The 66,706-nt window shown below is 38.4% G+C and overlaps 1 protein-coding gene across 1 annotated transcript; it reads right to left on the bottom strand.

Moving 5' to 3' along the window:
- Window positions 1-19,485: 19,485 nt before the first annotated feature.
- LOC134381044 (acyl-coenzyme A synthetase ACSM6, mitochondrial-like) lies at window positions 19,486-60,692 on the bottom strand. The gene is made up of 10 exons (XM_063101130.1): window positions 60,501-60,692; window positions 56,737-56,947; window positions 46,861-47,068; window positions 44,714-44,857; window positions 43,463-43,619; window positions 42,564-42,646; window positions 40,695-40,818; window positions 35,473-35,553; window positions 27,922-28,023; window positions 19,486-19,674 (listed from the first exon to the last, which is right to left on the bottom strand). The coding sequence occupies exons 1-10, from the start codon at window positions 60,690-60,692 to the stop codon at window positions 19,486-19,488; spliced, it is 1,491 nt and encodes a 496-aa protein (XP_062957200.1).
- Between the last annotated feature and the right edge of the window lie 6,014 nt (window positions 60,693-66,706).

The following is a 66,706-nucleotide window of genomic DNA, read 5'->3' as shown; positions in this document are numbered from 1 at the left end:
CTGCCCAAACATGAAACCTGTAGATTGTTAGATTGTTGAGGCTGGATGAGTCTTTGAAAGTCCAGGGACCAATCTCCTTCATTTTACTGACAAGGAAATTGAGGCCCTGGGGGGTGGCAGGAGGTGAGGGAGAGAAGGTAACTTGATGGAATACACAGCAGGCTGGTGGCAAAACTGGAACTCGGTTCTTTTGACTCCAGATCCAGGTCAAACAAGTCAGTCTGCAGCCACTGCTCTGGCCACACAAGACCTTTTTTCCTACCCTGAGAAATAGTCTGAGAAGTTATTGAAATCTTAACCTATCCTTCCCGTATGTTTCTCAGCACTTTGCACATTTATGATTGTGTTTTTAAAAAAATAGTCACAACTTGTTGTGTATTACGTCAATTCATGTAAACCCTCTCTTTGCAGATTCTGACTCCTAGAGGGCAGGGCCATAACACTTCCTCCTCCTTTCCTGGTGTTTTCTGATTTTTAAAGCTGTATTTATTCATTGTAGAAAACTTGAAGAAACACAACTTTTTAAATAAGAAAATAAAATTACTTGTAATCCCACCAACCAAAGATTTTAGGAAGTAGATATCTCTTTTTTCTTCTTCTTGGAAATAGATATTTTATTTTGAGCTATTTCCTTTTAGTTGTTCTTCTGTGTGTTTATGCATTTATATACCCATCCACACTCTATGCCCCCATATCTATGTAATCATAGTTGTGATTACATACATATATACATATACACACATTTGTCCATAGACATTTACAAAATAAGCATATATAGTTATGATTATATATACATTTATAAAAGAAGGTTCCATCCAGGTGGGTAGCCCCTGCGTGTTGGTAATGGCAGAGAAAATGATATAGTCACTGAGAAGTTTTTATTCATTGAACTCACAGCATCCCAGTAAGAGGGGACACAAAGAGGCACCTCATCTCTGCCCGAGAAGCTCCCAGTCCGGCTTGGAAGGCAGGGAGTATGAAGGTAACAGCAGTGTAAGCACAGTGGTTTGAATGTCCCCCCTGAACTCACTGAGGCTTGAGTTGTTTTATGTATTAGAAACTTGGACCTCACTGTGACCGTTAAGAGGTTGGGAAATCCTACTATGGTGATTGAAAGGTGGAGCCTTGAAGAAGTGATTAGATTGCAGGATCATGCAGTAGTGAATAGATTAACAATGGTGTTCAGGGGCGTGGTTCTGAGGGCTTTAAAAGGAGAGCACGTGAGACTCTTCCTTCTCTCTGCTCCACCATTTTCTGCCTTGTGAGACCCCTGCATTGCTGTAAAGCCACCACCAAAGAAGACCCTCACCAGATGTGTTCCCTGGACTTTGGACTTCCCGGTCTCTGAAACTGTAAGCAATAAATTTCATTTTCTTTAGAAAATACCCAGTCGTGTGCATTTTGTTATAAGCAACAGAAACAGACTGATGCAGCAAGGCTTTATGTGGTTGGGCTCTGATGGAAATCGTATTTCCATATAGGGAAGTATTTCCCATACAGGGAAAACACATGGATTTTGGAGTTAGGCTGACTGCAAATAAGGTCAAATTTCAGCTCATTTGATCATCCCTCACTCACCCTCTGGTTAACCTTTATCTCCTTTGGGGCAGAATAAGTGTTTTTACATATTCATTCCATGCTCCACCAACCTATGTTCTGAGTTAGCCAGAATCTTTGGTTCTTGATATTCACAGCTAAGCTTCTGGATACCCCCCCCCACCCCAAAGATACACAGTGTTTTATAAAAAACCTGTCTCTTCAATTGAAAACCTTGTTTTCAAGATTATTGGTGCTGGCAAGGGTTTCAGGGGCACATTTTTGAACTCAAAACAGCCTCAGTCGATATTTCCAGATATTATCCCAAGTAGTCCTTTAAAAATTTGTTGAGAAAAAAATGAAATAACTATGAGTCCATGTGATATAAATAAATAAACAGTTTCAAATAACTTATGTAGGTAGCCCCTGAAGGAGGTAGGGCTTAAGTTCCCACACCTCGAGATGGGCTATATTAGTGACGTGCTTTTAAAGAGTGGAGTATGGAAAGGTGGAGAAAGTAACTTCCCAGTGGAGAGACCCGGGACACACTACCTCAGCCTGGAAATCGAGGTTTTAACATCAGGAATAAGGCAAGTGAATAGCATGCCCCCTTGGTATAATTGAGAAAGTCATTTCACTTCTGTGATCTTCCTCTCAAAAACCAGTGACCACAGTCTAACCAGTAGAAAAATATCAGAGAAACCCAAACTGAGGGACATTCTACAAAATACCCAGCCAGCACACCTCAAAACTATCAAGATCATCGAAAACAAGCAAAGTCTGAGAAACTACCACAGAAGACTCTTAAGTAAGGAGACAGGACTAATGTCATGTGATCTCCTGGATGGGATCTTGGAACAGAAAAAGACATGAGGGAAGAACTAGTGAAATCTGAACAAAGTGTCGAGTTTAGTTAATAGTAATGGACCAATGTTTGGGGTCTTAGTTGTGACAGGTGAGCTATGGTAATGCAAGACGTTAACAATGGGGAAAGTGTGCGAGGTTATGTGGGACCTCTCTGTACTGTCTCTGCAACTTTCCTGTAAATCTAAAACTATTCTAAAATAAATTTATTATTAAAATTATATCAAGGGAAATAGGATAAAGAATGGATTAGATATCTTTTTTAAAAATACTGTGTGAAAATCAACATGGAAGAGGAAATGACAGTGGCCGTGTCCAATCTGATTCCGAGGTTTGAGAAGTTGTACAGTGCCCAACACGGGGACACGTCCCATCGTTAGTAATTGTGGTTACTGAGGAATGGAATAAAAAATATTTGTCTTTCAAAAAAAGAGGTTGAAGAGATGCAAGTAAATAAAAAATAAGGTAGAAAAGCAAGATAAAATCCAATGTGAGATCAGTACACAAAACACATGCCACGAAGACCTATCCATTCGCTAGAAGTGTGCTAGAAATTTGGCTAGAGCTTTCTCACATCCAGCTGAAAGAGAACAACATAATCAGGCATATGTAGTATCTATAAGACAAATATGGACCAGCCGGCTAGAAAAAAATTCCACTTTTCCTGATATTGAGACCAGAGGGAGGTTTTCCTCCTGCATCTTACCTGCGGACATCATCTTCAACATCCTTCCTGCAATTCAGCAATGAGTTTCTTTTTAGTTCATCTGTGTACCCAAGCCAATAGCATTTCAGCAACATTCAGTTTGATAAAAGCAAATTCTCTGAAGGTTTAGGTGCAGAAAAGTGTCTGGAACACAGTTTTTAAGTCCAGATGCTCTGCTGAGGGGGTTTGGATTGACACCCTCTTCAGAAACTTGAGGTGAGCTTGAAAAAGGCCATATCAACTCCACATAGAGACAGGCCAGGGCAGCAAATAATTGCTGGATACGTGCAGTATTTCAGGCCATGCACTAGGAACAGGGGTGTCACAGATGAACAAGACATGGCGCCTGCCCTGGGGCGTGTTACATTCTGATTGTGGAGAGAGATATAAAGAAATTAGTGCAGTCAAGTGTTGCATGTGTAATGATAAACATGAACAGGGAAGGAAATGTGGGAGCCAGGAAATATTTTATAAAGAAGAAGATGGTTACTCTGTTAATAAGTGGAGAATATGTAGGAAATGAAGATTCCAGAGACAGAGAGGAGTTGGGAGATGTTCCAGAGGTGAAATGGAAAGGTTGGTTGGCTACTGAATCCTATTTATGTCCCACATCAAACTGGGAGAAACCAGTACTATATTGGTTAAGACCCATTTGGCTGTGACAGAATCCCAATTTATACAGCTTGGGGGAGATAGAGGACTTATTAGCTTGCCAAATCAATGTATTGGTCATTCAAACCCTACACAGATCAAGGTGCAGCTGGATCTCAGGAAAGCCAGGGGCTCAAACACCATCAACAGATTTACTCTGTGACACTGTGTCTGTGTGAGTTGATTACATTTTCTTCCCCTGAAAACTGACTTTCTCCACATGGTAGAAAACATGCGCTTTTGTTAATTTCTGTATTTTTCATTTTAAGACCCCTGCCACTCAAGAAATTGGCTGTTTTATTTATACTTTGAAACGGTCTGGAGAAGAGCTTTGGATTGGCCAAGATGGGGATGGGGACAAGAAATAGCACAGGGAGCTTCTGGGTTTCTGAACACGTGGAGGTTGGTAAACCTGAAGAGGCTTTGGTGCTCTAGGCCCCTTCCACCGTACGTTGCCCATGCCCCTCCTCCGTCTGTTCCTGAATTGTATCTTTGCACAATAAATCAGCAATAGTAAATAATAAAAAAAGAAATAGCACAGAAGCTATCATGCTGGGCTATTCCAAGAATTTGGTTGCTGGGCCGACAATCCTACCTACCTACCTCACTTAGCAGATGCTGGTTATACATGATGTCCAGGTCCAGGAGCTGGTGTTGTGAGACAGTGTCCAGTCTTCTTTCTTAGAGATGTCACAAAAAAAATTTACTAATTCCTGGACAACTTGCTCCTGAATTCAGCTTCTCAGATATTCTCTCTCCTCAATGTTTTCATCTAATATTTGGGGCTGGAATCATACAGCCTTGGTCACTTGTGATCCATTTAGGTCTTTGAGCATCTCTGACGTCTTTGAATGCTTTACATGCATTGTAAGAGCTGGGTCCTCCCTCCTTCAAGGGACAGTATGTATTCTATGCTTTCTGGCTTGGTTGTACAGGTGTCCTGTGGGATTCTCATGCTTAAACTAGGAAGGCATTCCCCCTGGATTGCCACCAGCCCTCTAGTGGTTCTTTTGAAAGGACCAAGGTTTCTTCCAGTGATGATAACCACCAGGGATCTTGTTATGCAGGAGACCCCAGGGAGCATATGGGCATGGAGCTAGGATCATTAGCTGGGCTTTAGAGAGCACACTCAATCCGTGGCAAGTGAGGAACTAAAGTAATTATAATCCAGCAGAGGTTTCAAGGGTAAGATGGTGAGTCATGTCAGAATAGAGAATCTACACTTAAACTTTTACATAAGCACCTTGGACCAGAGACTGAGAATGTTGAATCTTTTCAGGGCCTTTTAATGACATCAATCCAGAAGCTACGTATCTGTTAATTTTCAGAGATCTGTTTCACTTGGAAAGGGTCCACACAGTAATACCATCTGTCCTTTACATGCATATAGTAATTTATAGTTTCTTGGGATCCCATATGCTATTATTTCTTTTAATCCTCACAAAAATCCTGCAAAGTACCACTATTATTTTACAAGTGAGAAAACAAACTCTGAGAGGTTAAGTAAATTGCCTATGACCAAGTCTTATATTAATGCTTGATTCTTTCTCTTTATTATTGTCATCAATTTTCAGCATGAGTTTGTGCCCCAGCAACATGTAATGGTGACTAATGAGTTTTTAAAGTATTATTATGAACTCATAAATATGTAATTATAAATATTTATATACATGTACACATACAAAATATTTCAATCCAATTCAGTCATTTAAAAAAAATGTTCCAACTGTCCCAGAGTGACTCGTGGGAGCCTCTTCAGGCTGGTTTCTATGTCCTTTTAACATGCCCCTACTTGTCTTTGAAAGCTTCCTTATTTTCTGGCACAATGAGATTTCCCAGGTTTACCTTGTGCATTTCCTGTCCCGGTCCTAAAATCAGCCATTTCTCCAAGGAGTCCTGTTTCTTTTAGTGAGACATGGCATTTGGCAATCATTAATCAGCCATCATCTGCTGTTGTGCTTTACTAATACAAGAATGACTAACCAGGTTTGGCCTTACGGTATGTATTGGAATAGTAACTGTGGCATTTTGGCCCATGGTGCACTATATCAACTGGGAGCCTTGAGGAAGACAGTAAGTTGAGCTGACCTCCCCACTCTAGTGAATCAGCATCACACGTCTGTATCTATCTGTATTTGGTTGAAGCCTATGATTATTTAGGGTACCTTTACTCCACAAATGTTTACTAAATAACATACTTTGTACCAGACTCTGTGTGTGGTTCTAGAGATACACAATGTACACAATGTACAGATATACAACAGCTCGCAGTTATTGGAATAAAAGAAATTGGCAAGTATGTCACTCTCTGTCTTTGACCCCTTTGGAACTGATGGCACATCCATTAAGCAATAGCTGATCATGAGTTGCTGTATTTTTTATATAAACTGACCAGTTGTAGTCAAGGATGGTGTTACCATTGACTTCTAGCTTGACCTCCTTCCTGAGCCTTCTGGCCCGAGTGGATAATAGCCCTGGGGAAAGTCTGCTCTTAATCAGTGCTCTTGTATCTTCAGAGGTTCTGAGGGGATGAAGGGACTCTCAGATGCCAAACGTAGTGATCAAAATATCCACTCCCCTTCTTTCTTTAGGCCGGTGGGCAGGACCCCAGGTGCAGCCAGAAGAAGAAAGAGCTGTTGTTTCCTATGAATGGAAATAAAAGACCAGTATTTAAGAGTTTAAGCCAAATTAATGATCTGCATTTCAGGGCCCCAGGCAGTGAAGGTTGGATTACCACATATATTGCTTCAGATTATACCCCAAATGTCAATAAGGGGGAAGTTGTTGGCTTGCCACATTTCTCATTTATTCAGCTGGTGCTCAGATCATGAGAAATGAAGAGAGTCTCTACTGGAACAACTAAATGCTTTAGAGCTGTGTCATTACCCTCCCTCACTCCACTGGGATATAAAGCACATGAAAGAAGGGATTTTTTTCTGTTCTGTTCACTGTTCTGTCTTTAACACCTTGGACAATGCCTGGCATACAGGAGCTTTCTCAAATAATATTTGTTAAATAAACGAATGCGTCTCTCCCACAGCAGTACTGTGCGTTGGCTCTTCGTTGGGTCCTTCCTTTTGCCCTTGCTTGGCTCACATATGCGCTCTCCTCCCAAGGGAACTGTGTGGCCTGAATGTGGCTATTCTTCAGTTTCCCATTTATTAATTGCCTTCTCAAACTGAACTGATAGCTTTTATACTAATAAAAAATAATTATGAAGAAATATCTAGAGGAATGTTTCTGCCAATGGACTTGGAGTTTTCCATTTTTAATAGTCTTATCAGCAACAAAATAAAACACTCACCAAACACACTCACTCTCTTTGGCATGTGTCATGTATATGCAGAGGTGGCAATTTGCCGTCCATACACAAACTCAGAGAGGGAGGACCCAGTTTGTGTCAGTCCAGATAAACTACACTGTGCTGCGTAATGAATAATCCCTGAATCTCGGTGGTCTATAAAACAACAAGTGTTTATTTCTTGCTTTTACTACTTGTCCACTGTGAGTCAGCTGAGAGGTCTTCTGTGATCTGGCTGATGGAACAGCCATATTTGAAGGATTTTCTGTAAGTGTGGAATAGGGAACACAATTATACGCTCTAGCCTAGAGATGTTCATCATTCTAGCTTGTAGTTTGTTGGCCAGAGCCTGTCGCACTCCCAAGTGCAAATTGTGGCACACCTGGGGTACACATCTGGGTAGTGACTGCCACAGCTGGCTTCACCAGAGTGTTCTAGATTCACTCTACTTCTGGAACTTTTTCATAACAGAACCCAAGAGCACTTTTGTAGAGAAGCAGTAATGTTTAAAAAATCAGACTAGCCATTTTGTAATGTCACAAATGAGGTCTTACATACAGTATTGCAGCAACCATCACAGACTGTTTGGTAACAGAGAAACCTGAGTTGAAATTCCAGCTCTGCCACTTAATAGCTGTGTGGCATTGTTTAAGACACTTAAGCTTTCCAAGATTAGTATTGTCGTCTCTAAAATGGGTCTGCCTCACAGGATGAAATTGTTGTTAATATAACGTGACCATGTAGTGAAGTGTTTAGCCCACAATGTCTGGTACGTACCACAGATTCAATAGTGTTAGCTAGCTTGAAAGGGGGAAAGCCCTACATTTTGTTAGTTAGTGCCTCTTGTGCCAAATTTTCTTGGCAGCAAGGCTTTTATGTTCTCGGGAGATCTGGCAACTAATACTGCCCAAATTTCTCTGTGGGTGAATGTTCTTTGAAATGATTCTTCAGCTTACCAGGTTTAACTTTCATTAATTCTCTTTGTCTACTCACAGTCTTTCACATATATTCTCCTTACTACAGACTCTCTGGAAGTCTAAATATTAGAGAGTCTCAACTTTCAATATCCATCCGAATCCCCAGGGAGTTTTTCAAATCACCTATGCCTCAGTCCCACATTAGACCAATTAAATAAATATTTCTGGGAATGGAGACCCAGTCATCTGTACGGAAAGTCTCCTACTTATGCTGGGCTGACAGGACTTTTTTTTATTTTACCACAGTGTGAAAGTGATATACATTCTGTGGAAACCATTTTTGGGGTACCCATAAAACAACTCTGTTTTTTACTTTCAGTATAGTATTCAATAAATTACTTGAGATGTTCAACATTTTATTATAAAATAGGCTTTGTGGTAGATGATTTTGCTCAACTGTAGGCTAATGTAAATGTTCTGTTCATGTTTAAGGAAGGCCATGCTGAGCTATGATGTTCAGTAGGTTAGGTGTATTAAATGCATTTCCACTTAGGGTATTTTCAACTTATGATGGGTTTGTTGGGGTGTATTCCATTTTAAGTAAGGGAGCATCTGTATCTTTTAAGCTCCCGTAGTGATTCTAAGAAGCAGTGAGGATTGAGAACCCCTGATCTGCACGTTCTGGCTCTTGCCCACATCTCCAGCCTCGTCTACGCCCTCTTCTGCCCCTGGCTCACCACGCTCCAGCCTTCTTTTTGTTCATTGAACATTCCAAGGCTGCACTTACTTCAGGACCCCAGCATTTGCTTTTCCCTCAACCTGCAGTGTGTTCCCTCCCTCAGACTTCCACGTAATCGATTCTTGCTCATCAGGTCTCAACTTGAATGTCACATCTTCAGAGTGTCACTTCATTACCCCATGCTAAGGTAGCACTCCCCATCTTGGTTCATTTCCTTTCTAATGCTCACCACAATTTGACCTATTTGCTAATTAATTTGCTCATTTACTTCCTGTCTTCCATTAGAATATGAGCTCCAAAAATGTAGGGCCTTGACTAATTCATTCACTATTATAAAGCCAGGGCTTAGAACGGTATCTGGCACATAACAGGTACTCAATAAATATTTGTTAATAAGTTATCATAGTCTGCCATTGACTGATATAATTACAAAATGCTATTTTAATGATCGATTCTTAATATACATTGACAAAACAATCATTGCCTTAAAAGCAAGTCCTGCATTTTTTATTTTCTCATGCCCCTTTTCATAGCTTATATTGTTTACCTGTTTGTTACAGGGAGGAAATAGAGGGAGCATTATAGGTAAACGTGTGTTGTTGTCACTGTCACTGCACCCTGTGGCCTTCAGCATATCCGGTCTCTCTCTCCACTTCTTTTCTCTCACTGGTTACCATCTTTCAGAAGGCTTCCAGGGCTTGAAAGCACTGAGGTTTCTTTTCCTTAAACTACTCTCTCAAGGGATCAACAAGAAAGAATATAGGACTTAAAGTCAAATATTTGGGTTTGAATTCTGGCCCAGCAATTTCCAAGGTCAAGCCAGTTAACGTCTCTGAATTTCAGTTTCCTCATTAATGAGGTGAGGACACTAATAGGTCCTATCTCAAAAAATTGTTATAAAATAAAATGAGAAAATTTGGGTAAAATTACCCTGTTTCTTGTGGGACTTAAGCAAATATGTTAAAAAAGAATCTAGCATTCAAGCTGCCACTTGGAATTGCCATTTCCTTTCTGTCCCTCTTGCCACTCTAGAAGGGTGGGGGAAGGGCATCCTTCCCAGTCTCCCTCCCTCCGTCCTCCTTCTTCTGGGCCATAAACATATTCCAGCCACGCCTCATACTAAGGCAGCCAAATTCATGATATTTCTGCCTCTTTGAGGACCTAGTAGTTCCTTTGCTTGCCATTCCCAGACTCCTCTGTCTGGTTCTCAAATTTCCTTCTGGTTCTTAATTTTCTGCTTACTTTCTCATGGCTCACAGACTGTGATTGTTGCTATGGCTTAGAGATGACTGAGACTTTCTGTGACAGATCACCTGAGAAGATGAATGATTGGGATTCTGGTGAAATAACATCACTGCTTTTATACAAATAGCTTTGTGAGAATCCCCCCTTACTCAAGCCTCTGTGTCGTCTTCGCCGCCCTTAGACTCTGTTTCCTCATCTCTAAAGCAGGGCTAATCACAGTGTACACAGTAGTTGTGTAAAGTGAGAAAAAACATAGGAAGCCTTTGAGAAAATATCCTTACAGTCCAGGAGCCTAATAGTCACTTCCTTCTGCTGCTTTGTACCTGCCACACTGTCCAGGTGACCATAAATACCTGTTCACCAAAGGGAACGTTGAGCTGCCTTAGATGTTGACTTTCACGTCTGAGGGAGGAAATCACGTTTGTACTGAGCAGTAAGGGTGTCACGTTTTAGCTTTGCCATGCAGAAGTTATGTTTCTAGCCTTGAGCAAGTCACTTAAAGTCTCTCACCTCAGTTTCTTCTTCTGTGATACGAGGTTAGCAGTAGCAGCTACCCTCTCACAGTGATTAGGCAGACTCAGGTAACATAAGTAAAGTGCTGGCACATGGGTCTGTATTCATTCAGTATGTGGCACTTGTTATTGCTGGTGTTAATAAAGCAAAGTGCTCAAATATTTTCAGCCCATGGACTCAGATGGGACCAGGAGGAAATTTAATTCATCTGCTTTCATTTTCCAGAATAGTTTTGTATTCATTGCAAAAACAAAGTAATAAAGGCTGTCACCTTCCAGACTTGAGAAGACCTTGTCGGGGTCCTGAGACTCCACTGGAAGATACGCGGAGACCCGGACAGTCAAGACAAGGCCAGGGGTCTCAACACTCATCACAGCATGCTTTCTGGTCCACACCGCTGCCATCCCAAGAAACAAGTCCCTAGAATGCACCACTTGTCATAGCTTTAACCAAAGACAACAGCATGCCGTTCTGTGGGTGTTGGGTGGTATTTTTTACGGTTTATTTCTATTTCAATCCATAGAAGTTGCCTATTGAAGGTCTTCAGCTGTCCTTGCAGAAACCTCACCTGGATGAAATCAAACAAAGCAGGTCAGTAATGAGTTTCAGTCACCAACAACTTATACTCTCCTTTGAGGATAGGGCAAGAGATTTATTTAAGGCCACTCAACTGAGGTATGAACTTCTGGAGGCTTGGTAAAGTGGCTGGGTCACTTGAGTTGTAGGGATGACATTTAAATGTTCTTTATGTTGAGGCAGAACCCATCCATCCATCCATCCATCCACAATTACCCAGCACCTACTATGTGCTAGCCACTGACCTTGTGCTCAGAATACAAAGATGAACAAAATATGGACATTTCTGCCTCAAGCAGTTCATAGTGTTGGCTACCCTTTGTTAAAAGCCATGTTATTTCTTCCTAACTTTCTTCATTTCATAAATCCTAATTGTGGCCTAACCTAAAGTACCATGCGAAATGTAAAGTGTACAAAATAGAGTCTCTGAAGGTCAACCACTTACACTTACTAAGGAGGGTAAAGCTCACATACAAGGAAGTTATAAGGTGGTGGACAGTCCTTGAATTGTAAGGCAGGAGTCCTGGGTCCTAATCCCAACCTTGCCACTCCTACTCTTAGCCACCCGTAGGCTTGACCTCCTTGCCCATCCCTCCACCTCCTCTAAAGTCGTGAGCACTAGTATGTGTCTCTGGACCTTGCTCTCCTCTCTTTAAGCTCTTTCTATGTTACTGTCATTGCGCCTTTTTCCTCATCATCATTGAGGTCATCACCCCCATGACCTTACTGTTATCTGCTAGTCTGTTTGTACCATCAATTCATAGCACCATTCTATTCTTGCTCCAGTTCCATCTCAACCCTTTCCTTGCTAATATCTTCAATTTCCTCTCACCCTTATCCACACTTGCTCTGCAAAAACCCTCACTTAGAGTTGAGTAGACCATTCATCTTTTGTTCTATTCCAGGGCTGCTAGCATTACTAAAAAACAAAACAAACAAACCCTACATGCTTTGCAGATCAACAGCTCAAAAATGATGGTCTCCTGCCTTAGAAGGACTTTCTTCTTGCCTGACTGTTCTTGCTTCACCTCTTTCCTGGACTTCTTAAATACTGTTGTTACGTGGGACTTCACTCTCAGCCTGCTTTTCTTCTAGTACTGTATACTGTGCGTGGGTGTCCTCCTTCATATTCATAAACCCAATCACCATTTATACACTTTCACAACATCCTAGTACAAGAGAACCAGTGGGAACAAGTTTATTTATGAAGCTGCATTAAGAAACTCCAGGTGTTACTGTGACTGAGTGGAGTCACTTGGAGAGGCATACACGAATTGATGGATTTCAGTTTGGTTTCCAGGAGCTCCACCCAGCCACCATCAGAAATACTAACATGAGGAATCACATTGTTCATTGCCTGGCCCAATGGTTTTTAAAGCACGTTTTGTGGCCTTTCAGAATCATTTTGGGGGTACTTTAACTTGTTCCCCTAGTTGTTTGATTTTTCTAACCCATTTGAATGTAAGTTGCAGACATTACTCTCTTCACCTTTAAATTCTTCAGCATTTATCTTTAAAACATAAGAACATTCTCCTCTATAACCATGATACTGTTTTCACACCTAAGATAATTAACTATAATTCCTTAATACCATTTATATCCATTCCACACTAAAAATTCCTCATTTGTCCCAAAATGTCCTTTATAGTTTTCTGGGTATTTTTTAACCCAGAATTTTATTTAATGCGTTTAGCTGTGTTAGTCTTGTTAGTCTCTTCTAATCTGGAAGAATACCCATGCTTTTTCTTGATGACTTTACCTTTGAGAAGAATCAGGGCCAGTTGCCTTATTGAATATCTCACATACTGCATGTGTAGTTGTGAATCTCACCTAGAGGATGTAGCATCCAATGATGATCCTTGTCTGAAGCATGCGCTGCATTGGAGGTTGAAAAATGCTGATTTCCAAATTCTATTGTTCCTTCTATATTTACTAACTGGAATTTTTCTCTAAAAAGACCTTTCCTTTATCCACTCTCACCCAACCCACCATGAGTATCACTATAGATTCATAGAATTTTTAAAAATCAATGTTTTTTTTAATCGATTGCTGTGATTTTTCTTTCTGATACATAAATTGTCTCAAAGTTGGCCAATGGGAGCTCTTTCGAGTTGACTTCTGTGTCCTTTTTACATTTCCCTATCACTCTTTGATCACTTCTTCACTCTCTGATGCAACAAGAGGTCCTAGGCTCACCTGGTATTTTCTGTGCTCTATACTTGGAAACATTAATTTCTCTAAGCAGCACCTTGAATAGGGAATGGTTTTTAGAAATCACAATCTAGGCTCTAAATAGACTCATTACTATTGGATGCCATTGCTTCCAGGACCTTTTAGTATACAGAACCATGAAATATAATTTTTTTAAAAAAAATTAAGTTTGTACTGATATTTCCAAATCAAATCTAACATTACAGTATTTTTTTAATGTTTAAAGAGCATTCCTTTATCTTTTCCCATGAACTGTCCATTCATGCATTTTGCCTATTTCTACCAAGTTTGGCCTTTTTCTTCTTTAAGAACTCTTTATATATCAGGGATATTAGCACTCTGTCTGTAATATAAATTGCAAATATTTTTCACCTAGTCTTTCATTTCTCATATCTGGCCCTGGTTCACTTGCCTGGAGCTAACTTCTGAAGAAGGGCTCCTTTTTCACATAGGCATTGATCCAGGCGCTTTGTGAACATTCTCTCATTTACACCTTAAGACAAATCTTTGAACGTTATTCCTTATCTAAAACCAATATGACTAAAATGTTTTAGAATTCAGAAATTTTCAGTTTTTAGAAGGGTCATATGGTACATTCTGCTCTCCTAGCAGGGTTGGGGTCAGTGTATTTCTACAGTGAAATATATGAATATTCTCACTAATTAGGATAAAGAAAGACTGTAGATAGTTTCACCTCCTGTCATCTCAGATTTTGCAGCCAAATGACATATGAAAAACACTTTTGTTTTTCAGAACTTTTCAGATTTCGGAATTGTGGGTAAGAGATGGTGGACCTCTATTATCCTTACTTTATAGGCAGAGGAAGGAATTTTTTTTTTTTAACCAAATACATCTGTTAAGGGACGCCCCAACCCCTACTGACCTTAACATATGCATTCTGCTTCTGTACAAATCGCTTGCTAAAATAAATGGGGGAATAAACAAAGTAGCATAACCAACGCCATTTTAGGCTGGAAAGTCCCTGCAGGGTGGGGAGGGGCTACAGGGCTAACCGCAAAATTAGCTTATGTACCGGTGGCTTGCTTGCATTGGCTAGATTGTGTCAGGCGTGAAAAATTCCCGCCTAGCTAAAAATAAAAGCTGCGAGAGGTTTCAGCTCAGGGCTGTGCTTCTCGATTGGCCTGCGTAGCCCTGGCTGCCAGAAATAAGCTCTTTTCCTTTTCCTATCACCCAGTTCTTGTGGGCAAATTTCTTTTACCCGTCGGACGTTGGCCATAACACATCCTCTGACTTTCACCCTTCTTTTCATTTTTTCTTTCTTTGGTAAGGAAGAGGGGAGGGAGGAAGCTTGAGGATTAAAGTAAGTTCCATGAGAAATGCAGTCTGTCTACCTCCTGCAGCCAGGGTGAGATTGAGACAGATAGCCCTCAGCCAACACTCTTTATACACTTGCTCAACGTTTATTCGGAGGAAAGGCTGCTTGACGTCTAGGGGAAAGGTGAAGACAAAAGATATAGGTGACAGTGCTCAGCCTCTTCTTTGTTGTTCCAAGTAATTCAGCTCAGCTCCAAACTCGCATACCCCTGTTAGCCAGAAGGAAAGCTCTGCAGTTGATCTGACTCACCCTCCTGAGGGCTTTTCTTCATTGCCTCCCTTTATCTGGCTGCTTAGTATCTCCTTCTCTCCTGTGGAGCTTTACAGTCTTTTTACTCTGGTTCTTTATGATCTATCTCATTTTTCATTAAAACCAACTTATCCTGTCTCTTGGTGCCTCAGGGCACTACTGAAAATTTAGTAAGTGATTTCTTAATACAGAGGAATGGATTTTCTTTTAACTGAATGAGTGGGACATTCCTTCCACAGTTTTGATCTTTTGAGGTAATACCTTACTTAACTCAAGTTCTGTAATAGTGAGCAGGTGTTTCAGGCCACAGCATGTGGGTGTAAGAACTGCATATTGAGGACTTCTTATTTCATAATGTGCACATCACCCCATGCTATTGCGTCTTGCACAAAGACCTGTCATATGAAATCCTTTGTTTGAGATTTTAAAAAGCAGCTCTGTTTGTGGCATGTTTGGTAGCCAAAGGAATAATATCTTCACTTTGGAGCAAGCTTTTAAAAATCAACTAAAAAAAAGACAAACACTCAGATTTTAAAATGGGAAAAGGACCAATAAACATAAGAAAATTTTCAGTCTTATTAGTAATCAAAGAACAAATAAGACTAACAATAAAACGTTTCCATTTGTCACATTGGCAAAGACTTTTAAAGATGTTAATATCCAGCCTTGACAAATGTTCAGAGAAACTGACAGTACTACACTGTTGGTGGGGGTGTAAATGAGTCATCTTTTCTGGAGGGAAATTTGATAATGTACTTTAAAACTTTTATAGCCTTTGACCCAGAAAATTCTGCTTCTATTCATTTATTCTAAGAACACATTAGAGAAATCACAAAGATTTTTTTCCAACGTTTTATTAAGAAAAATTTCAAACAAACAGAAAGGGTGAAAGAATACCTATATACCTACCACCTAAATTCTACAATTAACATTTGCTGTATTTGCTTTACCAGTTAACTATCTAGCTATTTATTTCTCTCTGTTAGTCATCTAGCTGCCCATTTTATTTTTTAAATGTCTTTCAGATTAAATTGCAGTCACCAGTACACTTCCCCCTAACTACTTCATTATGCATATCATTAACTAGAGTTCAATATTTATTTGTGGTTTTACTTTATTTATTTGTGTTTTTTTTTTCTTTTGAGATAGAAGTTACTCATAATGAGATGAACAAAACAAATCTATGAGATAGAAGTTACTCATAATGAGATGAACAAAACAAATCTATCATTTCTGACAGATGCATGCACCTATGCAACCCAAACCCCTATCAAGATGATCAAGCTGCAGACCTTTACCATCACCCCACAAAGTTTCCAATAAATCCCTACTTCCACCACCCCACTCAGAGACCAATTATTCTAATTTTTCTACTATAAATTAGTTTTGTCTATTCTAGAACTTCATACACATAATACCATACGGTATGTACTTTTTCCTTCCATTCCTCCATATTTTTATAGTTTGTATTTTTATTGCTAAGTTTTATTCATATTGGCTGGGCTATTTCCAGGTTCTGCCTATTATGACTCAAGTGACATATTTTTGTCTTTTTGAGCCTTTTGAGGACAGTGTGTCCCCATGAGTGGAATCATAGGGTTTGTATATGTTTGATTTCATAAGAAACTGTCAGACCTTTTTCCAAAGTGGTTGTATCATTTTATACCCCCACGAAAAATGCATGCGTTTTGGTTGTTCTACAGTTTTGCCAGTACTTGGTGTTAGCAGTCTTAAATTTTGGCCATTCTGGTGGGTGTGTGGGGGTATCTCGTTGTGGTTTTAATTTGCATTTTATTGATGACTAGTCAGGCTGGACGGTTTTTCACATGCTTATTGGCCATTCATATGTCTTCTGTGGTAACCTATCTGTTCAAATATTTTGCTCATTTAAAAAAATTTGTTTTTGTCTTTTTATTATTGAGTTGTAGAAATTCTTCATATATCCTGGACACCAGTATTTTGCCAGATAAATGTTTTTCATGTATTTTATCCCAGTGTGTGGCTTGTCTATTTATTTTCTTAATGATATAATGAGCAGATGTTTTCTAATTTTGATAAAGTCTAATTTATCATTTTTATTTTATAGTTACTGCTTTCTGTGTTCTGTCTAAGAAACTTTTGCCTGCCCACAGGACATAAAGATATTTTTCTGTATTTCTGCTTTTGCATTTAGGTATATGATTCATTCTCAGTTAATGATTTTCCAGTTATTTCAGCCTTATTTGTCAAAAAACTTTTCTTTTTCCATTAGATATCTGTGATGCATTTAAAAAATATTAAATGACCATATGAGTGCGGGTCTATTTCTGGATTCTTTATTCTGTTCAATTGATCAGTTTGTCAGTTCTTATACCAGTACCACATTGTCTTGATTACTGTAGCTTTATTATAGGTCTGTAAGTCAGGTAGTATAACTCCTCAAACTTTGTCTTTCTAAAGATAGTTTTGGATCTAGGTTCTTTGCATTTTTCATATGTTTTAGAATTAGCTTTTAAAATTTTTATTAAAAAGATGGTAGGATTATGATTGAAGCTGTATTTAACATATAGCTCAATTTAGGCAGAATTGACATGTTAACAACATTAAACATCCATGAACATGAATTATGTTCCAATCCATGAACATGGAATATGTATCCATTTATACAGACTTTCTTTAATCTGCCTCAGCAATGTTTTATAGTTTTGCTTTTGTTATATTTATTTCTAAATACTTTGTGTTTTTGATGTCACTTTAAGTAGAACTGCTTTTTAATTTCATTTTATAATTATTTGATGCTAGTGTATAAAAATACCACTGATTTTTGTGTATTAATCTTGCATTGTGCAACCTTGCTAAACTCACTTACTGGTTCTAGTACTCATTTTGTTAATCCCTTTTAATTTCATATACAAACAATTATGTCTTCTGCAAATAGATCCAGTTTTATTTCTTCTTTTCTGCTCTTAATGCCTCATTTCTTTTTCTTGACTTTTATTGCAATAGCTAGGACCTCTATTCTTGTTCTTGACCTTATGGGGAAAGCATCATCCAAACTTTATCTATTAAGTATGATGTTATGATTTAAGATTTTACAGGTATTCTCTGTCAGATCAAACCTTCTAATTCTGGTTTGCTTAGCCATTGTAACATAAGTGAGTGTTGAATTTTATCAGAATCTTTTTCTGCACCAGTTAAAATGACATATGGCTTTTCTCCTTTTCTCTGTTAATGGGGTAAATTACACTGTTTTCAAATGTTAAATCAACCTTTCATTCCTGGGATAAAACTCACAGTTCATTATTCATCACCCTTTTTCATATTGATGTATTTGACTTGCTAACATTTTATTATGGATTTTTATGTCTGTGCTCATAAGAGATATTAGTCTGCAATTTTTGTGTGTGTAACGACTTCTTCAGTATTGATAATAGAATCATGCCCGCCTAATAAAACAGTTGGGAAGCATTTCTTCCTCACCTGTTTTCTGAAAGAGTGTTTGTAAGTTTGGTGCTGTTTCTTCCCTAAATGTTCAATGGGATTTACCAGTAAAACTGCTTGAGCCAGAAGCTTTCATTTTGGTAAGGTTTACATCACTTCACGTTTGGGGGACCAAGGCCACAGCTTGCTTTTGTCTAAATTTTTGAGGGGTTTAATTGAGGAGGGAGTACTTGCTGGGTTCTACAGCAATGAGAAACAGTGAGCTTCTGATACATACAACAATATAGGTGAATCTCACAGGCATTTTGTGAGAAAAAAGACAGACACAAAAGAGTACATATTTTATGATTCCATTTATATGAAGTTCAGTAACAGACAAAATTAATCTATGGTTTAGAAGTCAGTATAATGATTGCTTCTATGTAGGGGGGCTCAAAGTAAAAAGTGAGACCAGTTAGAGGTGAAAGCAAGCACTTTATCCAGAAATATTGAAGCTCTGAGCAAAATTGAGCTGGTATTCTTATACTGGGTCAAGGGTCATGGTGGAAAAGCAGTGCAACCCAGGTCCTGGAAGCAATGGCATCTAATAGGAATGAGTCTACCTAGAGTCTAGATCTTGATTTCTATTTTGCAGTATTTCTGCAATTTTTGAGGTCAGCAAGCTCTGAATCAGGATGGTCCATAGAATCTAATCTATCTGCTCCTTAAAGTTAATTGCTCCTTGGAATGTATTCTACTTTTCTTAGTCCCTGAAACTGCCTTTAGGCAAAGAAATTCAGTTCACAGTTTATGAAAGCAAAACACCTTTCATGGAGGCTACGAGAACATGAGGGAGCCCAGAGTGCTGAAAATATCCTGTATCTTGATCTAGGTGGTGGTTACAGTCGTGTATACATGTGTAAACATTCATTGAGCTGTTTGTGTAAGATTTGTGCACTTACTGCACATGATAAACTCAACTACAAATTTAAAAATAAAGTTATATGAGTATATTTTATTGCACAGAAAAATATTTCTATTATATCATTGAGTGAAAAAAGGCAAGTTATGCTAGAGCACTTTTCCCTGAGCTCACTTCTAAAATAATGTTTATATATAAGAAGAAAGAAGACTGGAAGAATGTACTTCAAAATATGAGATTGTGAATTATTTTTAGTTTTGCTTGTTTGCATTTTCTAAATTGTCTGTAATTCTTATGTACCTCAAGCAGTCCAAAGTCTTCTATAGACTCCCACAGCCCCCAGGCCTAGTAGTAGTAACCACAGCGTTTATAACCTCTGACCCTGATGTACTGATGACACCATCAGTTCTACCAGACAACCAGAAGTAGCCATCTTCATCCATGATTCCTCTGTCCCCTGTGAGGTAAAGCATGTGGCCTCTTGCTGAAGCATATTCCTTCCAGCCCACCTGATAGAATAACAAATCCAAAAACCTACATTTAGACTACTTCCACAATCATTTACTGGTATAAATTGAACATTGTGGCTAACCTAAAGAGAGGCAGAAGAAAAATGACACAGGATCCCCACTCTCCTGGGGCTTCCCATACAGAAAACAATCAACCCACAGGGAGATCTTTGCTGGGTCACCTCTCTTGGCCTCAGCTATCCCCCCACCTCCAAGCTGGAAACAGGGATAATGATGGTATTTTATTTAGAGGTTTGTTCTGAGGCTTGAGCATAGAGCCAGGTACAGTACATGTAAGGGATATTGGCTACTATTTTCTTAGGCTCCATCCATCAAACACGATTATTACTCCTTGTCTTTGAATGGTGCCTTTAATTTCCACATTGCCCATAACTAACATTCCATCAGAAGAAGATGGTTTTGGATTAAGGTTCTTACCCCAGAAACACAATGAAACGTTAGTACAAATGCCCCTGTACATGAGGCAGCACCATTTTGCTTGGATATTCTGTGGAGTGTCCACAAATTCTAACAGCATTTGACTCTGACTGCCATAGAAACCACATGATCAATTTGTCCAAATTTTTAGATCTGATGGACAATCTGTTTATTAAACTTCTAATGAACTTCAGTATAACACTATGTAAGGCACTCATTCTCAAATAGCCCAATAATATCAGGAGGTACGTGAGATATCTGGGTCTACTCTTTGGATTTCTGTCTTATGGGTGAAAAGGAGACTTTAGAGTCTCAGTGTAAGTTGTCTTGTTAACGTTTGAAAATATTAAGGCCTGGGGCCCTAGGCAGGAGCCGAGGGCAGCCCCCATGACCTGGGAACAGTCAAGACAAGGAGCAAGCATGCTGGGAGCACACCAAAAACACCACTTCCACGTAGGTGTCCCACCACAGCCTCTGCTACAGCCACAGCTGCCACAAAATTGGCTCACTGCCACAGTAGTAGCCACAGCCCCCATGCAGGCAGCCCACCAGACACTTGACTGCATTGACACAAGGAGAGTCACCAGAGGAAGCTGGAAAAAGAAGAGGAAGTTTCTTTCCTCAAAGCCCAGTATAGAGTAACAGAAGAAGCAACTGCTCTACCAGATGACCAGACATCAATATAGAGTTACTAGAAATATGAAAAACCAAGAAAATGTGACACCACCAAAGGAATACAATAATTCTCAAGTACCAGACCCCATAGAGCAGGAAACCCTTGAATAGACTGAAAAGGAATTCCAAGCAACAATCGTAAGGAAATTCAGTGAAATACAAGAAGACTCAGACAACACAACAAAATGAGAAAAAGTATCCAGAATATGAAGGAGGAAATTTAGAAAGAGATTAATACCTTAAAAAAGAATGTAGCAGAACTCCTGGAACTGAAGGATTCTTTCAGCACAATAAAAAACACAACAGAGAGCTTAAGCAGCAGGTAAGAGCAAGCAGAACAAAGAATTTCTGATCTTGAAGATGGTCTTTTCAGAATAACCCACACAGAACAAAAACAAAAGAAAGAAAAAAGAATTTTCAAAAATGAAGAAAATCAGGGGCCAGCCCGTGGCTCGCTCGGGAGAGTGTGGTACTGATAACACCAAGGCCATGGGTTCGGATCCCATATAGGGATGGCTGATTAGCTCACTGGGTGAGCGTGGTGCTGACAACATCAAGTCAAGGGTTAAGATCCCCTTACCAGTTATCCTTAAAAAAAAAAAGAAGAAGAAGAAAATATAAGAGACTAGCAGATAACCTGATGTGCATATACCTCTGAATCATGGGTGTTCCAGAAGGGGAGGAGAAAGGAAAAGGCATTGAAAACCTATTCAATGAAATAATAGCAGAAAACTTTCCTGGTATAGGGAGAGGGACAGAACTTCACATCCAAGAGGCTCAAAGATCCCCAAACAGATTCAATCCAAAAAGCTCCTCTGACATTATAGTCAAACTAGCAAAGGTCAAAGACAAAGACAGAGCCTTAAAAAACAGCAAGAAAAAAGTGTCAAATCACCTATAAGGGAGTCCACATCAGACTAACAGCAGACCTCTTAACAGAAACAGTACAAGCCAGTGAGAAAGGGATGATATGTTCAAAATACTAAAAGAAAGAAACTGCCAGTCAAGAATACTATACCCAGCAAGGATAACCTTCGTAAATGAGGGAGAAATCATGTATTGCCCAGACAAACAAAAACTGGAGTTCACCACCACATGACCACCCCTATGAGAAATCCTCAAGGGAGTCTTGCATATGGAATTTGAAAACCAATAATCACTACCATGAATACATGAGAAAGAAGAAAACCGACTGGTAGAAAAAAATGCAAATGAGTAAGAGAAAGAAACTGTATCTTACCACCTCAAAAAATCAACAAATGCTAAAATGATAAAAGGGGAAGAAACAAACAAGATATTTAAAACATCCAAATGAAAATCAATAAATACCAATAGTAAGACAATACCTTTCTATAACAACCCTAAATGTAAATGGTTTAATTTCCCCACTCAAATGACACAGACTGATTGGATTAAAGAGACCCACTATATGCTGTCTTCAGGAGACTCACCTTGCCTGGAAAGGCACACACAGATTAATAGTGAAGGGATGGGAAAAGATATACCACACAAATGGGAGCCAAAAATGAGCAGGAATAGCTATTCTTATATTAGTTAAAATAGACTTTAAAACAAAAACTATTAAAAGAGACAAAGAAGGCCGTTATTTAATCATAAAGAGTTCTATCCAGCAAGAAGACATAACAATCATAAATATGTATGCACCCAACAGTGGAGTACCCAGATATATAAAGCAAACACTATCATTACATGTAAAGAAAGAGATAGACTCCAATATGATAATAGTTGGGGACCAAAACACCCCTCTCTCAGCATTGGACAGATCATCTAGGCAACAAATCAACAGAGAAACACAGGATTTAAACTATACCTTAGAACAATTTGACCTGGCAGATAGCAACAGAACATTTTATGCAACAACTACAGAATACACATTTTTCTCATCAGCACATGGAACATTCTCCAGGATAGACCACATGTTAGGTCACAAATCAAGTCTCAACAAATTTTTAAAAATTGAAGTCACTTCAAGTATCTTTTCAGACCACAATGGATTAAAACTAGAAATCAACAACAAAAAAATCTCTGAAAACAATACAAATACATGGAAATTAAACAGCATGTTTCTGAACAACCTATGGGACTAAGAAGAAATTAAATAGGAAATCAGAAAATATCTTGAAACTAATGAAAATAGACACATCATACTAAAATCTGTGGAATACTGCAAAAGCAGTACTAAGAAGGAAGTTTATTGCAATGAACACATCAAAGTAATAGATTTCAAATAAACAAGCTAATGTTATACCTCAAAGAACTAGAAAAATAAGAACAATCTAATCCCAAAGCTAGTAGATGGAAAGAAATAATTAAGATCAGAGCAAAACTAAATGATAGAGAAAACCAAAAAATGATGCAAAAGATCCATGAAATAAAAAGTTGTTTTTTTGAGAAGATTAACAAAATAGACAAGCCCTTAGCTAGGCTAACTACGAAAAAGAAGAGAGACGACCCAAAGAACAAAAATCAAAAATGAAAAAGGAGACATCAAAACTGATAACACAGAAGTACAAAGAATCATTAGAGATTATTATAAACAACTGTATGCCAAAAAATATGAAAACCTGGAAGAAATGGATAAATTTCTGGAGACATACAAACTGCCAAGACTGAACCAAGAAGAAAAAGAAAACCTGAACAGACCAATAACAAGCATGAGATTGAAGTTGCAATCCACAGTCTCCCAACAAAGAAGAGCCCAGGACAAAGGGGCTTTACTCCTGAATTCTAAGAGGTCTTTAAAGAGGAATTAATACCAGTTCTCTTCAAAGTATTCCAAGAAATTGAAACAGAGGCCATTCTCCCAAACTCATTCTAAGAGGCCAGCATCACCCTGATACCCAAACCAGACAAAGATACAACAACAAAAAAGGAAAACTGCAGACCAATATCTCTAGTGAACATAGATGCAAAAATCTCCAACAAAATATTAGCAAACAGAATACAGCAATACATCAAAAAACTTACACACCATGATCAAGTAGGATCCATCCCAGGGATGCAAGGATGATTCAACATAGCCAAGTCAATAAACATGATACATCACATCAACAAAATCAAGGACAAAACTGTATGATTATCTCAATAGACACAGAAAAAGCATTTGACAAAATTCAACATCTCTTCATGATAAAAACTCTCAGCAAATTAAATATAGAAGGAAAGTACCTCAACAAAATAAAATCCATATATGACGAACCCACCACCAACATCATCCCGAATGGGGAAAAGCTAAACACTTTTTCCTTAAGAATAGGAACAAGATGAGAATGCCCACTCTCACCACCCTTATCTACCATAGTATTGGAAGTACTAGCCAGAGCATTCATGGAAGAGAAAGAAATAAAGGGCATCCAGACTGGAAAAGATGAAGTCAAATTATCCCTGTTTGCAGATGACATGATCCTCTATATAGAAAAATCTAAAGACTACCAAAAAACTCTTAGAACTGATAAATGATTTCAGTAAAGTTGCAGGATACAAAATCAACATGCAAAAATCAGTAGCTTTCTGTATACTCCAACAATGAACCAGCAGAAAAAGAAACCAAAAAAGGAAGCCCATTTACAATAGTCACCAATAAATAATAAATAAAATACCTAAGGATCAATTTAACTAAGGAGGTGAAAGATCTCTACAATGAGAACTACAAATCACTGCTGAAAGAAATTAAAGAGGACACAGAAAGATGGAAAGACATTCCATGCTCTTGGATTGGAAGAACCAACATTGTGAAAATGTCCATCTACATTATCAGATGTACAGATCTACAGATCAATGCAATCTCCATCAAAATACCAATGACATTCTTCACAGAAATAGAAAAAATAATCCTAACATTCATATGGAACAACAAAAGACCTGAAATAGTCAAAGCAATCCTCAGCAAAAAAATAAAGCTGGAGGCATTAAATTGTCTGACTTCAAATTATATTACAAGCTATATTAACCAAAACAGCACGGTACTGGCATTAAAAAAGACACTCAGACCAATGGAACAGAATAGACAACCTAGAAATCAACTACTTGCATACTTATAGCCAACTGATCTTTGACAAAGGCAACAAGAATATACACTGGGGAAGGGATGGCTTCTTTAATAAGTGGTGCTGGGAAAACTGGGCAACCATATGTAGGAGAATGAATCTGGACCTGTACCTCTCACTAAAAGTCAAATCAAAATGCATTAAAGTCTTATATATAAGACCTGAAACTATAAAACTACTAATAGAAAACATAAGGAAAACACTTCAGAAAGTAGGACTGGGCAAATACTTTATGAACAAGACTTCAAAAGCACAGGTAACAAAAGGAAAACTAAACAAATGGGATTATATCAAACTAAAAAGCTTCTGTGCAGCAAAAGAAACAATTAACAGAGCAGAAAGACAACCTACAGAATGCAAGAAAATATTTGCAAACTATGCATCTGACAAAGGATTAATATCTAGAATATACGAGGACCTCAAACAACTTACCAGTAGAAAAACAAGTAACCCAATTGAAAAATGGGCAAAGGAGCTGAATAGGCATTTCTCAAAGGAAGATACACAAATGGCCAACAGACACATGAAAAAATGCTCAAAATCAGTAAGAATCAGGGAAATGCAAATCAAAACTACACTGAGATACCATCTCAGTCCAGTTAGACTGGCCAGTATCAAAAAGACAATAACAAATGCTGGCAAGGATGTGGAGAAACAGTAACCCTCCTACAATGTTGGTGGGTAAATTAGTACAGCTATTATGGAAAAGGAGGTTCCTCAAACAACTACAGATAGAACTGCCATATGATGCAGCAGTCCTGCTGCTGGGTATATACCCAAAGGAATGGAAATCATATCGCAGGGATATCTACACTCCCATGTTTATCACAGGTGTATTTACAACAGCTAAGAGTTGGAACCAACTTAAATGTCCATCAATGGACGACTGTATAAAGAAAATGTAGAATATAGACACAGTGGAATACTACTCTGCCATAAAAAGGAATGAAATTCTGCCATTCACAGCAGCATGGATGAACTTAGAGAAAATTATGTCAAGTGAAATAAGCCAGGCACAGAAAGAGAAATACATGTCCTGACTCACAAGTGAGGGAGGGGCGGGGAGGGAAGGAAGGGAAAGGAAAAGAAAGGAAAGGACGGAGAGAGGAAGGAAGGAAGGAAGGAAGGGAAAGGAAGAAAGAAAAAGAAAGAACAATTACAATAATTCCTTGAACTCTTAAAAGGAGAGAGTGGAACTGAGGACAACAGAGGTGGAAAAGGGAGTGGGGGAGGGGCGATTAGGGAGAAATTGATAAAGGCCACAACAAATGTTTACATTGTATAATGATAAAAAAATAAAAATAAAATAAAATCAGAATATAACCCAAAGAGGAGAGATTTACTTTCAACTCCTTCATTTCTGTGAATTAAACTAATTTCTAAACTAATAATAATAATAATAAAAGTTTGGAAATATTAAGCATTATATTATTCCCTTACAGAAATTTGTAATATTAAAATATTTAAAAAGTTTTACCTAGGATTTAACTCAGGAACTCTGCTTTTAGATACTTTTTCATAGGACATAATCAGAGGCATTGAAAGAACTGGTAATGATGCTTATTGAAGCAGTATATATAAAACATTGGAAATAACCATAACTTCTAACAATAGCAGGTATGTTGAATAGATCACGATATTTCCATTTGATAGGATACTGTGAAATTATTAAAAATGTTCTCATGTAATAAGATTACTGGCCTCTGAAAATCATGATAAAAACACAGGCTTCACAACAGCAGACAGAATTTAATTCCAGTTTTGTAAAAGGATATATATGGGGGATCTTCAAAACATTAATGGAAAGATTCATATTATCTTTTAATTCCATATTTCCACAAGTGTTTTGAAGTACCCCCATATGCATAGAAAAATTATAAAGGCTATATACCCAAATGTTAATAGTGAGTAATGATGGTGGCATTATGAGTGAAAAGAATTTTCTTCTTTGGTCTTTTTCTATATTTTTCAAAGTTTTCTATATTGAACATAAATTAGCTTTACTATCTCAAAAGGCTGAATAAATAACATATATTTTTAAAATAATTTAAATTACCCTTTTAGAAAAAAGAACAGCTCTTCTTAATAGAATAATGCCACCTAATTAATGTATAAAAAAAACAGCAATTTGAAAATCACCCTTCTGCAACTCCTCATTTGAATAATTGATACAGGAAAGAATCATCAGCGTATGCTGAAATCGTTGGGTGAAAGTGCATTGGAGAATAGGATATTCACAAAGTCTCAAATTGTTACTTCACAGATTACCTAATAACAAAGGGGAAAATGTACCTTTACAATGGAGAGAAATGGCAGTCACCTCCTTAACCAAAGGACCAGTATCCAAATTGAGAGAACACAATGTTCCCCAATGTAAGGAGACAGGAAATACACATCACCTACATAGTATTCTTGCCAAAAATGTTTATCCCGAATCCCATTATGAAGAAACAATGGATAAATCTAGAAAGTGGGGCATTTTACAGCACAACAGGCTTTCATTCTTCAAAAATGTTTGTCATGGAAAACAACAACAACAAAAAAACGGTGACGGGGCTGTTTTTGATGGAAATAACTAAAAACGTGTGAACTAAAGAAACCACAAACCTTGATTGAAATCTGGATTTTCCAAAACTGTAAAACACATTTGAGTACAACTGGAAAAATCTAAATATCGACTGATATTAGTTAATATTAAAAATTATCTTTAATTTTCTTAGCTGTGGTGATGTTGATGATAAGGAAGACGATATCCTTCTACTTAGGAGAGTCGCACTGAAATATTTAAGGACAAAGTGTTGTGATGTCTGCACTTACTCGTAAACAGCTCATTAAAAATGTACAAATGTAAGATAAACGAGGCAAGATGCTCATTGCTGAATATAGGTGAGAAGTACATAAGTAGGTGTTCATGGTGCTATTACTTCAACATTCTTGTAGATTTGAAATTTGCAAAAATAAAGGTTGGGACAAAAGTATTTGGCAAATCATAAAATACTCTATAATTATGACACTATGATTAGTAGTAACAATGAAAGTATTTAGGAAAAAAGAAAAAATTTCTTACCATGTGTGGACAGTACAGAGAGGCAGGTTGGTTTCGTTTTATATGGACTGCAATATTTCCTTCCTCCCCTAGAGGCAGGATATTTGCATTTTCATCCACAATCTGAAATTAGATAACCATTAAAGAAAATTTCCTTATAAAACATTTGTGCTTATCCTAAAACACCACAAGTCTAAACTTAAGGCTTACTACCCCCGTTCAAGATGCAAGAAAACTGCTTGGTTGGTGTATGCAGATACTGGGCAATCTAAGAGGAAGTGTGTTTGGTGGTCAGTGTGAAGGTGCCAGAGTTGGAAAGATCTGGGTTTGAATCTCTATTTGCCACTCTCTGATCCTGATAACCTTGGATTGTTTACTTCTATGAACCTCAATTTCCTTATCTAGAAAATCAGAGTTTTAAAAGTGTGCCTACTATACAGCTTTGTTGTGAGGATGAAATCAGATGATATGGGTCAGGGCTCCAGTGACTGGTTATTACAAAGTTTTAAGAAAACAAGCTTCTAGGGAAGTCCTTTCAAACCAGAACACTTGATTGTCCATCTAATGTATAAGAAAAGAAATATAAATAACATAAAAGTTTAAAAACAGAGATCTAGCAGTTTTGTAACAGTCTGGGAGGTGGTGATATTTTTTTCCTATTAAGGATTAGAGGGCAGATTAGGAGTAAAGTACAGCTTGAAAATATTGAGTTATTTTAGCTGAGTGGCTTCATTATTGACCTAAAATACAAGGCATGACCATGAAGTAATGTGACAGAAGTTAAGAAATACACTGAGATCAACTTTGAAGGCTATAACCTTTCAAGTTACTACCGTGGAGAGCAATATTCATACCCATTTTGAATTTACTATCCTTGTCAAATACTTTGGAAATTTTCTATAGGAACTGCCAGCCCTTAGGACCAGAAGGTCTTCAGTGGAAGTAAATCTTTGTACTTTAAAGGCAAACTTTTATTTTTTGGAAAGGAAGAGTCTTTAAGTACAAAATCTAGTAAATTAGAATTATCTGAAAAGCATGTTTTAAAACAAAATTTTGAGAAATTGATTGTACATTAAATGGAATTGTTTTCTTAATTTTATTTTTTGGATTGTTCATTGATAATATATAGAAATACAATTCATTTTTATATATTAATCTTATGTCATACCACTTTGATGAACTCACTTATTAGCTCTAATAGAGTGTGTGTGTATTTCTTAGGATTTTCTATATATAAGATCATATATCATCTGTGAATAGAAAGAGTTTTACTTCTTCCTTTCCAATTTGGATACTATTTCTTTTTCTTAACTAACAGCCTGGATATAACCTCTACATTGAATAGAAGTGGCAAGAGTGAGCAACCTTGTAAGTCCTCATCTTAGGGGGGAAACTTCCAGTCTTTCCCTATTGAGTATGATGCTAGCTGTGGGTGTTCTGTTTTGTTTTGTTCATTTATTTATGTTGAAAAAAGAACTATTAAAAATGAATTAGAAAAGTCTAAGCAAAAATTTGGTGAAGGACATGAGCAGATAGATAGGTCACACACCCCTAAAAACACATGTGGCTAAGATCTAGTTGCAGGTGGGGGTGTGGCTGGCCCTCAGCCCCGATACAGTTTTGTTGTTACTGTTCCTCCACAACTCATGTGGAAATCTGATCCCCAATGTGGCAGTGTTGGGAGCTGTTTGTCATGGGGACAGATCCCTCATGAATGGATTAATGCTCTCCCTGTGGGGGTGAGGGTAGTGAGTGAGTTCTCGCTTTATTAGTTTCCAGGGGAGCTCATTGTTTAAAAAGACCCTGGCACCTACCTCCCCCCACTACCCTTGCTTCCTCTCACCGTGTGATCTGCTTGTACTGCCAGTTGCCATGAGTAGAAGCAGCCTGAGACCCACACCAGATGCAGCTGTCCCAGAATTGTGAGCCAAACACCTCTTTTCCTTAAAAATTACCCAGTTTCAGGTATTCTGTTATAGCAACACAAAACAGATGAATACAGCCCCGTCTCGGGACCCCTGGGCATCTCGGTGGGCTCCTTAGTTCACCTGGATGTTGGCAGGGGCGTGGCCTAGGCCCTTGGCCTGTGGGATTTTTTCAGATGCCGTTTATTAGGCTGAGGAAGTTCCCTTTTATTCCTAGTTTTTGAGGGATTTTTCTACCATGAACAGGTGTTGAAGTTTGTGAATGATTTTTTTTTTTTTTTTGTCTATTGAGATGATCATGTGATTTTTGTCCTTTATTCTACTAATGTGGTATATATTACATTGATTGATTTTCTTATTTTGAACCAAGTTTTTATTTTTAGAATAATTCCACTTGGTCATTATATATAATCCATTTATATATTGCTAATTAGGTTTCTTTGTCTTTTATCGAGAGTTTCTGCATCTATATTCATAAGGGATATTAATCTGTTGTTTTCTTTTCTTGCAAAGTCTTTGGTTTTGGTGTCAGGATAATTCTGGCCTCATAGCCATTTTGAGGCTCAACATCAAAAGTCCTGTCTCATATTTTTTGGGGGGAGAGTTTGTGAAGGATTAATGTTAAGTCTGTAAATGTTGGGTAGAAGTCACCATGAAGCCATCTGGGCCCGGGGTTTTCTTTGTGAGATTTTTTTTGAGGTGGGGGGAGCAGTGGTAAAAAGTAAAGTTATTATAGTTTGTTTTGACAAATGAAAAAAATTTTCCATCTTCCCCTTTTGCCTGTGCCCTCTCCTCCCTCTCTCCTGAAGGTAAAAATAAAGCTCACTTTATTGAGGCATAATTGATATAAAAAAAAGGTGTACATATTTAACATATACAACTTAATAAGTTTGAAGATAAGTATACACCGGTGAAGCCATTAGCACATTCTATGCCATAAACTTATCCATCACCTTCAAAAGTTTCCCTCCACCCTCTTACTTTATTATTATTATTATTATTATTATTATTATTATTATTATTTTGGTGATAAAAACACTTTAACATCAGATCTACCCTCTTAGCAAATTTTTAAGTATAAAATACATATTGTTAACTGTAAGCACTATGCTGTACAGTAGATCTCTGGGAGTTATTCACCTGATGTAGTTGAAACTTATACCTGTTGACTAATACCTCCCTGATTTCCTCTCCCACCAGGTCCTGGGAACCACCAATCCACTTTCTGCTTCAATGAGTTTGACTATTTTAGGTTCACCATATAAACCGTATCATGTATTATTTTCCTCTCTATTTCTGGCTTATTTCCCTTGGCATAATGTTCCCCAGGTTTGTCTGTGTTGTTGCACATGGCAAGATTTCCTTCTTTTTTAAGGCTGAATAATATTCCATCGCATTTATATACCACATTTTCTTCCTACATTTATCTGTCAACAGACATTTAGGTCACTTCCATGTCTCAGCTATTGGGAATAATCTTGCAGTGAACATTGGAGTGCAGATATTTCTTTGAGATTCTGATTTCAATTCCTTTGGATATATACCCAGAAGTGGGATTGCTAAATCATATAGTATTCTGCTTTTAATTTTTTTTGTGGCACCTCCATACTGTTTTCCACAGTGGCTGCATCAATTTAATTTCCACCAACAGTGTACAAGGTTTCCCTTTTCTGCACATCCTTGACAACATTTGTTATATATATATTTTTTTTCTTTTCTGATAATAGCCATTCTAACACGCGTGAAGTGATACCTTGTCATTCTGATTTGCATTTCCCTGATGATTAGTGATGTTGAGCACTTTTTCATATACCTGTTGCCCATCTGTACATCTTCTGTGGAGAAATGTCTACTCATTTCCTTTGCCCATCTTTTAATCGGGTTTTTTGTTTTGTTTTGTTTTTGCTGTTGAGTTGTGGAAGTTCCTTATATGATTTGGATATTAACCCTTTTTCGGATACATGGTTTGCAAATATTTTCTTTCACTCTATGGGCTGCCTTTTCATTTTGTTGGTTGTTTGCTGTGCAGAAGCTTTGTAGTTTGATGTAATCCCACTTTTCTATTTTGCTTTTGTTGCCTGTGTCATATCCAAAAAATCATCGCCAAGGTCAATGTCAGGATGCTTTTTCCTTATGTTTTTATCTAGCTGTTTTACAGTTTCAGGTCTTAAGTTTAAATTTAATCTATTTTCAGTTGATTTTTGTGTATGGCGTAGGATAAGTGTCCAATTTTATTCTTTTGCGTGAGGATGTCCAGTTTTTCTAACACCATTTATTGAAGGGTGTTATTTTCTTATTGTGTATTCTTGGCACCCTTGTAGAAGATCAGTTGGCTGTATATGCATGGGTTTATTTCTAGGATCTCTCTTTTGTTCCATTGGACATATGTCTGTTTGTATGTCAGTACCATACTGTTTTGATTACTACAGCTTTGTAATATATTTTGAAACCAGAAAGCTTGGTGTCTCCAGCTTTATTCCTCTTGCTCAAAATTGCTCTGGCTATTTGGGGTCTTTTGTGGCTCCACATGAATTTTAAATTGTTTTTCTATGTCTGTAGAAAAATGCCATTGTGATTTTGATAGAGATTACACTGAATCTATAGATAGCTTTGGATAGCACAGACAATTTAATGATCTTAATTCTACCAATCCATGAACATGATGTGTCTTTCCATTTATTTGTGCTTGATTTAGTTTCTTTCATTGGTGTTTTACAGTTTTCGGTGTATGAGTGTTTCACCTCCTTGGTTAAGTTTATTCCTAAGTATTTTATTCTTTTTAATGCTATTGTAAATGGGATTATTTTCTTAAATTTCTTTTTGGATAATTCATTGTCGGTGTGTAGAAACAACTGATTTTTTATGTTGATTTTGTATCCTGCAACTTTGCTGAATTTGTTTATTAGGTCAACAGTTTTTTTGTGGAATCTTTAGAATATTTTACATATCTACAAGGTCATGTCATCTGCAAGCAGAGATAAATTTACTTCTTTCTTTCTGATTTGGATGTCTCATTTCTTTTCCTTGCCTGCTTGCTCTGGCTAAGACTATCAATACTATGTAGAACAGAAGTGGCAAGAGTGCACTCACTGCCTTGTTCCAGATCTTAGAGAAAGAACTTCCAGTTTTCCACTATTGAGTTTGATGTTAGCTATGAGTTTTTCATATAGGCCTTTGTTGTTTTGAGGTAAAGTCCTTCTCTACATAATTTGTTAGAGTTTTTAATCATCAAAAGGTGTTGAATTTTGTCAAATGCTTTTTCTGCATCTATTGAGATGATCATGTGATTTTTATCCTTCATTTGTTGACATGATGTATCACATTGATTGATTTGTGTATGTTGGACCATTCTTGCATCCCTGGGATAAATCCCACTTGGTCAGGGCGTATGATCCTTTTAATGTGCTGTTGAACTTGGTTTGCTGATACTTTGTTGAGGATTTTTACATCTGTGTTCATCAGGGATATTGGCCTGTAGTGTTCTTTCCTTGTGTTGTCTTTGGTGTTAGTATCAGGGTAATGCTGATCTCCTAAAAAGAGTTTGGGAATAGTCCCTCTTTCTTTTTTGGAAGAGTTTAAGAGGAATTGATATTAATTTTTCTGTAAGTGTTTGGTAGAATTCACCTGTGAAGCCATTTGGTGCTGGACTTTTGTTGGAAGATTTTTGACTAATAAGTTGATTCTTTTGTTATTGGTCTGTTCAGGCTTTCTATTTCTTCATGATTCAGTCTTGGTAGATTGTACGTTTCTAGAAATTTATCCATTTCTTCAGAGTCGTTCCTATTGTTGGCATATTATTGCTCATAGTAGTCTCTTATAATCCTTTGTATTTCTGTGACATTGGTTATAATGTCTCCTCTTCCATTTCTGATGTTATTCGAGTCTTTTCTTTTTCTAATTAGTTAAGGGTTTGTCTGTTTTGTGGGAAATTTTTTGATTATTAATTTATCTCCTTACTTTTTATAGGTCTATTCATAGTTTCTATGTCTTCTTGAGCTTTTTTTGGGTAGTTGTGTTTCTAAGAATTTGTTCATTTTTTCTAGGTTATCTAATTTGTTGGCATACACTTGTTCATGGTATTTCCTTATAATCCTTTTTATTTCTGTATTATAAGTAATAAGCCTCCCCACTTTTATTCTTAATTTTAGTAATTTGAGTCTTCTCTCTTTTTTTCTTGGTCAGTATTTAATGGTTTGTCAATCTTACTCATCTTTAAAAAAAAACACTTTGGTTGAGGTTCTCTCTTATTTTTGTATTCTCTATTTCATTTACCTTCACTGTACTCTTTATCATTTCTTTCTTTATAGTTGCTTTGGGATTTTTTTTTTTTTTCTAGTTTCTTAAAGTGAAAGGTTAGGTTATTGAATTGAGATCTTTCATTTTTTTAACGTAGGCATTTGCAGCTATAAATTTCTCTGTTAACACTGCTTTTGCTGCATTCTATTTATTTTGGTATGATGTGTTTTTGTTTTAATTTGTCTCAAGGAAAAAAAATTGTCTCAAGGTATTTTCTCATTTCCCTTGTGATTTCTTCCTCTACCCATTGGTTATTTATTAGTGTGTTGTTTAATTTCCCCATATTTGTAAATTTCTCAAATTTCTTTCTGATATGGATTTCTAACTTTATTCCATTATAATTGGAGAGTATCTTTGTATGATTTCAATAATTTTAAATTTGTTGAGAGTTATTTCCTGGCTTAATGTATGACCTATCCTAGAGAATGTTGCTTGTGCACAGAAAAACCTTTCTTCTGCTGCTATTGGGTGGAGTGTTTTATAGATGTCTGTTAGATTGAGCTGTCTTATACTGTTGTTCAAGTCTTCTATTTCCTGTTAATGTTCTGTCTAGTTGTTCTATCCAGGATCGAAAGTGGGTTATTGAGATCTCCAACTGGAGAATACATTTTTGAGTAAAAAATAAACTTCAAGTTAATGAGATTGATTTTCTTGGTGGCCATGGCCCTGAAAATTACCCTAAAATATTTTTGAGCAGAAGCAACACTGTTAAAACAGAGGGATAGTCCCCCAGGGTGGTTCACCTGCAGTGAGAATATGTTTGTGCTATCTTCTCACATAATATTTTCCATAATCCTCCTGCTGAAAGGAATTCCTTTTCTTCTGAACTGCTTTAGCAACTTATTTAGGACCTTCACAATTGCCTTAAATTGTCCATTTATTTCGCCTTTTGTAGGGTAGTTTCAGCCTTTCAAATGTTAATGACTTTGTCTCACTCATCTTTATAATACCAGACCCTAGCTCAGTGATTTCTGTTCTTCAGTCTTTGGGTAACATTTCAGAATAAATCTTAAGAAAAACATAGCATTGCTATTTGGCCAAATAAGGGCATTAAACAAATGTATTATTTTCCATTATGGTTAAGAGTGTGGACTGTGGAGAAAGACTCATTGGCTTTGAAAGTGGACATTGCCACTTATTAGCTGAGTTATCTTGGAAAAGCTCCCCAGTCTTTCCAGTCCTTAATTTTCTCATCTGTTAAATGTGGATAACAATGGTACTCTCATGCTAGGATTGTTGTCATGAGCAAATGAAATATATGATAATATTGCCAGGTGGTATGAATAGTGCCTGGCACTTATTAAGAGCTCAGTTAACAATAACTGTCATAATCATTACTGTGGTCTCCTACCTGGACAATATAAAGTGGCAATGGCTTCCCCACAGAACCTGGTTTCAATTTCATTCTTTTGGAAGTGGCACAGAGTAGACCCTGTTTAAAGAAATGCAGACAAATTATTGATCACCAATGGCTGCTATCATCATGAAAAAAGAAATAACCAGACATTATTTGCCTTCTGATGGAAGAACATCATAAGATCTAAGAAGTAGTCTTGACAAAAAAAAAAAAAGGTAAAACAGGAATCTGGCTAAACCTCTAGATCTATTTACCAATTTGCAGTAAATTGATGACAGAGGAACACATATATAGATGACAGAGGAACACATTCAACAACACCACAGGAATGCAATTAGCAGAGTCTAGGCTGTGAAATATGCAAAAGGACCAACATCTCCCTTTCTCCAAGTAACAAATTGCAAGGTAAAAAGAAGAGGTAGTGAGGAAACCCATAGGTTAAAAGATACATAAAAGACTTACTAACTAATTACAATGTGTAATGTTGATTTGAACAAATGGTAAACAAGAAAACATTCATGATTTATGTGATGGATGGAAATGTGAACAATGGATATTTGGTAAGAGAGAATTATTGCTAACTTTTAGGTAAAATAATAAAATATGTTTTTGTTTTGTTTGCAACCGGCTGGTGCAAAGATCCAAACCCTTGACCCTGGTGTTATCAGCACCACTCTCCACCAAGTAGAATATGTTTGTCTTTAAAAAGTCCTTTTATTTTGCAGATATAGACTAAAACTATTTATGGATATAATGTGGTTTGGGGATTGGTTAGGATTAGCCATATGGTAATAATTGCTGAAACTGGGCAATGGATACATGGGAATTCATTATATAATTTTGTTTGTTTTTGAGATTTTTCCATAATAAATGTTTCAACAACAGGTGATTGTTTCGGGATGCTGAGAGAGATTTCAGCACAGCGTGTGCAGCACCCCAGAGACAGCACAGATACCTTTCTCGGAGGACACAAGAACTGGGTCTTGCATGAGTCAGTCATGAGTGTAATGAAATGGAGAAATTTTTAATAGAATTTCACTTGAACTAGGGAAGATGGACGAGCCTGGCAAGCCTAGTTCCCATGAGAGGTACTATGAGCAGGGGACTTAGATTACATTTCCTGGAGGTTTGAATATTGTAGGAAAGTTTAGGGCTCAGACTCCCCAAAGGCGGGGCAGAATGATCAGCAAGATGTCAGGAGGCAGGGCAGAGCATGCTGGGATTCCTCTCTACAGTGCCCCAGTCTACATTAAAGGTGCTCCTTTTTGGAAAACAGCAAGGGACAAATATCTGTGTACCAATTGGCATGTGGCCAAATGGAGTCAACACACACAGATACATGAAAACAGAGGGAACCATGTAGGAATAAGATCACAATTCACAAAAATCATGGACAGGACCCTGCACGCCAACAGATTTTTGGATTTGGAGGTTCTATCTCCAAGGGACAGAGAGGCCCACAAGTGACTTCCAAGATGGATGTAATATACTTACGAGAGACCTGACTGATCCCATTCACTTTATTTTATAACTCTGGTGCCCTAGCTTTTGCATTTGCCAGTTTCTCTACCCCTAACACTCCCTCCACCCACTTCTTCCCATCTCGGCTTGGATGTCACTTCTTCGAAGGAGCTACTCTGATTCCCCAGGCTGAGTTAGGTGTCCCTTCTATGCATTTCCAGTGTAACCTGTGTTTCTGCTTCATCACACTTTACCCACTATGTTACAATTGCCTACGTTACTTGCATTTGACAAGGACAGGGACTGCTTCTATCTTGTACATAGTTACTTCTCCAGTACCTACTGCTGGGTCTTGTACAGAAAAGAGACTTAATGTTTCATTGTGTTTACATGATGCTAACAAATTTGGGCCCCTAGATTCTTAAAGGCTTATGGATTCTTATAGGGATCTCCCTGTAGTGAACTGTGGTAACTATAGTTTATTTCTATCCCATTGGCCTTCCCGTCCCTTATTTTATGGTTCTCTTAAGAACTCCTCCCCTTCTCCATATAATCCTGGTGAGACTGTTAATCATGGCTCTGCAACTCTACCCCTTGGGATGAAAAAATGTCCCAGGTTGGGACCATGAAGACACAGTCCCAAGGAAATGCTGTATGACAGAAGCCTGGCCAATCAGAATTCTTTTCAAGAATTTCCCAAAACGTAGGTGAAGAAGTAATGCTATTTGGACCTTAACCTGATATATGTGACTCTAGAGTCGCTGGTGGCCATTTTATGTGCTTTTTAGAAGAAACCCATTAGAGAACAACTCACAGAAATAAGAAGTTGGAGAGATTGAGAGGGAGAGAAAGATCTGATATTTTAGGAGATGCTATTTTTAGTCTCAAAGGTTTTGGCTCCCCAGACTTTGATTCCATAAGCCACCTTGATGGTCTTCCCAGCAAAATGGACTTACAGTTTCTCTTTTTTGCTCAGTCTAGTTTGAAATGAGTTTCTCTCGCTTGCATCCCAATTAATACTAGCTAACACAATGAATGCTCTTTAGCTGTTGCAAGTATTTCATAATTAAATGGAAGGTGTACATTTTCTCATGCACAGATTCCGTGGCTAGCCAAAAATACCAAACTTACTAGGTGTTCCTGGAATCATATCCACTCAGTGTGTCAAGCTTGTTTATTTCAGATGTTCCGAATGTCAGTCATATATGTTTTTCATGCAAAGAAAGATAAGGCCAAAGTCAATACTGCCTAAGACATGCTGTTTTCTCACTAGACACAATTTTTCATAATGTGAGATCAGTGGGGGACACACAGTAAATTGAGTCCTGTGTGTTGAAAATGTCAGCTCTTCGAACTTAACTCAGTGGATCTAGGAGTGTGGAACAGACAGAATCTGGGGTGGAGTTGGGCCATTTCTCAAGTTCCCTCCTTCACAGTTTTGAATCATAACCTGCCTACCAATGTGTGAGCTTACATATGAGGTCTGGAAGATTTGAACTCTGTATTCTGAGTTTTCTTTAACTTTGTAAGTGATAGCATTTCCTGAGCCATATGGCTCCACCAGGGACCTCAAATTATAAACCTCTCTCTAGAACCTGGGCAATCAATCCAGGCTGCCTAGGTCTCCTCCCAGGCAGGCTGGGGTTTTCCCTCACTACAGAGTCCCTTTTGCAGTATAAGGATAGAACTAAGTCCTATAAAGAGGCTTTGGTGTTTCCAAGATTATGGAATTCCATTGTTTGTGTAACACATAAAAACAATAATAACATATAAAACAAATGTAAGAAATCCCAACAGAATTCTTGTTTTTCTCATGTTGACTATTTTAGTGTTTTAAAAAATATTGGATATTAACTTTTCAAAAATATTTTGTGTGCTTCTGCTTCTCAGGTACCCTGTTTTAGACCATCTAGCTGTGAATGTGATTAATTCAGGCAGCATCTTTCTATTCTCTTCTGCTCCTATCCACCTGAAAAACACTGAGAACAATTCTTGTAAACTTTTGGCAGTCGGCCAAAAGTACCACCTCTCAGACCCCTGTTGTCTGTAGTATATCTATTACATAAGCTCCTCTACTTGTTTTTCTTTTCCTGCATTCTTATCCTCATGTTTCAGGAACAGGACTTTTCGTTCCTTGACCCTTACTAAACTCTCTACAAAATCTTTTCATTAGTACCCTCTAGACAGAACATCAGTTGAGTGGTTAACTCTTCTACTTCTCCCTACCAAGTGGAGGCTGTTGATTCTTCTCAACTCCTTGGGTTTGGCATCCTCTGAGCTTCCAGTACCACCTCTTTTGACTCTGCATACATCTGTTTGAGACTCACACTATTTACCTTTACCACCCTGTACCACTCCTGGTTGCTGTAACTTACTAACTTCCCAGTCATTCATTATCTGTTAAAGCCTTCAGCATGAGGTTCATGATCTTCTCTCTTCTTCCATGTCCTACCATTATCCTGAGTGCCTTCTATATCTGTATAAATTATCAGTTCTACACCATGGTGTCTTCCTTCCTTGATCCTTATCTCTAAAGAGTTTCATGATACTTAGTCTACCTGTGGCCATGCCCTTGCATTTGGCATCACCTATAAGTGTTCTGCCTCTCAAATCTGAAGTCCATGCATCTCACTTTTTGACTACTATTGTTATGGACTAAATCGTGTCCCCTCCCCCACCTCCCCTCAATTTATGTACTAAAGCCTTACTCTCCAATGTGATGGTATTTGGAGATGGGAATCTTTGGGAGGTAACTTTGTTTAGATGAGGTCATGAGGGTGGGATCTTCATTATGGGATTAGTGTCCTTTTAAGAGGAGACACCAAAGAGTGCGTGTGCAGGCTCTCTCTCTGTCATGTGAAGATGCCATGAGAAGTGAGCGGTCTACAACCTGGAAGAGGACTCTCACTAGAACTTGACCATGCTGGCACTCTGAAGTTAGACTTTCAACCTCTAGAACTGTGAGAAAAATAAATTTCAGTTGTTTAAGCCACACAGTCTACGTATTTTGTTATAGTAGCCTGAAAGACTAAGACAGCTTTCAGTCCTTCCAGCTCTACTGACATCTACAGTGCCTTGTCTTCTCGCCATCGATCCTCCTTTCCCTGAATTCACTTCCTTCCCTAATCAGCTTCGATACTTAATCTTTCATTTTAACCATTTTCTTTCCAGTATCCCTAGATCCCTTGACAACTGCCTTTTAATTGCACCTTCCTGGCAAACCTTAATTCTGGTTCAATCCAACTGTCCACTTTCACCATGTTTGTATCTGTGTTTTAGAGAAATATTGGAGAAAATCACACAACTTCATAGATAGCGACTTTGAAGATGAATGCTCACCAATCTCAAATGTGCCCTTATCATTACCCATTTCTTTTTTATTTCCATAATCTGCTCTCCTATTTTCAGCAACTATAATTTTAAACATTCTCCATGCAGACTTGTACCCCACCGTTTCCCCACGCTCATCAGATGACATTGCCTCATACTTCACAGAGAAGATAAGAGTTGTTGGGTAAAAACTAGTTCTACTTCCTGCTGTGAAATCTACAAGCTTACATTCATCTGTACCCATAGTTCTTGTCTTACAATAGAAGAAGGGTCCCTCTAGTTTAAATGATTTTTCTCTTTCCTTTCTGTGCTCAAGATCTAGCTTTCTGCATTTCTAGTGTGTCCCTAGTGCTTTAACAATGTGCTTACATAGTGGATGGACAAGTTTGGCTATCTAGATAAATGGTGACTCAGCATCAACTTACAGTCTCAGTCTGCCCATAGCCTTCATAGATGTCCAACTTAGTGATGCGTTTCCATTCCTCAGTCACTCCAGTGCTGATAGATCCTCCTGCAGCCACACAATGCTTCAGAATCTTGAATCTGTATCTGGAGAGGCATCAAAACTTATTCTTAGGCTTGGTGAATATTTCTACCAATAACAAGTCTGTTGTAAGAAAGAATCTTGGAAAAATGATGCAGATATTGCCAACTACAGGGAGGTACTCATTAGGGGGTACTTAATGTTCTTATTACTATTCTATTAGATTATCTATTTAGGCACCCCAGTTTGATCAAGCTTATGAGTTCCCTTACCTCTGCCAAAACCTGAACTGTATATGAAGAATGTGTCAGAAATGGCAAGAAGGGGTAGAAACTAATTTTCTGAAGTCTGGGGATGGAAAGAGAGCCACTGATTTTACAAACTGGGCTCAAAGTCTCTGGATATAATGATAACTTTCCATGGAGTCCAAGCGTAGATACGATAGTATTGAACACCTTCTATAAACCCATAATTCACTTTATGTGTATTTGATTTGGTGATGGTGGAAAGGTCAGGTGTAGGAAGAATATTGGAACATAACTCTTTGTGGTCTCTGAAAGATGCAGGGTGGCAATGTATTTTGAACATGACAGTGTTGATTAATGGTTACCTGGGAGCTTGTCTATATTAGATTAATATCTGCCTATCCAGTCAGGTCTTGAAACGAAGAAAAATTAAAATTAGAGAACTGTTTCTGGATTAATTCCAAGGGCACCATTATGTCATTGCCTTTGTATTATTAATTTCATGGTATAAGTGGAAGTTGACTATTTTTAAATTTTAAATGCTTTTCTTTTAAGAGAATAAGAGACATCTGGACATTTTATATGGTGATGGCATGTTAATGAATGAAGATATGCCATATCTGAAACAGAACTATTTTTCTCTGTTCCATAAAATGCCAAAGAACTAGGCATTTCTTCATGCCATCATAACAATATGCAGGTATCATTTCCTACCACAAATGCTTTCTTCTATAGAACATATGTCCTTGTCCAGACAGCTAAAGTGAAATTTAGAGGTAAGCGATTATTTAGCAAACTCTAAGGCTTGATACAATGCTTTGGAACCGGTTATTTCTCATTAATTTTCACTGGTGATGATTAGTAGTTCTATTTCTCAGTGAGTACCCTAGGAAATTCTAGGGTATGTGCAAAGATGCTCATTTCAGCAGCATGGAAAAGATCCAAATATCTTGGATAAGTACTTGGCTCATTCAACTACAATTAATCCATGCTAGGGAACACTATGCAATGTTTGATATATATTACACATACTATTATGAATAGAGCTCTAAGGCACCATGTGAAATACAATTGCAAATTTCAACATAAGATATACAGTATGATACCATCTATTTAAACCTTCCCCAATATTATAATACATTTCTATGGAAGTGGATACATTCATAGGTATAGATATAGATATGAATTTATTTTTAAAAGGCCTAGAAGAATTTATATCCAACAGGGGAGGTGGTCTTTGTCTTTGATGTTTACCTTTCTTTAAAAATTTGTCTTTAATGTTTACCTTCTTAAAGGGAGGTGTAATTACAAATTAATTAAACCCAATCTTCTCATTATAATTAAGCTTTATATTCTGGACTCCTGTGGGACCAGAAGATGTAAACTTCAAAAATCACAAGGGAATAGAAAACCCCTCACCTTAATGGAGTTATTGTCATAAATGGCAATAAGACGGGTGTGTTAACGAAGGGTGACATTGGATCTACTTCAATAAATTAAGGTTCTAGTCTCATTCATGGTACTATCGGTGGAAATGGGCTTGCTTCTGAGAGATCTGGTTTTACCTGATGAAACAATTGTGGTGAAGCAGCTCCTGGTACATCCCTGGATTCCCACAGAGAGTGGTGATCGGAAACCTGGACAGGGCCTGGGCCCCCAGAAAGGAAAAACCAAATCTATATGTGAAGATAAGAAAGACAGTGAGACTGTTGAGGGAAAAGGTCCAAGGGAGAGGATCACTAACTTTGAGACTCACCTGGTGAAAAAGTCCTTTATCTTGAGGATTTGGTGAGTCCTAACCCTCCAGGCATGAGCCTTGGAAGAGAATTTAGCTTTACCTATCAGGATCTCTGAGCTATTATGTAATCACTCGATAACATAGATACACAGCTGTGCATTTACATCTGGATCCCCAACTCCTCTTGTTTAGATCTCTGTTGCTTTAAATAATAAGCCTGCCAAATATATGTTGGCAGTAAAATTTTGGATTGTGGAGGCAGTTTACAGATCAAAGATTGTGCTCTGGAGTCCAGTAGATCAGGGTTTGATTTCCAGTTCCACCTCTGTGATTCCTTAGGCTAGTTACTTAACCTCTCCGAACCTCAGTTTCCCCAGTTGCTACCTCATGGGGTTGTTGGGGAGGTGATATGAAAGGATGCATATAAAGTGCCAGTAAATAGTCAATAAATGGTAGCTGATATTATTATTATCGCCTTCATTATCATTACTGCCATTTAAAAGTTTCCTTTTCAGTGATACAACTGGAGTAGCCAAATCCTAATTCCAAAGAGTCTAGAGAAGCAAGGTCATTGCTCTCAGAAGTAGGGAGAAGATCCTCAAGTCAAGATCACATTCCCAATCTAATTCTTGATTCGCCCCATTTTGGGCATGGATCACTGGGCTATTGGTAATGCCCTGTTTCTGGCCTTTGCCCCACACAGCCCACACAAGGAACTGGCCTTACATTTAGAACAGTCTCAGCACAGAATGTTGGCATGTGATGCAGAAACACACAGGCTCCTTGGAGCCAAGCTCCCAAGACAGTGCTCAAAGATAAAGTTCCACCAAAGGCATCACCCAGACTCCACAAGACATCTGTCGGCTGGAGGTCCATCCACCGTCTAAAGAGAAGCAGGAAATACATCTGAGTTCTCTTGTGTTGGTACTAGCAACAACAATAGTAGTTACTAGTTCTCAAGCTCTAACCCCCAGAGATAAACAAAGAACACCCAAATGAGAACAAGCAATGATCTATTTATGAGGTCATGAGGCCAATAGAATCTTCTTGAATTCTGTCAGTATATGTCTTAATTGGCATGATGTTGCCTTTCAGGTCCCATGGCTTTAGGGGATCTTGGAAGTTATCCAGTAGGCATTTTTACTAATTAATGGATTTTAATAAATGAATGATCTCAGTTTCTCCTGTTCTAATTCTCTAACTGATTTCCACTGACCATTATAGTTAATAAGAGTCAAGGACTTTGAGGCGAGGGTGGTGACACAAACATCTATTTTCCCTGAGGGACTCTAGAGTAGAGTTTAAGAGAACTTGAGCATGGAGTCAAAACACACGGTGTTTATATGAGGCAGAACTGAATGCAAGCTTGGGAAGCTAAACCCCAGACGCACCAACCCAGAACAAATGCAAGCTGATTACTTCTTTGTTTGTTCAATCAAAGGAATTGAAATCAGTTTCACTGCAGGAAGAAAAACTGACTATATTGGATTTGCCAAGAGATGGTACAGTATCCATGAGCTATTTAAAGTTTTGGGGCTTTTATCCATCTTAGAATGTGATTTTCATCTTAGAGGCTGACTCTGGAACCCAAACCCCTCACGAGTTGTGACTGTACCTCTGTGTTTATCACTGCACATAGTAGTCAACCCAGTTGCTCACTGTGGTGCTGGTAACATAGAAGAACAAGCAACTTTTTGTCTTTTGGATAATCACCCTGGATCCCTCACCAGGCACATGGACCCACTGCTCTTGCTCTAGTTCTGTAGACTCTTACATTTCTGGTCTATAGTAATTTGCTTTTGATCCTTTTGTGTACACCCTCCCACCGTGCATTTAGCCCTGTTCCTTCTCTCAATATTGACATTTTCTGTAGCTTTTTGGGCAAGAAATTCCTTCCTTACTTTAGTCTCATAAAACTCTCCCTTCACCCCGAAGAGAGCAGCTTTTGTGTCTGTACTGGCCGTGTCAGGACTGTACCTTGAAGCCTGGCTACATCCCATTCCCAAACCATACTGGGAATACTCGACCAACTTGGGAGCTCCCGTTGTCCTGTTGGTGAAGAATATGGCCATTGGATCTTGACTCTTGGTCCCCACACAGGTCTGCTTGGGAGGAGCAATTCTGTAAGTCATGAAATAGGCAACAGTGAGTTCTAAATTCAGGTTCTCTTAGAGCCAAGGTCCCTACTTTGATAATCTGTGCCTTTTGAAAACAACAGCCCATAGCTTGGTATACTGGGGGATGATTTGTTAGTGGGGCAGCTGCCATTTTTTTCCTTTTAAAAAAATTTTGTATTGACTTTTGTTGCATAAAAAATATAAGATACATTTACACTCCAGCCTGGTTTTTCTCAGTAAAACATCCTTACTCACCATTTGCTCAAGCCAAAAATCTGTAGTGATCCTTTTTGTCTCTCTATCTACCTACCTATCTACCCCTCATCCTGATCATTGGCAGGCTCTGACAACATGTCACGAATGTGTCTCTCTTCACTCTCAACTCAGGGCTGGGTCTACACTGAAGCAAGAGAAACATTTGCCACAGGCAATTAAGGAGACACCAACAAATTCACTAGTCAAGATAAAGAATACTTTAGTGAAATATTTTTTAAAAAACCAAAACGAATGCAAAAATTCATGATAAACAAAACATCAAAATTTTAAATAAATACAGTATCCAGCCCAGGACTTGCATGACTCACTTCACTTGGTCACCCTAATCCTGTCCCTGGCTCCAATAAAACTGTATTTATAAAAACAGGCAGCCAGTCTGTCAGCTGAAGTTTGCCAATCGGATTTTATAAATTAGAAAATTATTATATAGATAAAATATTTGTAAAATTATGAATATATAAATTATTATACATCAAAAAATGATAAATTATAGACAATATAAATATAGAAAATACTTCAAATTATATATACATTTTAAAATTAAATTATAAAAAATTGTTTTAGAGTTTAAATTAATATTTAAACATTTTATTTTTAAACTAAACTATTATTTCTTTGGATCACTAAATTTTTTGGTGCCCTTTTAAATTTTGTGCCCAAGGTGAGTTCCTTGTTTACCTCATCTTCTCCCAGCCTGTCTCCACTGCCACCACCTCGGTCCACATCAGGGTGGCCTCTCACCTGGACAACTGCTGCAGCCTCCTGCCAGGTCTCTGCTACCTCTCTTGTCTCCCATTGTTCATACAGCAGCACAGAGTGCACTTTTTAAAGCGTCCGATGGATCAAATCCTTCCCCTCGTGTTTCCCAGGCTGGCCCACCCCCCGCCCCACCATGACCTGCTGCACTCTCCCCTTCCTGTGACTCCACCCCTCACCACACTTCACCTTCAGGCACCCTGGTGTTCTTCCTGTTGCTGGAACAGGTCGAGCTCATTCCTGCTCCCTCCTTCACCTCAGTGTTTCTTCTGCCAGGAGCGTTAGTCCCACAGATCTTCCAAAGGCTGGCTGCTGATGTTCAAATCTCAGCTTAAATGTCCTCCCCTCAGAAGCCACCAAATCTAAAATAATTCCCCCATCTCCACATCAGATCATCCTATCTCATGTACCATTCTGTTTGGGATCTTTTTTTGTAATCTGCATTATCTTGATTGTTTGTGTGTTTTTGTTTGTTCATTTTGTTGTCTAGAATGTGAGTTTCCAGATGACAGGGACTTTGCCTGTCTCATTCACTTTTGCATCTCTGGACACTGAAATACTGCTCTCGAAAGAACACATTAATGACAATCAAACTTAGTATTTGGTATTTGGCTAACCTGAAGATGAAATGGTTTGTCATTGTTTTAATAGGTATTTCCCCATATCCCAGTGAGGGTGAGTGTTTTTGTTTTCTTTTTTAATGTGTTTACTTGTCATTTATATTTCTATCACCTACTTTTTTACCCTGTCCGAGAATCAGTGCTCAACTATGAACCAAGAGATAAGATTTTCACTCAGACTGAGAACTTGTAAAACAGGCAAGGGATTCTTTTGCTGGGGGGAACTGGCTTCAGGACTAGAAATTGCTGTCCAGTGTCCCATTCTGTCTGCTCACACCACCTTCTCATACATCATCCATCTTCCCAAATCAGATACTTTCTTGATTTAAGCATCTCATTTTCAGTGCCTGCTCACCGAATCAGCTCATTGAAATCCAACCACCCATCATAGCTCTTAGTTGACACCAGGAGCCTGGTCTTCAAGGTGGGGCAGTTGGACAGGACAGAGTCCACGATGGGGGCCATAGCCTCATTGACTACTATGCACTGGGCCTTAGACATGCATAATCGATAGAGAATATCCTTGGCCGTCATCTGGGGGGTCCCAGGCACAAAGGTGATTCCTGAAAAAGCCACAAAAGAAGACTTCATTCTTATCCTTTAAGTAGAGGATATTTCCTCAAACATCCTGGCAGACACAACTGAAGTCCCTTGATGACTGTCTCTTTCTGGGGTGTGACCTCTCTATTGGGCTAGTAACAATATAGCAGCTGGGGAAGAACTGAGAAAGGGCAGGAGACTGAGCTCACTGATGCAGTCCAGCAATCAATGTTGTTATCCTTTCCCCTCGAGCTGAATGTATGTGGTTAGGTGTCAGACAACCAGCTATTTGAATGTAGCCTGATTTTGAACCTTTGGTGCAAGGGGGTTATGGAAACGTCCTCTTTGTTGTTCCCTCCTTCCTTGAGAATGATTTGTGCTGTGGATTCTTGAAGTTGCATTGGAGACAAAAGTTCCTTTTTCTTTTCTTGGGCTATTTCTGTAGTCTTTCCTTCATCCATCTAACACCCACGGGAGCCTCCTATGTGGCTGGCACATTCTGGGTACATCTGTGTGCCAGGCACTGTTCTACGATCTGCACCACAGGCTTCCCTTGACTTCTCAGGCCTGGAGAAATACTATTTCTGAGAACAACTGATTGTGACATTGCTTATCTTGCAATAACACTTATACCCTGCTACTGATTTTGGAAAAGGATCGAGCTTACTAATGCCAGCCTTTCCCACCTACTCCACCTTCATCTTCTGCTTCTCACATGGAAATCTCTTGGGCACCGTAAAAAAGTCATTGTTCATAATAGCACAAACATGGAAACAGCCTAAAGATCCATCAAGTGATGAACCGATAAAATATAGTATATATATTCATACAATAAACTGTTATTAATTCATAAAAAGACTAGAGTACTGATACACGCTACAACATGGGTGAACCTTGAAAACATTATGCTAAGTAAAAGAAGCTGGACACAAAAGGCCATATATTGCATTATTTCATTTGTGTGAAATGTCCTGAAGAAGCAAATCCAGAAAGTAGATTAGTGGTTGCCAGGGCTGGAGAGGGAGGAGAATGAGAAGTGACAGCTAATGCATACAGGGTTTCTTTTTGGGGTGATGAAATCTTCCAAAATGAGTGGTAATGGTTGCAGAGCTCTGTGAATATACTAAACACCACCAAATTGTACATTTTCACATGGTGAATTTTATAGTATGTGAACTCAAAACAAAAACAAAAAAGTCATAGGGAACCAGATCTGGAATGGAACCAGGAATTTATCTAACTCAAGTTCCTCATTGTGCTGATGGGAAGGCCAAGGGACAAAGTGGAAGGGCCTTGTTCAGTGACTGCCATCTCACAGCTATCAAGTTATCCTTTAGCATCTAGTATACACAGGAGACTGTGCAACCATAGGTGACACCAAGAAGTTATCTGTCTGCAGATAACTGCAAACATCTTTCAAATGCCCCACTCTTAGATGAAGCATTTGAAGAGCAATGACAAATAGCGTGAACTTATTTTCCCTATTGATTTGAAAAGCTCTCTCTATATTAAGGTCATCAGCCACTTACCTGCCATATGTGTTACAAATATTTTCCCCATTTTGGTGCTTCTCTTTTCTACGGTCTGAATGTTTGTGTTGCCCCAAAATTCACATATTGAGATTCTAACCCCCAAGATGATAGTTTTAGGAAGTGGGGCCTTTCGGAGGTAATTAGATCACGAGAGTGGAGCTTTCATGAATCAAATAGTGCCCTTATGAAATAGGCCCCCAAGAGACCCATTGTCTCTTTCATCATGTGAGGAACCATCTATGAATTGGAAAGCAGGTCCTCACCTGACTCTGATTCTGACTTGGTTTTGGATTTCCCAGCCTCCAGAACTGTGAGAAATAATTTTCTGTTTATAAGCCACCCAATTTATGGTATTTTGCTCTAGCAGTCCAAACAGACAGTCTTTTAATTTCGTATGTGGTGTTTTAGGAAAATATCATAACTTTACAATATTTGAAGCTATATCTAAAAAAGAATCTAACAGGCCTTCCATTTCTTTTGTTTACGACATAATGTTGAAATGCTTGTAATAATGTGAAATCAGCTGAGTTTTATCATACAAAATATTTCATAATAATTGATGGAGCATCCACATGTCATTAGAGCAATCATTCTGCAGCTTGCTGGATACCACCCAAAGGGCAATCAGATGCAATTACATGGAAAGATCTTACATATACGGAGAAAGAGAGGAGTGAAGCCAGAGCCCCATCCTGGTTCCTCCTGCAAATCCGCCACCCAGATGCCCCTTGTATATTATGGTGATTTTTTTGATAAACAGAATTTTTAAAGTTTTATGAAGTGTGATATGTTCATTTGTTCCTTTTTGTTTCGGTATTTGGCATCATACTAGAAAGTCCTTCCCTGAGATTATGTATTTACCTGTAGTATCTTCCAATACTTAGGTCTTTTTGTTAGCATTTCAATTTTTTTTTTTTTTTTTTTTTTGGCAGCTGGCTGGTATGGGGATCCAAACCCATGACCTTGGTTTTATAACATTGCACTCTAACCAACTAAGCTAACTGGCTAGCCCTTTAACATTCCAATTTTTAATGGTCCATTTGAAATTTATTTTGGTCTATTATTTGGGATAGATCTATATCAGTTCATGTTTCCAAACAGTTATCTTTAAATCATTTAAGAATTACCCATACTTACAAAAAATCAACCAAATGAAAAATTAGTTTTTGAAAAGATAAACAAAACTGACAACCCCTTAGCCAGAATAACCAAGAAAAAAGGAGAAAATACCCAAACAGATAAAATCAGAAATGCAAAAGGAGACATTACAACTGATACCACTGAAATACAAAGAATCATTAAAGACTATTATGAACAACTATATGCCAATAAATTTGAAAACTTAGAGGAAATGGACAAATTTCTGGACCCATCTGACCTACCAAGACTGAACCAAGAAGAAATAGAAAACCTGAATAGACCAATAACAAGTAACAAGATTGAATCAGTAATAAAGTTTCCCAACAAGGAAAAGCACAGGACCAGATGGTTTTCCTCCTGAATTCTACCAAACATGTAAGAACTAACACCCAAACTTCTTAAACTATTTTAAAACTTTGAAATGGATGTAATTCCTTCAGATTCCTACTATGAGGCCAGCAAAAGGACACGACAAAAAAAAAAAAAAAAGAAAACTGAAACCAAACGGACACAACAAAAAAAGAAAACTAACAGCCAATATCCCTAATGAGCATAGATGCAAAAATCCTGAACTAAATACTAGCAAACCAAATCTAACGGCACATCAAAAGGATTATACACCATGTTTAAATGGGATTTATCCCTGGCATGCAAGGATTCTTCAAAATGCACAAATCAGCCCAGTGGGCCGAGCCTCCCACCCTGGCCTGCGTGCTCCTGCTTGCTGGTGGCAAGAGGGGTGGGCAGGGCAACTTTCTGCACCCAGGCCCTGGGTAAAAGTCTGCCCGGAGGCAGCTGGCGCGGCGGGGACCTGGTCTGCCAGCTAGCAGAAGATCGTGTGAAGTGAAGAAATGACTCAAGGAACAGTGAGCAGAATGAATGCCTCACAGCACCAGAGGGGCTGCTCCAGTAATAGAGAACCCCTTTTGAGGTGTAGTGATGCACGGAGAGGGTTGGAGCTTGCTACTGGCAGATTTCTCCAGGCTGAACAGCAAATTAAAGACAACTTGCGAGAGGCCAAAGCTCAGATTCACAGTTGCATAAGCCATCACCTTGTATGCCTTCGAAGCTGTGAGGTGTGGCTATATGAATAGGTAGATCTCATCTATCAGCTTAAAGAGGAGACGCTTCAGCAGCAGGCCCAGCAGCTTTACCGGTTATTGGGCCAATTCAGGTGTCTTATTCATTGACTGGAGTGCACCCCAAACAAAGATCTAGCCAATCAAGTCTCTGTGTGCCAGGAGACATCGGGCAGTTTAACTCTTAAACCTGAAAGTTCAACTGTCCTGCTCTTTGAAGCAGACCCGACTGCTCTACACCAGACCATCACCACGTTTGGGTCCCTCAAGACTTCAAATTCCTGAGCACCTGATGGCTCATGGTAGTTCATCAAATATTGTTCCCTTCCTGGAGCAAAGAGGTTCTGTCCCAATGCCAGAGCAGAAGTCATCATCCAGCATCGCAGCTGTCCCTCTCAGTGAATGGTTCCTTGGAAGCAAACCTCCTGGTCAGGCACCTTACATACCCAGCACCACCCCCAAGACTGGCTCATTCAAAAGCATACCTTGGAGAATAGCCAGAATTCTGCCAGAGCTTGTGATTTCTACAGTATTGAAGTAATCAAAATACGAGTTACTGTGTAAAAATGGCTGTTTGTTGATGCTGAGGTGATTCAGTTAACTCAATTCACCCCCGTACTAGAAACACATCTTAATGGATAGGTCTTTTTCACAAGCCTCCATGACTTCTTCGATTGGGATGTTACTAGAGTACATTAAAACAGCGTAGTTTTAAAATGAAATATTTCTGTAATAAAAGTGTGCGGATGTATTCTAAAGCTAGTAAACTTACCTAACTTTTTGGTTGTCCTTTAGATGCTTCTGTTGCTGTGGGTTTTCTACTACTATTGGTCCAAAATAATGATTATTCTGTTCAATGAATATGTGGTATATGTCATGCAAATAATTAACCTTGCAGTAAGTAATTTTTTAACAGTGACTTCTTAATGATTTTTTCTTAGCAAAATATGTATTAATAATCTTGACGATTTTTGACATTAATTACCAAGCATTTAAGACTTACTATATGTCTGTTCTGCTTTATTTTTCATTTGAATGAAATTCAGCTACTGCAAATTTTGTCTTTATTTTTTTCTCTAAATGTTATTAAAGTATCCAGTGAGCTCTTTAGAAGGGCTCTGTATTGTCTCAAAACCTTTTTTCAGGGTAGTCCTAACCTCTATCAAAATATTCTGCAGACTGGGGGATTTAGTGTGGACTAAGAACAAAAAGGCAAGATATGTTGGAAGTGTAGTACTACTTGAACTTTCACTATCCTAGGGATTACTGGTGCATTCTGTGTAAATGAAAGCTGAGCTTGATACTTGGTGCTTTTAACTACGGATAAAGTCAATGTCCTCTCACTGCAAGCACAGCATACCTGCACCACCAAAAGTACAATGCAGACATTTTAATGAACAGGTTGTTTTCAACCCTTGTGCCTTGGGATGTTTATCGAAGCTTGATGAAACTTGATATTTTTTCAGTATCCTTAAAGTAATGTCCATGCTTTAAAAAGTTTCTCTGCAGGAGAGAAGTGGGATTTATAATGTTTTTAAATTCTCTAAGATGAAATATCTTAGCTGCTTTCCAGGCTTTTAAACTGTCAAGCCTCCTAACTGCCTATATATTATTGGAAATACTTTTGGAGAGATTTCACAGTCCTGCAATGTCATTACTATACAGCTTCACTAAAATTCTTTGAAGCATAGCTGAAAAGAGCTTCATACTTTTTAACACCCCCCATACCATTTAGAACTATTACTATAGTTAAGGTCGTGGGTAAAAACAACTTAAGGAACCTTTCTAATATGTTAGGTTGCAGAGAACTTGGTAGTTTCTTTTTTGAGGTCTAACACACTGTTTTTTTACATTATCAAAATGTAATTTACATTAATCACTATGCTAATGAATATGTAAAACATACTTTTGCATTGATGCATTTTGTACCTCCATTAAAAGCATAACAGCCATAAAAAATGCAAATCAATAAACATAATACAGCAAATCAAAAGAATGAAATAAAAAGATCATCTTGATATCTATCATAATACCATGAAGGCTATATATGACAAATCCACAGCTAACATCATACTGAATGGGGAAAAGCTTTTGGAAAAAACTAGAACAAGACAAGGATGCCAACTCTCACCACTTTTATTCAACATAGTACTGGAAGTCCTGGTGAGAGCAATTAGGAAAGAGAAATAAAGGGCATCCAAATTTGAAAGGAGAAAGTCAAATTGTCCCTGTTTGCAGATGACATGATTTTATACAGAGAGAAACATAAAGACCCTAAAAAAAAACTCCTGGACTTGATAAACAACTTCAGTAAATGGGCTGGCTGGTTAGCTCAGTCAGTTAGAGCATAGCCTTGTAACACCAAGGTCAAAGGTTCAGATTCCCAAACCAGCCAGCTGCCAAAAAAAGGAAAAAAAAATAAATTCAGTAAAGATGCAGGATATAAAATCAATATACAAAAATCAGTAGCATTTCTAGAAACCAACAATGAACTAGCAGAAAAAAAACATGAAGATAGCAATACCATTTACAGTAGCAACAAAAAAACACAAAATACCAAGGAATAAGTTTAACCAGGGAGGTTAAAGATCTCTACAAGGAAAACTATAAAACACTGATTAAAGAAATTAAAGACATAAAACAATGGAGAGACATCCCATGTTCATGGACTGAAATAATCAATATTGTAAAAATGACCATATGGTCCAAAGCAATCTACAAATTTAGTGCAATCCCTATCAAACTACCAATGTCATACTTCACAGAAATTTTGTAAAATTTCAAAAATTTATTTGAACAACAAAAGATCCCAAATAGCCAAAGTGATCCTGAGCAAAAGCAACAAGGTGGGAGCACCACATTCCTTGACTTCGAATTATACTACAAAGCTATAGTAATCAAAACAGCATGTACTGGAATAAAAATAGACACATAGACCAATGGAAAAGAATAGAGAATTCAGAATAAATCCTTGTACCTACAGTCAACTGATTTTCAACAAAAGAGCCAAGAACATATGTTGAGGAAAGGACAGTCTCTTCAATAAATGGTGCTGGGAAAACTGGAGATCCATATGCAGAAGAATGCAACATCTCTGACCATATACCACGATCACCTCAAAATGGATTAAAGACTTAAATGTAAGGCCGAAACTATAAAATTTCTACAAGAAAACAAAGAGGAAACACTCTAGGACATCGGACTGGGCAAAGATTTTACGAATAAGACTTCTAAAGCACAGGCAACAAAAGCAAAAATAAATGAATGGGATTACATCAAACCAAAAACCTGTATGGCAAAGGAAACACTGAACAGAGTGAAGAGACAACCTGTAGAGTGGGAGAAAATATTTGCAAACTATGCATCTGACAAGGTTTTAATATCCAGAATATACAAAGAATCAAACAACTCAATCAAAACAACAACAGCAACAACAACAAAAAACCCACAAGTGATCTGAGTGAAAAATGGTCAGAGGTGTGGAATAGACATTTCCCAAAATAAGACACATAAAGGGCCAACGGGTATATGAAAAATGCTCAACATCACTAATCATCAGAGAAGTGCAAATCAGTACCACAATGAGACATCATCTCACCCTAGTTAGGCTGACTATTATAAAAAAGACAGTAAATAACAAATGCTGGTGAGGTTGTAGAGAAAGGGGAACTATTATACATTGTTGGTGGGAATGTAAATTAGTAAAGCCAGTATGGAAAATAGTATGGAGGTTTCTCAAAAAACTACAGGTAGAACTACCATCTGACCCAACAATTTCACTACTGAATATATATTCAAAGGAATGAAAATCAACATACTGAAAGTACACCTGCACTTCCATGTTCATTGCAGCTCTAGTCACAGTAGCCAAGATTTGGAACCAATCTAAATGTCCATCAACGGATGATTGGATAAAGAAAATGTATATATACACAATGCAATACTACTAAGTCATAAAAAAGAGTGAAATTCTCCCATTTGCAGCAACATGGATGAGCTTGGAGAAAATTATTTTAAATGAAAGAGGCCAGGCACAGAAAGAAAAACCAAATGTTCTCACTCATATGTGGAAGCTAAAAACTTGATCTCATAGAAGTGGAGAGTAGAAAAGTGGTTACTAGAGACTAGTAAGGGGAGGGGGATAGGGAGATGGGGAGAGTATGGTCAATGGACACAAAATTGTAGAGACAGGAAGAATAATATCTAGTGTCTATAGCAATATAGGGAGACCACAGTCAAAACAAACTACTGTATGCTTCAAGTAGCTAGTCAAGAAGATGTTGAATGTTTACAACACAAAGAGGGGACAAATGTTTGAGGTGATGGATATGCTAAAAACCCTGATATGATCATTACACACTGTATAAATGTCCCTAAATATCACATCATACTTCATAAATGTATACAATTTTCATGGGTCAATTAAGAAAAAATAAAAAGAAAACAAATTTCAGACACATACGTAGATTAGAATTTACCAGAAACTGGGGGGAAGGAATAATGAGAAATTATTGCTTAATGGGTATAGAGTTTATGTTTAGGATGACAAAAAAGTTTTGGAAATGGATGGAGGTAGTGGTTACACAGCAATGAGGATGTAATTAATTCCATGCAATTGTATGTTTAAAAGTGCTTAAAATGGCACTCCACATTAAAAAGAATTAACCCATACTTTCATTACTGGTTGGAAATGACAACAAATTCTTATGTGTACTTGGGTCTGTTTCTGGGCTTTCAGTTTTGTTTTCATTTATTTATCCTCGTACCATCAATAAAGAATTTTAATTATCTCAAGTGCAAGTGATACCCACCGCCCTTTGGACTGGTAACTATAGACTCTATAGCGAAGGAAATCACTGTTATGTAACTTGGCCTCAGATAGCTTGAGTTTCTGGTGGCCCAAACTGAAGTGGCCCATGTCCTTTCTCAGATAGGGATCATTTGTCCCTCAGGATGATTCAATCCATTGGGAGCCAGGAAAATGTCAGGAGCCTGAGTAGGCATGAGGGCAGGGCTCACTGCCTTCGTCTCTTCTGTGTGCCTCCCAAAACAGGCATTGGCAAGGACACATGGATCACTTTTTAGGGTTTTCTCAACTGGCATCCCTGTCAGCAGGCAAAGGCAATAGGCTAGGCCATTTGTGGTAACTCATAGTGATATGAGATTGGCCCATCTTAGGGGTACTTTGTTTTTCATAGGATCCTCTAATTACCAAAAAAAAAAATGTATGTCTCCATCCCAAAGATAGAAAGTCGGGTACATAGCAGACACAAGGAGTAGCATTAGGGGTGAGCTCCCTCCTTTCCAACATCCATTGCTTCTCACTGTCATGAAGTGGCTCATGACTGAGGCGTTCCTGCTGGTGGTGTTCATGCTGGAGGAGTGAGCCTGAGACATGGATGGGATGCCCACAATGAATAGCTCTGTCCTAGCACTCTCTGAAACTTGACCCCAAGCTCATTCAGGGTGACTCTCAAGGATCCTCTAACACTGCATAGAGGTCCCTTTAGAGATGTTCCCACACTCTCTTTTTACAGATAGGGAAACTGAGGTCCACAGAGGGCATGGTATGCTTGCTCAGTCTTCTCTGTTGTGTTGACTAGGTTTGGACAATGGTCTATGTTTCCTTTAGATGGTAAGTGGCCTCCCAGGTAGCTAAGCACTCTCTCTGGATTATTTTGTCTTCACAACAACCCTGTAAGACTGATTCTACTACTATCCCTATTTCATAGACAAGGAAACTGAGGCTCAGAGAGGCATTATGCTACAAAGGTGATATGTGGTGGAGCTGGGATCCAAACCCAGGCCTGTTTAAAGATCCCTGCACTGCAGGAGGAATTCTGGCTTCAGACAGACATCCCTTTGACATCTCTCCATTCTGTGAATGATTCAGGCTGGGATCTTACATGAGCCTCCCAGAGTCTCTCTCCCATGCCTCACCTAGTCGCACACAGGCCAGGCAGATCCAGCAGGTTTCGGGTGATGGTGGCAGGATGATCATCAGCCGGTCTCCATGGCCAAGGGCACAGGTGTCTGCGAGGACGCTGGCTGCCTTCTGGGAGAGATGAGCCATCCTTTCAAAACTCCATTTCTCCTCTTCTCCTTTGGCATTAACCTCCCAAAGGGCAGGGTGAGGTCCCCTGAGTCCATCCTAGGCAGGGTGATGTTCAGATATTGACTATTAGTCAGCATAGCCACTGGCCACTGAAGGCCCCTGTTCGTCAGATACCACCCTCAAGTGGCTAGATCTTGAAGAGAGGCCAGGATAACTGAGGCATTGGGGCAGTGGCTATTCCTTAATGGTATGGAAATAATTAATGTTTAAACTCCTGGCTTGGCAGTACTGGTGGGTTTCAGCTTAATGTCAGGCCTGAGCCTAGGGAAGAACCTTGTGAGGGAACTCAGCATTTGGAGTGGTGAACCTGGCCCTGCCAGGAGATAGTAAAGATTTCTCAGGGCCCTATCCTTTGGTAGACAAAGAGTGCCCTCCTTCTGCTGCATTCTGATTCTATTCCTGCCCCCAAATACACTTTATTGCCCAATGCAAATTATTTTTCAGTAGGGCAGTTTTTGAGGGGGAAATAATTTATTTTCCAATGCTGTTTAGAGGAGGCACAGAGGAGGGTTCTAGACTTTTCAAAGCATCTCCATTCTGACTGCATGCTGACGACACAGGTTTCCCTCCTCCCCTTGAGGGTGGAAGGAAGGGGGGCCGTTCTCCCTCCCTTCCTTCTTCCTTCCTTCCTCTCCTCCTTCCTCCTGCCTTCCTGCCTTCTCTCTCTTCCTCTCTTCTCTCACCCCATCCTCCTTCCCTCTTTCCTACCTTCCTAACTTCATTCCTTTCTTCCTTTACAACCTCCTTCCCCCTTGTCTTCTCTCACATTTCTTCTCTTTCCTTCCTCCACCCTGGAGCACCACACAATTATTACCCTGTTCTGATCATTCTAGAACCTCTCATTACAAAGTGAGAATTAGGGAGGATTCCCCAACTGCTTCCTCTCACATGACCAATAACAACAAAACAGCAATACTCCCTCCCTATCAATGTCAAGTTGCTTGTCAACCATATTTTGGTGGGTTTCAAGGCTAGACCATCAGTGATATTTTATTCCTGGGGCTGTGGGACTAATTCCCATCCCATTTCTACGAGTACAACTCTGCTCATGTCTCTCAGTTACCTTCAGTGGTCTCCCACAGGCCATCAAGCCAGGTCTAAACTCCTTACCTCAGCCTTCGAGGCCTTTCTTTTTTATTTTTTTAAGGGTAACATAACATTTTGATGAACAGACTGGTAAAAATGAAAAAAAAAATGAAATCACTGTTTTCTGGGTATAGAGAAACAGGCCCTCCCACGCAATGCTGGTGAATGTGAAAAATAGCACATTTTTTTCCTAGAAAGCAATCGGGAAACATTATTTACCAAATGCCCACACTGTTCTTTTGAAGGAGTAATTTTACTTCTAGGAATTTAAATGAAGAAAAAAAACCCCACAAAAAACAGGTGCACAATGAAATTCATTTTAGCGTTGCTTGCAATAGCAAAAAAAAAAAAAATTATATGAGTATAACTCAGATGGGTAATAATAAAGGATTGATTTAATACATTTTGGTTCAACCCTACATTAAATACTATATAAACATTAAGACATTAAGATATTATGTAGAATATTCATTGGTGTGGAAAGATGTTTCCACAGCATATTGTTTCCAGGAGAAAAAAGCAAGTAACAAAAAAGAGTATTTTCAAGTTATGGATTAGTGTATATGCAGAATGACTCCATTTCTATGAAAACGTGTTGTCTATATAAATCGGTATGAAAGAAAAAAGTCTGGAAATATATATGAAAGTTAACAGTGGTTATCATTGGATAATATTACATATTTAAAATTTTTTCTTTATGCTTACCAGTATTTTCCAACAATTCTATAATGAAATGTTTTTAAAGGGCAAGTGGTTGAAATAGATGATGTATAAAGTTCCTTCAGACTCTAACATTTTGGGCATCTATGGCTGATGTCCTAAGTGACTTCCAGACAACCCATACTGTCTACAGAACCAGTTCACTGTGTGGCCGTTGGAGCCTCGGCCTTTGCTCACAGCTGTAACCCTCCACGTTCCCCTCCCCACACTCACAGTCCACCTGTCTCCCCTGCAGCCTGGGAACTTCTAGGCAGGGCCCAGCTGTACCCCCATCTGTAACCCATGTGACCAGCCAAGAGCTGAGCAAAAGGAACGCAGGTTAGCTTGGTGACAGCTGGTGTGGGGGCACAAGGAGATAAAAGGCACCACTCTAGCTGTAGAATTTCACTGGGACACAGGACTCACACGTAAAGTGCTTGCTTGTATTATCAGTCTAAGAAAACCTGTGGAAAGAGAAAGCAGGACAAGCCGGGCTGGGAAGGATGCTTGGAGAAGGCCATGCAGGGTTGGAGGCGCTCCAGGCAGGGGAACAGCCTGAGCAAAGGTGAAACCAACCCAAAGTACTTCAGGACACATGCCCCAAATCTTTCCAGGAAACCTTCACAATTCTTGTTCTGCTGAATTTCTGTACATTGGCCTGAATGAGCAAAAGTTAAGTCTCCTAAATGGAAGTTCTCCCTGGATGAGCCACCAAAGATATTAAAAATCTTTTGGACAAAGACAATGAAGTACCATTTTATCCAGTTTTGGGGGTGATGGAGGAGGGGGGATTCGAGCCCACCCCACCACTGTGCCATGGATACTCTTGCTGGAAGCACCAGCTCCATTCAACAGATGGAGGAAATGAGGTTCAGAGTTAAAATGCCTTGTTCTGGGGTCACCCAGCCCGAGAGTGGGGAAGGGGACCCCACTCCACCGGGCCTTTCACATTCAGACTGCTTCTGGCCTTGTTTTTCTCCTAACCCAATACTCCTCTCTGTGGCCCTATTCCCAGCCAAAATGTTCCTGAATCCTCCTCCTGCTTTCTCACTGCCGTGTCTCTGCTCACATGCTTGTTCTTGCCTAGTGCTCCTTTCCCCATATCCTTTTGCTGAAATCCTACTCATTCCACAGGATGCAGTAAATACCACCCCCTTTACCAAATCTTTCTAAATTCCATTATCTGGATACGCACTTATTTCCTTTGGCACCCCTGCATCCTACTCTTCAGCACTTGGTGGCTATCTTTTGCACCCCCCCACCCAACACACACAGAATTGCACTACAGGTTAAAAACTCCTTTCATGTTTGATTTCTAAAGTATTGTATGTGTTTGAAGATTCTCAAAAATGTTGGCTGATTGGAAAGAAATCATATCACTCTGACAAGAATAATACTAGTAATGATAAAAGCAAACATTTATTGGATGTATCCAAGGTGTCAAGTCCTGTACTAAGCATTTTTCATTGCTCATCTCATTTAATCTTCTCAACGACACTATCAAACAGGCACCATTAATATCTCCATTTTAACAATAAGAAAACTAAGACCCTAGAGGAAAAGGAACTTGCTCAAAGTTATGTGGTTAGTCAGTGACAGAGCCAGGTCCGTCACTTCCACATAGGTTTATCTGGCTGCCAAACCTGTGTTCTTAGTCATTTTGTTATAATACCTCTCTCTGAATTTGTACTTTCTAGTGCCAGGCAGAGAAGGGATTTGAATTTCATGATCTTTGCTTATAAAGTAGACACCTTACCAGTTGGCTTTGGCCAGTTTCTCAAAGTTAGAAAACAACAAGTTTTACCTTTTCCAGTTGGGACCATTGGTCCAGCACATCTTTTGCAAAATTAAAGTGCTGGGGAACTGCTTGGCCTATGTGCCTGGGGTCTGAAGATTTGATGGTCTGAGCCGCAAATCTTCGCTTTGGTTGGTAGCAGGCTCCACATCCCAGACTGGAAGACCAGACCAAAGAAAAGAGTTGAGACCGGCCTAGCATTTGGGTCAGACAGGGAACCACCTAGGTAAATTGGGGAAAAGACAGGGAGTAGGTGGCTAGCTCAGAAAGATGAACTTTGAGGTGGCAGTGCTGAGAATAAAATCATAAGTCAAACATTTTTCTTACAAATACAAGCAACAGTCAGACAACTGGAGATAATGTGCAAGAGCACAAATACTCACCATTGCCAAGAGCAGCTTCTATGGGGTAGGACTTCAGCCTCTATGTTGGGAAGATGGTGGAGCTTTTGCCTTCTGTTGCCTCTGAGAACTGCTTGGTTTTTGCGATTTAGTCGCTGTCTCTGGGGAAGGAGGCATTTCCTTGGCCCTGGAGTAGACTAAGTCCTGGCTCACGGTCATTGGCTCCTGAACCTAAAAGATAGTCTCCTTTGCTTCCAGGAGGTAGGATTTCTAAGTTGTGAGCTAAGGTGAAGCAATAAGTGTGTCTTGCTTTTTAACATGATGTTAGGAAAATAGGTAACGGACTACTGTGCCAAGTGTGGTGAAAAAGAAAACGACAGACACAGAATTAAATAAGATTTCATCACTTAAAATCTTTCACTACTGTAGAAAGGGAGTTGGAGATTGCTCATCAACCAGAAGAACAGGCATTCTTTTGTAAATTGGTACATCTAAGGCCCTCTAAGTATTGCCTCTCAGGGTAGTGTAGGTGGAAGGCTTGTGACATTCATGTAGAGATCAAGATCTTCTAATGTTTAGCAGAGGAGGAGAGGGTTGGCCTATTTAAGTTCCAGAAACCCAAGGTTGGTGGTTTCAGTTTGATGATGCTAACTTATCATAAATATATCTTAACATTACAACTAAAACATCCCAACAAATTAGTTCAAAACCTGTTAATAACTTCCAGCTGCCTTTAAGATGAATTCATTTCTTACCATGGTGTGTTGGTTAGATATAGCTTTGGTTCCTTCAACAAAGATACCAAATAATAAAATTGCTTCTTCCTCAATTAAGAGTCTGGGTCAATGCAGTCAATAGCTGGTTGTATTAACCAGGGTTCTCCAGAGAGACAGAACCGATAGGATGGATAGATAGACAGATAGGTAGGTAGGTAGATAAGAGGGGATTTATTAGTGGAATTGGCTCACACAATTACGAAGGGTGAGAAGTCTAATGATAGGCCATCTGCAAGCTGGAGAATCAGAGAAGCTGGTAGTGCAGTCCAGTCCAAATATTTACTATTTCTTTTTTGATAGAAAGGATTTACAAATGGAAGTTTTCTCATTGCAAGTACACAGTTGTCTTGTTCACTGAGATCTTTAACAAAGATTACACCTTTGCTCTGATTTCAAATATTAATTTGTTTTCATGTTAGTACTTTGATGGCAAACAAAGAGAGGACCAGTGACTATACAAGATCTTGCTTATTTATGATCCAAATTATGCCTATAAGGTACTTTCACATACTCACAGCAAAGATAGTTCTCCAGATGAAAACGGTAAATAAAACACTTCCCAAGGAGGCAACAATAATAATAGCCTTCCATGGATATTCATAGAATCAGATCAAAGATAAAAATGGTCAGGCAGAATGTCAAATACTACAATAACATTTGAAATAATAAGAAGCCTCAGAGAAATTTACCATACGTCAGTCACAAAGAGTCATTCTTAGAAATCCTGAACCAGCCTCCGAGGGGTATCACACTCCTCAGCTATCTCCAGGGGATTCCAGTGCTTCGGGTAAGATTGGGAGTCAGCACCCTCATGTTTCTATAGAGCTGGCAGTGTTGATCGACATTGTGAATGTGGGCGTCTTTAGTCAGAACTCAATTTCCTGTTCACCATGGAATCTATCCACACCTGTGTCTGACACTGTGCTGGAACCCTTCAAATCGCACTTTTCTTTTAGATAAGTTGATTTTTATCACTCAAAGATCAGCATAAGACAAAAAATAAATAAAAACCAACAGAGATATGACTTTATCAGAAACAATCAACGTTTAAGGCTTGAATAAAACTTTGTATACTTACACAAAGTGGTGAGAAGGTCGATGATGCTAATAAAGTGTGGTTTCTCTAAGATCCCAGATCCGAACTCTATTTCATTTATGTGAATGAAGATGAAGACTTGCACTAAGTTCAGACTGCTCCTGATTACTGATCTAGATAGATTTCTCTGCATTTAACTGTGTATTCTTCAAAACCCTATACCTTAATTTTAATGTTTCCTTGAAAATAGTGCATTAAACAAACAGATACAGTCATTCAACAGAGTGTGACTCAGGGAAAGGAATAAATTATTGATCCATGCAACAACATAAATGAATCTCAGGGACACTGTGTGGGCAGAAAAAGCCAGGCACAAAAGAGTATATATAGCATGTGTCTGTTTATATAAAATTCTAGAACATATAAATTAATCTATGATGAGGAGAGGGATTGGCAGGGAAGAAGGTCAGAGAAATTCCTGGGGTGATGGTAACATTCTATATCTTAATACAGGTTTGGATTATACTGGTAAATGCAAATTTTTGCATGTAAATTTTATGTGTAAATAAATATCTTTAAGCAAATATTCAGCATTAAATAAATGACACAAATATGCTAAAGTATTTAGGAGGAAGTATATAGATGTTTGCTGTTTACTTTAAATGTACCAAAAATAGGACGGGTTAATGGATGGATAGAGGGATTGATGGATTGATGGATGGATAGATATGCAATAAATCTAGTTTAGTAAAATATTAATAAATTTATATTGCTGTATGTTTGAAAATTCTCACTATAATATGTTGGGGAAAATTGTGAAAACTAAAATATCATGTGTCAGTGATTGTTTTAGTGGGTAAACAAAAATGATTATTAATGGACTAGATGTTTGAAAAATTTTAGGCACAATCCTAGTTGAATGTTTTCCCTAACCAAGTCTTCACTGAGTTTCCAAAAGCAAGTATGGAACAATGCTACAGAAGTGTTCTGTTCTGGGTTTATGTTTTAAGGGCAATGACCAAATAGGAAAACCCAGCCCCAACTCTCCTTCCAAGGTAAAAGATAAACAAATTGTGGTTTATCCTGTATTAGTCCATTTCTGTTGCTTATAACAAAATACTTGGAACTGGATAATTTATAAAGAAAACAAAATTTATTGCTTACAGTTTCTGAAGCTGGAAAGTCCAAAGTCCGCCTGGTGGTGGTGACATTGCAAGATGATGGAAGCAGAGAGAGCAAGAGAGAGAGAAAGACAGACTCTCCTCTTCTTTTAAAGCCCTTAGAACCATGCCCCTGACCACCATTATTAATCCATTCACTATGGCATGGTCCTACAATCCAATCACCTCTTCAAGGCTCCCCCATTCAATTACCATAATAGGATTTCCCACCTCTTAATAGTCAGTGGGGGCCAAGTTTCTAATATGTGAAATTTGGGGGGCACAATTCAAGCTTTTGAGTTTTGGGAGGGACATAATTTAATCCACCACATATCCTTACAATGAATAGTACTCAGCAATGAAAAACAACAAATAGTGCATACAGAAATATTATGGATAAATCTCAAAATGATTATGTTGTTTTAAAGAATCCAGACCGCCCCCCATCCCAAAAGATACATCTCTGATTCAGTTTACATAAAATTCCATAAAATGCAGATTGGTGGTTGGAGAAGAGGAGTGGTCTGAATTGTGATGATAGTTTCATGATTCTATACATATGTCAAAATTCAACAAATTGTATACTTTAAACATGTGCAGCTTATTGTATATGATTTAGATCTCAATAAAGCTATAGACAAATTATGGTACACTGTTTTAAAATTTTTCTTAATTAAAAAATGTGAATACTTTAAAATGCATCCTACAGAATTTAACTTACATAAGTAAATTTATAATTGAGAAGAAAAAAAGAAATTCAAATGTAGATGGATGGGCAGCCTAGATTTTCCTGAGCATATTCATATACCTGGATTAAAACCTTTGGAAAAATATCCCAATGTACATCTAACTTGCATGAAAAAATGAGAAATAAAAAAGAAATACAAATAACGAAATTTTGTGTTGAAGATATGGCATAGAAATATAACATGGACATAACAGAGAAACAGGTAACTGCTATTATAATTACACTGTGATATATACATGTATTGAAACAACATGCTGTACCCCACAAATATGTACAAGTAAACATTAAAATTTTAAAAAATTAAACTAAAAAGAAAAAATAAAATAATTATACTGAGATTTTTATTCCATTAATTTATGATTCTAATACCATTAAAATTTTTATTCAACTTTCACGTACCTAAAAGATTTCATAATAGAGAATCTTTGTATATTATATGATTAAAAGTATGAAAATAGAAGCTATTAGAAACACAGTTCCAAATAACCACCTTCAAGAATTCATCTTCATATTTCATAGTATTGCACCTAAACCAATTAATAGCAGTTTTTAAAATGATATGTAAAAACAATACTAAATTTCTGGAATGTATGGCCACCACAACAAAAGGCAAACATCATTTTATTAAAACTAGGTTGTACAAGAATTTTAGGAGAAAATAAACTTGAAATGTAATCCACACTAATCCACACACATTCAGCAGTAGCACCATACAAATAAAGCCTCTCTAAAACTGAATTCTATCGCACCTTCGTCTTCAGCTTTCACAGCTGAGGTAGGCAGAATGCATACTCTTGGGGAAAATATTCTGTCCTTGGGTAGCCACTTTCTGAAAAGAGCAGTAGTTCTCAACACAACGTTTAAAGATGTGGACCAAATGCAGAAGGAGGACAAAGGCTACCTTGTCACCACCTGGCAAAACATCCCCAATCATAGGCTCCCTTGTTACATCTGGCAACTGCCTGGACATTGGCATCCCTTCTGCACTCCTACCTAGATTAGATCTGATGGGGCCACTAAAAGCTGGGGTTCTAGCAGTCCATGGCCATGAGCAAGGGTGGAGGTGGGAAATGCAAGACAGAATCATTTATCCAAATGCTCAAAAATGAGGAAGAAAAAGAGAGCTTATTGGATTCAGGAAAAATACATCCAGGAAAAGCAAAACAAACAAACAAAACAAAACTCCAAGAATAAAGGTTTTCAAGAAAACTCCTCCTTTAATGAACTAAAAACAAAACCAAAAACAAACAGAATAGATTCTTTTGATTGCAGGTATTCAATTGGGATAATTCTGCCTCAATGATAGGGTTGTTCCTGAACACTGGACCTTTCCACATCCCTCCCTGGGAATTTGGGCCATGCCAATCAAAACCAATCATGGATCCATATGGATGTCTGTGGTCTCTCTCTCTCTGTGTCTCTCCCTGCTTTGAGTAAATCAAGAGTTCACATGCAACATGTTTTATACAGGAAATAACGATAACTCATTCACCTCCTGGTCATGGCACTGCTAGTGACTCCCCCATGGTGAAAATCCCAGCAGGATAGAGCCATTTATTTTCACATCAGATGGGCTTCTCAGGGCTCCTATCAAAAGGGTTGGACTCAAAGTCACTGGGGGGAACCTCTAACAACAGAAGGAAAAGGATGACCCAGATGTTGCTAAAAGTCAACAAACCAGAAGGCATGGAGTACAAAAGACATTTTACTTTTTAACAGACTAGTGCTAACAACAATGATTAGATATGACATTCCTAGGGCTGTCAAGCTTTCACAAATATAAATGATGTATTTAGAGGGAAACAAACTACACAGGGACAAACCTGAAACTTGCAGCACTTGAAGCAGGATCATGCCGAGCAAGTCTAAATAAGAGTTCCTGGGCTGGCTGGTGAACTCAGTTGGTTAGAGCATGGTGCTGATAACACCAAGGTCCAGGGTTTGGGCTGGCCACCAAAAAAAACCCAAAAAACAAAAAAAAGAATTCCTTATGTTTTTATAAACAACTTTATTGAGACATAATTCACATGCCATAGTCCCCCATTTAAGGCATGCCTTCAATGGCTTTTAGTGTATCCACAGCTTCATCCTTTTTGATGCTATCAAGTTCCTACTTTCAGGTTTTCAATCCTGTCAACTTTACTGTGTTTGGAC

This window comes from Cynocephalus volans, chromosome 6 (assembly GCF_027409185.1).
Source record: "Cynocephalus volans isolate mCynVol1 chromosome 6, mCynVol1.pri, whole genome shotgun sequence".
NCBI classification, from domain to species: Eukaryota; Metazoa; Chordata; class Mammalia; order Dermoptera; family Cynocephalidae; genus Cynocephalus; species Cynocephalus volans.
This window is presented reverse-complemented; position numbering and strand designations above follow the sequence as displayed.

Excerpts from the sequence above, each read along its gene's own strand:
- LOC134381044 (XM_063101130.1), bottom strand. The coding sequence starts at position 60,692 with ATGCTAGGCCGGTCTCAACTCTTTTCTTTGGTCTGGTCTTCCAGTCTG. Across the intron at positions 47,069-56,736 it reads CCTGGCCTGTGTGCGACTAG|GAATCACCTTTGTGCCTGGG; the intron begins GTGAGGCATGGG and ends TGGCTTTTTCAG. Across the intron at positions 28,024-35,472 it reads TGCCACTTTATATTGTCCAG|ATTGTGGATGAAAATGCAAA; the intron begins GTAGGAGACCAC and ends ATCTAATTTCAG.